Genomic DNA, 72,089 nt, shown 5'->3' with positions numbered 1-72,089 from the left:
TGGTTGGAATCCTCAAAATAGAGATTTTCTTTTTCCTCCTGTATTTTCCTCTTCAATATCTCATGGGGGAGGTTGAGTCAGATTAATTTCCATATTAAAAAAAAAAAAGTCAGAACAAATAGCATCATGTCCAGTAAGCCTAATGTATTGATTGAATCCAAGCTGGCCACAAAATTTAATTGCAGCTCCCTAATTATTTGAGGTTAGGAAAAGTTGCATTATATTTTCTGAGTTAAGCTAAACAGATCAGGACTTTTTATCTTGAAAAAGAACAACCTAGGAGGGGGAGGAGGAGGTCAGATACAGGTCTTTAACATTTTGGCTCTCCTGGAAATGGCAAACAGATAATGAGTGCTCACTGTCTCTAGTAATCTACGACTTAAAAGTCATCAAATGAAGCTAGCAAGGGGTATGTTCAAAATGAACAAGACTTCTCTTTTTGCAGCACAAAGAAAACTTGTAAAACTGTTTGCCACAAGACATAGGGGTGGTTGCATAGTTTCAAAAACAGTTGATGGAAGAAAAATGCACAGAGAGCTATTAAATACATAGAGCTCTCCTCTTGTTCAGGAAGTTTCTAAGCCACAGGTCACTGAAAAACAAGAGTGTTTTAGAAAAAAATATACCCTTATATTATTCCTCAGATATCTGCTATTAGCTGAATTCACAGACAGCACACTGAACACTATGGACCTTAGATCCAACACGGTTCAGCAATTCCCAGTTCCAAGACAATGAATGTTTCCTTTTTATATAAGGCCCACATTTCATCTTCCCAATTTTAGCAACATTTCTGTGAGGAAAATCCTGCAATATATTCCTTTACCAAGGATTCTGGAGGTTTGAGATGAGGGAGTGAAAGTATGTTTCACTTATAGGTAAAAGTTGTATTTGTCTGAATAATTTCATTGGACAGCTCTGCAAAGTTTAGTTGTGCCACTGCTCACTAAAAGGAGATGACTGTGCCAAGAAATCGACAGGTTTGTTGGCTGAGGTTTTGCCTTCTACTGGAAATTCACTTAGGAGCTAATCCAAAGCCAACTAAGTCAATGAAAAACTCCCATTAAGTTTAATGGGTTTGGGATCAGGCCCTTAAATCATATGTAGGCAGCTGAATTTGCCAGTTCTTTAAAGATGCATAAATTTACCTTCTATTCCCCAAAGTACAACTGCATCCCTCCAACACCTGTCTGACAGAACTATTGAATATAATAAGAAAACCTTACAGAATCACAAGTAAGCTGTGAACACCAGACTGCCACCAATCTCTTCCCATGCTGAGATAGTTAGTACCTGGGACTACTAAAAAACCATAATCAGGGACGGTGCTGAGATGTGAAATGCAAGTATTCCATCTGTCTAAACCGAGCAGCTCGCAAAACATTAGCCAACTGCTAAGTTGCTGCTTTTCTACAAACTGAGTCATCCTCATCACACATTCCACTGGATTTTAAATGATTGACAGGAAAAAAAAGCTAAGAGAAGCAGCTATTTCTTTACATTTAGCTGGTTTGTCAGAGCATTTGAAAACTTCTGGATTAAGGTGAAAATGCTTAAGGATTAAGTGGGGAGTGAAGGAAAAGGGAATGAAAACATTTTAGTGCTGTGAATTTAGAAGTCAAGCAGACATGCTCAGGAGAGCTAGCGAGACCTTTACCAATATGCTGTATCTAATATCAACAATATAATTTAGAGTTTTCCACTTTATGGAGGAGAAAAAGCAATGTTTGAAGGATTCTCTCACCAGTGCTGTATCTCATCAGGACCTTAATACACTCAGCATGTGTTTTGCAAAGAAGATTTTGCAAAAAGCAGAGTCACCTCTTGCACACAGGCAATAGGTATTAAAAGATATTCATCTTTACAAAGAAGGTCCTGAAATGATGGAAATAAATATAATCTCAAAAACTTTTGTGAGCATTACCAGGAGCTCAATTACACCATACAGGTGTGAAGCATAGCAGGAGATGTCTAGGAATGCTCTATCCAAAGGGAAGTACTGGTAATGATAATATTCACATTTAAAAGATTGCTGTGAATTGCTGTGATGTTGTTCATTACATGAATAACAGACAAAAAGGAGATATCTCTCTGTACTCCTAATTTCTCTGTCCTTTGCTAGGCAAAAGGTGACTTGATGGGGTCAGAAAATAATGATTTCACTCCTTGGCCTGTTGGACAAGTAATCGTAGTGTTTTAATGTTGGACCTGTCTCGTAATGTTTTAAGTATTGTGTTTTCTGTGTGTTTTTTATTGTTATTGTTGTTGCTTTTTCCAATCTGAAATTTTTGTGTAGGAAAAAAATAAATAAATAAATCAGAAATTATCTATTTTGCAGAGATAACTAGAAAGTCCTGTCAGGTAGCAGAGGATTAAAATGTCTTCAACAAACTCTGGGAACTAGGTTTGAAAGATTATTGGAAAAATGTAGGAAGTTTTTTGAATACTTAAACTAAGTTTAAAGACCCTATGGAGGGGAAAGGCTAGTAGGAGGAACAGGGAAATTTCATACTATCACTTGTAGGAAGATGTTTCTTTCGCAGAGATGCCTAGATCTGGGAAAAAAAAAAAAAAAAAGAGAGAGAGAGAGAGAAATAGTGAGTCATCAGTTCTCAGCTCGGTTGTTTTCTTTGGTGTTTGCTATGTTTGCTATTCCAAGTAAGTAGTTGCTGCCCATTCTGGGACTAGAAACATGTTTATAGCCATAGTAGCATCATCATCATAACTGAATAATTTATACTTAAAAAAAAAAAAAAAAAAAAGAAAACTTTATAAAATAGTATACGGCCATTGCTGCACATTGCTGCATATGTTTTCATAAAAGCACAGCAACTCACTTCCTTAAAATCATTCCCTCGTTCCCTAGAAGATATCTGTAGAAGAAATCTTCAAAGAAAATGCCAGAGCAACAGACCACAGATTCTGACCTTCAATACAAAATTACTGAGAAATAAATAAATAAATTTCATTAAATTAAAACACATTAAAAATATCTTGAAGTTTAGGGGAAAAACAAACAAACAAATAAACAACAACAACAACAACAACAACAACAAACTAAACACTGTAAATAGACAGAGATAATTATCACATGTGAAAAAAAGTTATTTTCAGGTGTATCAGTAAAGATCGATTCCAAATATAGCAGCTATGGTTCGAGCATCTCTCTCTCTCATAGCCCTGATTATTTCTGAACTTTATTCTTAGAGCAGTATCTGAAAACACTGGGCAGATAAGGTTTTGGCCAGTGTGGCTGCTGACATTTTACTGCAGTGCAATCCCCACGATTTTAAGAAGCTGCACCGATTTCTCCTTCCTGCTCCTTATGACCTTGCATGGCTTGTGTCCCAGCTGTTCTACAGGTCTGAGCAAAGTTCACGTGTCTCATGAAGTGGAGGAGAGCAATATCATTATGTAATTTACTCTGGTCTGTGAATATGCACTGCTTTAAGGGAGATTAAACCTATCCTGGGAATATCTTGATGATGGTATCTTCACCTTGTTGTCTATTTTTCACCAGACCTAGCAAGGCCAAATGCCCTGGCCCATGATTTTAACCATTCACATAGTTAAATAAAGCTGATTCATTAATAAGACAATCTGTACCATTCCAAGCAATGCAAAGTAAATGTAAGCTATCATTCTTAAATCTAATTTTAAAATAGGTTTACTTTGTTATGTATGGCATGAATTTTATCAATATTTCTATTCAGCCTGCATTTTGGACCTTAGAAAATCTGCCTAAGTATGATACTTGCTGATTTAACTACCTGGCTGCACTCATCTATTAGCTTCTTAGCTATTTCCACTTATTAGCAGTTAGGATTTTTTTTTTGATTTTTTTAATCTGCACATTGCACATGCACTTAATTTTACATGAAAAATTGCATGCGTAATTAGGCATAGCTGCAATGAAACATTCACATTCAAAAACCTCCTGCCCAAACCCACACAGTAAGTCAGCTGCATATTTGATACCAAGGTTTTCTAACAGAAATGATACATGGCAGTCCGTTCTCCGTTAGTTTTGAATCTCCTCTGTTAAATGCCCTGCTACGGTTAGAAAGTGCACAGTAGGAAATTAAAACATGTTGATAGATTGGAAAGTTATTAAGCTTCCTTACAGTGTTAAACAAGAATTTACAAGAATTCACTCTCCAGATTTATCAGGGATATATTTACAGTACTTGAGTAAGTGTGAATATTACTCACTGGAGATATTTAGTCACATACTGTATCTCTCTGAAGGGAGACCATATTGCATTAAATGTCTCCACCATGTTCTGTAATTTGAAAGATAAATCCTTGAGTGCTGATTAGTCATATATTGATACAGAACATCTATTATTTTGGGTCTATAAGAAGATTTTCATCTCTGTAATATTAATTTCTTGGCTATCATCATGGTTTTTCTTAGCAACCATCTTTCATTGTAATAACTCAGGCCATCCGATATTGTTAATTTTCCTCATGTACAGTGCCAGAAATGACATTGCAGGTGGGGGAGGTAAATCTTACTTAAATTAAATGGTTTGGTGTGGGCTTTAAAGAAGAGCAGACTGCTAAGGTTTTGTGTGAAGTTTTTCCAGTGACACATTTTGTGGTAAGAAAGGGAAAGAAAGACTCGTGGGGGCTCCATTTCCACACGTGAAAAACAGAGGTTGTGATGTATCTTCCCAGTGACATGGTGAGATGTTGTCTTTATTCCCAAATTATTATGTAATATATTAGTCAAAATAGCATTAAAAAAAAAAAAAAAAAAAAAAAAAAAAAAGTATTTATCAGCTCAATTCTCACTGAACTCAAGTATCTGACTCCTCTTGGATATCCATGAATAAAATGGTTAGATCCTCTGTCTTGGGCATGTGTTCTTATAGGTCTAGGTATGAAATATGGGCAGCTATGGTGACAACAATGAAATCTCAATTTAACAAAAGAACAGGTAAAAGAATTTTGATCGTTTTCTAGGTAGTAAGAAATATCAGTTGTATCTGATTCACACAGGCTGTACTTGATGCTCAAAGCCAAAATAAAGTCCTGTAGCTGGAAGTTGAAGGTAAGAGCAATTTCTAAGCATTGATTTTTGACTAAGCATCAGTGTAGCAGTAGATTTTTCTGTCTTTAAATCACAGTTGGGAATGGTATTCTCAAAATACTGTGGTCGAGTAAGAATTAAAGTTCCATGGAAAGTTACTTTTTACAATGCAATAAGCTCACTTAGCGGGAAAGAAATTGACATGTTTTGGGGTTTTCTTTCTTTCTTTTTCTTTTTTTTTTTTTTCCCCCTTTTCCATTATAAAGCAAACAACCACCCATAAAATAGCCTTGCCCACTAACAACAAAAGTCCACCCAGGGACCCTAATTGACTTCTCTCCGATTTAAAGGCTCTGTAAGTGTTTAGGGATGAAGAAGATTTATATATTTTTTTTTTTTTCTGGAGAACAGACACAGCAAAAGTATCGACTGCCAAATGCCCTGGTACTGCCCTCCTAACATCTCTCTACTGTGAGACAGGAGTCAGACCAAGGGAAGACAGTCAGTATCTCATTGCTCTGCCTTTTCAGTCCTCATCTCTCTGAGGTGGTAGTGATCACTGTGAAGTAGGCAGCTAAATGTATTTTGCGATCAGCTGTGTTAGAGAAACAGCTCTAACACCAGCAATTAATTTATCCTGTTGGGCCATCAGGGGCTTCAAACAGTTCACGAGCACAGTGAAATAAATGGTAAGACTCCCATTTTCTTCTAGGAACTTTCTAGGGCAGAAATCAGGTTTTAAGGGCACAAGAGATCATACTGTCTGAGTTTCTATATAATCCTGGAAAGAGGCCTGTCGTAGGTTGGCCAGCACGTGAATTGAGGCCACAGTTCTTTTCTTTAGCTCGTCCTGCAGAAAGGCATTAATTTCTTTGAGCTGAATGCTAAGGAGAAAGGGAAGGGAAGGGAAGGGAAGGGAAGGGAAGGGAAGGGAAGGGAAGGGAAGGGAAGGGAAGGGAAGGGAAGGGAAGGGAAGGGAAGGGAAGGGAAGGGAAGGGAAGGGAAGGGAAGGGAAGGGAAGGGAAGGGAAGGGAAGGGAAGGGAAGGGAAGGGAAGGGAAGGGAAGGGAAGGGAAGGGAAGGGAAGGGAAGGGAAGGGAAGGGAAGGGAAGGGGGAAAAAAAAAAAGAGAGAGAAAGAAGATAAAGAAAAAGACTACTTCTACTGCATTAAATTCAGCTGGATATAAACCTGCCATAATTTCACACACAAACCCTAGCCTTTTTCCCTTAAACTCGCACAAATCCCTGCTCCATTTTAGTTCACAAAATGTTATCACAACCGAGTTGAGCTGGCTGCACACTTATGACCCTCAGAGCACCCAGACCAGTATGAGACAAACCAGCTGTGCCAAATCCTAAACTGAAGCCTTGCCATGGGGTTCATCTGTTTTAGATCAAAGGGTTATAGGGCAGCTCTCATCGGAAAGTGCTGAGAAAAGAGACCTTAAACCTTTTGATTCCCGCAGTCCCTCAACCTCCAGATAAATTAAAATATTTAATCAAAATCTAATGGCAGTGATCTTGTTTGTACAAATGCTTTATTATCCTGTGCATTTTAACCACAATCTGCCTGGTTCCTAATGCGACCTAAAGAACCAGTCGGCATTTATTACAAATGCAAGGCAGTAAGCTTCTGGCTCAGCAATTAATCACTGACATGGAGGAATTTCTTCTCTCCAGGTGGGGAACCCATCCAAAAACTAAGAAAAATAATCGGGCTAATTAATTCTTATCTGCAAAGAGCAATTAGATAAATGACCTAAAAACAGGCCTGTCACCCCTAGTGAGGTTCTCAGCTTCTAAATAGAATAATGTCTCCTTGCCAGGCCATCTCTGCAGTGAAATGGAGATCACAGAGAGGAAGGGGAAAAGACTGCATGTGGGGAGGGAATGGACTGATAGGGGAGTAGGTTAATTAGAGCTGAGACCAGCCATTGATATAAAAAAAAATTAAACCAAAGCTCTGCACTTGGGTAAATTTGATATGATCCCATCACCTTCACAGCTATGCCTTTGTGTATCTGGAGGTACTAAAGAGAGTGAAGTCGTGTCTCCAAGCTACTTTTGAAGAGGAAAACCACTCACCAGGCTTGTCCACCATTGTGTTCCATTTCACCCTGGTGAGTGGCATCCCTGACACTGCAGCCTATTTATTAACTTTGAACCGCGCAGCTACAGCGCAGAGAGATGGTGCTGAAGTGAGATGCAGACTACCGTGTTTCAATTAATTTGCTCTGCCGGTCTTTTTTCAGTTTTAGTCAGGGAATGTGCAATGCATAAGGCTTCATGAGTGAGCCAAATTAATCCAAGCAGCACAAGCAAGAAGGTGACAAAAACATCTGCACATCAGACCTTTGATCAACTGCGTATCACCAGCAAAAGTCCTGTTGTCCTTTCGGATGTCTCATAGTCCATTAAAAGTCAGAAAAGTGGTAGAAAGAGCGAAGAAAGGCCTTTGGGCCTTTTAATATTCAGAATAACACTGATTTTGCAGCCCCTCTGGGTTAGAAGGCTTTCTTTTGAGAGACACTGAGCAAGAACCTGGAACATCCTTTTTTGTGCATAAGAAGCCATCTTCTGAGAAGATGCTTCTCCCATGCTAGCACATCTTCCTTGCTCAGTGTGCAATCAGGTATCATTTCCCTGATCCTGCCGCTCTGCCTGCTTATATCATGACACCATGCCATTTCCAATGGCGGGAGACAAAGGAAGACACTGAAGTAATTGATTCAAGCTTATCTAAGTATTTACAGAAATAAGCCTAAATGACTAGACATAAAATACTACAGCAGTCAGATTAAGACAATCCACTCCAGTTATAGTTAATCAGGGCTTTAGCCTCCAAGGAGCTGATTTGAGACTAATAAAGTGTTTTCTGTCTCCCAACCCCCATGTCAATCACATTCCTCCTTCCTTGGAGCCATTAGCACAATACCAAATACAAATGTAAATAACAAGTCTTCAGGTAGTTCATAGATTTGCTCTGTTACTGTTTCCAAGATCCAAAGCCTCTTACAGTGAAAAAAATCACTACAAAGATCAGAGCTACAGATGTTTGTAAGAGACCTTTGTCTCTGAAAACTTGTGCAACCAAGGTTCCTATAATTTATATAAAGCAGATGCTTGCTTATATGCTTTACTTAAAGCTGTCATGGTTCCTATGTTGAAGCACTTAACAATAAATTATAAGGACTAATGGATTAGATCAAGATGCATGAAAACGCTGTATTTATTCTTAGGAATGATGTTTCACCTACAAAAAACTGTGAGAGTTTGAAGAAAAGAGATACATATTCCAGATAAGTACTTTGCTGCTTATATTGGCTGAAATGCGGCGGCACAACAAAAGCAACCATCTGTGTTTAAACACAAAGGCAGAGACAAGAAAGTCTGTGTCAGTTTGGATTTGTATTTCTCTGCAATGATGTTAACATGAGTTTTAAGGCAAAACAGAATCTACATGATGCCTAAGAATCCTTTTGTAAGATGGATTCTTGTGTTGAAGATGGACAGCTTAGACCCAGGCTTGAACTTTCACAGGATTGGGAATGTCTGGGGAGAAAGCTTCTCTTTCTGCTTGCTGCAGAACTAGGGTTCATTGCTGAGCTTTTGTCTACTTGGTAAACCTTACTAGAATTCAACGTGTAAGGATGAATAGGTGTGAGGTAGGACTTTTTCTTGGATATATCAAAATGGAGTACAAGGCTCCAGGCATGGGCAGTTGAGAATGGCAAACTGGAAGATTGCTCTTACAAATACCCTCTCTTCTCTTCTCTCTCTCTCTCCTTTTTTTTTTTTTTTTTTTTTTTTTTTTTTGGATAAAGTGCAGGAAAGTTCTCAAGAATTTTACATTGCAATAAGAATGCAGTCCAGAGAAGACTTCCAGAAGAAACTGAAAAAAGCAGTGGAAAGTCAAAAATGAACTGTGAAATTTGTGGGCAAGTTAACATTTTCAGATAGTGTTGTTGTTTTTTTTCCAGCGGCACATTCTTTGAAGTTTCCAATGAATGGATTGAAAAACAACAATAAGAAGACAAAAGGAATTTCAGTAGTAATGTGACTGAATTTAATAGAATTTAATAAAGAAACAAATCAAAATGGGGAAGTCTTCCCAACTGTACTTTTTTTTTTTTTTTTCTGCCAAAGTTCTTTCCTTCTGTTTCTGAGCCTACTCTAACATTCACAAGAAATGCCAAACCAAGACCCATTCCTAACTTACCTAAAGTACTTTGACTGAAAAATATTAGTAATATTCATGCCCATAGTGGATATTTAGAGGTACTAGAAATAGAAAACAATGGAGGCAGCTGGTATGTAAGGGTTAGCCTTCAATCATCTGCAAGGGTGTAATTTCCTCTAAGTGCAGTATAATGGTTTGAAGTTAAGAGAAATAACTTTTTTTTTTTTTCACTTACATTTAATTTATACAGAAGTAGGTACAGCCTCCTTCAGCACCAGAGCATTGGGGTGTTTTTAATGAATAACTTATAAGGAACAGTCACCTGCTAACAGATCAGCCTCCCTTTTGTGTTTCATTCCAGTTTCATTAGTAAAGAAAAAAGGCCCTTGATTGGATTAATGGAAATAAAACCACAGGGACTAAATTATAAAGTATCCAGTGGTTATTTCTAGTAGCTCTTACTTGCAACTGGGTCCATGTTTTTTATCATCTCAGGCTCAAAGCTTTGGTATATAAACATGTCTGTCTTAGACTGGAACATGGAAAAGGTTTTGCTCTAGCAGAAACAGCATTTCATCTTTCTCTCTTCAATGGTTCAGCTGAATAGCCTCTGTTTTTATGGGTATCACCCCTACTGGATCACTGAGCTGCTGCGAGTGCCCTCATCAGAAACTTTTGGGTGGATTTGCTGATGTTGTTTGCTTTTTTCTCCCCACAACTTTCTCCTCTTCATATCCCTTCCCCATGATCACCGTCCAGTGAAGAGTTATTTTTGTTTATGTATTTATTTTTTTAATTGAAACTGCAATATCTGGAGGAGGCTACAGGCAGGACGCAGAGCCATATGCTCTGCCTAACTTATATAAACAGTGTCCTGGGTGACAGCCTTTCCTAGCCCATCTGCAGCTGCCAGGGATCCATTATTTTTTCTGGTCCCTGGAGAGAAAAAGTTCTTGAGCATCATTACTCCTAGGCAAATGTAACTGACTCTACCATGCACCCTAATTTGCTTGCCATAATTATAGGTCGCTCACCCCCCTTTGCTATTTATAAACCCTTTTTATTTATTTTAGTACTTATCAATAATGAATGGAAGCTAGTGAATCATGGGACTGTAATATTTAAATATTATGAAAATGCTAATAACAAGGTATCATAGGCAGCAGCACCCAGGTCTTATCAGCTGGTCAGATGCTCTATTAAGCAGCCAGTGAGGAGTTCAAGCAAATTGGTTATGTTAATGTCCTGTAGTACTTGGGGAAGATGAGGAGTTAGCAATTAATTTTTTTCTTCTTCTTCCCAGGCTGCAAGCCGACAGGGCAAATTTATATTCTTCCTATTCTATGGGGCCCCAGCTCAGAAGGGGGGCAAGGTGGAAATGCAAGCATCTACCAAGAGCTTTCTAAGATCTAATTGAATGGTGCAACTGCAAAACTGGTGGAACGCCAAAGGGGCGAGCAAGGAATAAGTAAATAAATATATAAATAAGCAAGCAAGCCCCACAACAATAGGAATGCAGCATTCTTCCCCATTCATTCAGCTGACAGTGCTTTTGCAACTTAAACCTGTTTTATTAATTATGTTTGACATTTCCTTAATTAGTTTCATTTACATCCCATCAGCCCCTACCAGACGATTGCCCCATACATCATTTCACCAGAGGACTGAGATGCCTACAGAATTACAAAAACATGTCTCCCCTCCCTTCTCTTCTGCCCCACCCCCAGTCCTCAATAACTCATCATTGTATACTTCATGGATTTTGAGAATGAGTCTTTCCACCTGCGATGTTTCTTTAAAAATATACAGACATTTTGTCATCCTTTTAAAATGATTATGACGTTTCCAAAGGAACATGATGCTGGATTAAATTTTTTATTTTGGTTCCAGGCACATTTTGCTTTATTTTTAGCTCCTATGTATCTTGACATTGACAAAATACGGACTTTAGTGAAGGATCCATTTATATGGACCCTGTCCTAGCTCCACTGAGCCTTGTTACCCTGCCCCAGTGCTTCCCTCAGATAGCTCCTCATACTCACAGTAGCTTCTTTTAATTTATAGGCACGTTCATGTTGTCCCCATAGTTGCTATGCAGTTTTCTATGTATTGATTAATTTCCACAGAAGCCATATGACAGATTTTTTGACAACTTTAGTAAGAATAAAAAGATTGCTTGGTTGTTTCATACCATTACTCTGACCTACTCTTTTGTGTCTTTGTCCTGCCTCTCTATCCAACCCTTCCGTGAACTGATGTATGTGCTCTTGCTTTGCACCTGGAATGGTCAGAGATAGGTCTACGATCAGAAGCCATTTAAAAGTATATAATATATACTTTTTATACTTAAAAGTATATAATATATACAAAAGTATATAATATATACTTTTAAATCTTTTAAGTCTTAGCTGTGTCTATTGTGCACTGCTGCAAAAAGTGGAGAAACCAGGAGAGTCAGTACTTCAGGGTAGGGCATCTCAGAGATCTCCAGGCTAATGTAGATCTGAGGTGGTAAATCATAGATTATCATGACAGTGACCAGGTGATTTGGGTCTGAAAGCTGCAAAACCACCACAACACGGCACTACGTGAGAAGGACTGAGTCTCCAGCCCTGTGTGCCCAAGCCGAGAGCCACCCGGCAGGAGTCTGGACCCGCTGCATGCTTTGGCTGTCAAATGCCTGCTGCCAAACCCAGCTCTTCTGTCCTGCACTCCGCACGACAAGACTGACTGTTCCTGACTGGGGTATAATGACAACCTGTTTTTGCTAATCCCAGAACGTGCTACCAGGAGCTGTCATTTCAGAGCCATCACACTCTCTGTTGATATCAGTGAAGTTAATCATGCAGAAGGAAAAAGCTTATATTAAAACAGATAATTATTCCCCAGCTCCTTAATAACACATGCAAGGGAAAGTGATTCTCATTGTCTTGGCAAAGTCTGATATTTCAGCACATTTTCCACTTAGTATTGACGTTCAGGTATCCTTTCTCATTTACGCTTCCTAGGTCAGGGTTGGTTCACTGCGCAGTGCACACAAAAACAGAAGGGTTTCTTTCCATGGACTGCTGTCCTTCAGAGATGGAGCCCTCACACATTTTGTAACATAAAAAAAAAAAAAAAAAAAAAAAAAGGTACTATGGTAACTTATTAATTGTATGTAACCTGGTTGTCCGTGTTTCTTTGGAAATTCTAACTGAAAAGATAGCTGAGAAGTAGTTGTCTCTACCCAATAATATACCCGTCCTTGTAAGAGCAGTCATGATCTCTGTGTAACAGCATGGGGTAGGGATCTACCAGCTCAAGCCTTCCCAACAAGTACCAGATGGACTTACAATCCCCAATAAAAGAAATATTCATGCAACATATGGAAATTTATTAACTAAAAGAAACACACTCAAAGAAATATTGATGTGCTTGCTTTCTCAGTGGGACTTATTTGCTAGGGCAAAGCCAGATTCAGTGTCTCTTAACCACATTTCTCAGCCCTTTTGGCTCTGAGACCAGGTCATACAAAGCTAGGCAGATATTTCTGTGCATGCAACAAGATCCAGATGTTACAAATGCTCCTGGCCCTTTGTCCTTTCCAACCCTCATGTGGCTGGACCTAGCCCAGGTTATAGCCAACTGTCACCTCAGCTTAAATTTGCCCAGAAATTTAAGCCTTTGCTTTAATAAAATTCTCCCAGCCCTTGATCCTCAGAGGAGAGGCAGAGGGTAGAAAATGGAGGAATAACTCTCACAGTTCACCTTAGAGGTTATTGCATCTGCACTTTGGGAACTAGCAGACATCAGGGCTGGAGTTCCACAGTTGGACTAGACATAGAGAAAAAATCTTGCAATTTGTTCTTAAACTAGAGAGATTTCATCCTATTTTGGAAGCTTTCCAGGTAAAAGCCATGTCTGGGACCCTATCCAGATTTTCTGCAAAGCAATGGCTGTTTCATTTCCAGATCATTTCAATCCTCAAGATCAAAGGGAGCCTGATTTTAAAAGCAGGAATTAAGTACTGGCGAAGAAGAAGGCAGTTTTAACTTTGCTGTAATCATGCACATGACTTGCAGAGGAGTTTAGTCAAAAAGTTTGGGGGGTGGTTTTGTTTGGTTGTTTGTCTCTTGCTTCATTCCTTTCCTTGTTCTCTCTTATCTTTGATCCGAGCATTTCCCCAAGACACTGTGAGAACACGGGTGTGAGAGGAATACGAAACAGATTGCAGGGAAAAGGTTGATAAGAAGCATTCAGTAGTTGCTGGTGTTTTTCTTTTTCAAGAATGTGGCTCAGAAGCAGTTCAGAGGAAATTTGGAGAGATGAAGACAGGGGATGAAATACACATCCCTGTGGGATCACAAACAGCCCTGGGTGTTGTTCTGCAGGCTCTTGCTTCACACAGTGGTTCTTTTTGAGCTAGGTTGGCTGCTTTTTAATAATGTCCTCTTCGGTCGTTGATGCTCTTTCATGGCACGTTAACCTCAAAGGGTTTAGATCATTTCCCAGCTTTCCTGTTTGGATTCCACTACACGCATATGAACATAAGTCCCAAACCCTCCAGTTCATTTATGCACATTTAAAAACCACCACTAAAATAGTTCAGGAGATTTAACAGGTGCTGCTGGGGCTTCAGATATATCTGAAATAGCATCAAATGGTCAAAAGAAAAAAAAAATCAAAATATTTTTCTGTCACATGCTGTCATACATTGTCAGGGAACCTTGTGCTATAGCTGCAGTGAAGTTGAATCTGATTAAAAGATCAGCAAACAAGGCAGGTTGAGGGGAATTTGATCTCATCATTGCTATGCCTGGAAATACCTGTCATCTCCCAGGTTGTCCTGCACTGTGACACTCTTTCTTATCCAGTTTGCCCATGGACATTCATGATGACATTCTGTGCAAGCAAAAGGGGGAAGAAACAAAAAAGACCCGATCCATTCCAATTTTATTTTCAAGTCCTGTATTATTATTCCTCTGAGATCAAGCCTAAACATAAATACCAATTATCAGAGCTACAGACAAATGAATAATTTGATGTAAAACAATCCTGCTTTATTCAAATGAAAGTAGAGGTGAAATTAGAGCTACACAGGATATTATGTTAAAAAGCACACACACACACACAAAAAGAAAGAAAGCAAAATGTCTAATTTTAACATAGTGTTGTTATCTGTGATTAATGATTTCCGTGGGTGTATAACTCTTATGCAAAAATGCCATGTAATCATGTACATATTTGATTAAATAGCTTAATTTGTGTTCATTTAAAAAAAATAAAATAAAGCCAAATAAGCTAGATAATGAGTGGGCGTGTTGTAGGAAAAGCAGATGGGATTTGAGGCACTAGCTGTGTTCAAAGGAAGCCACCAATTTCACTTCAAGAATATTTGCGTATGAAAGCTGATATTTTCTAGAAACATTCATGAGTAGAACACAGAGGGAAATTTTGCCAAATTTTGCTGTTTTTAATGAAGGCACACGGGGGGGAAAAAAAAGGAAAAAAAAAAGTTCAGCTGAGCTTGGTTCAACGCGCATTCCTTGGGAAATATTTATATATTTATATATAAAAGCTATTCATATTTATTTATTTTTTTCTATGTTTACTGGAAATGTTTTCTTTCTCCGAATCAATTATACCTAAAGAATCCTTTTGTTTACATCTGAGCTTCTGACAACAACCTCCCCTTTCTTTGCCTTCACCTGTGGAATTAAATACTTATTTTTCATCACACAATAAAAAAAGACACCTCTCCAGACTAGAAATAATGGGATTTTTTTTTGTGGGTAAAGCTGTGTAAATCAGTGTCAAATGAATGGACAAAGCTTTAATGGGGCTAATAAACACATCCCTCTGTACCAAGCAAAGGGAATTTTTATGAAAATGATCAAATAAAGTAATAAAAAAGAAGGGGCTTCCCCTCTGGGTTTATGAGCTCTCTCGTTACACATCGTGTATGACACACTGACTGGCAGAATATATGATGGACTGTCATACATTGCAGAACGACTTCAATTAGGATGATAAGATGACAAGTTCCCATAGTTCATATCTGGGCTGGTTGTGTTTGTTTTTTTTTAACAGGGCTCTCACTTTGACCTCTTTCTTTCTAATGTTTGATACGAAATTTAAGGGGCCAGCTGAGGTCAGAGGAGACAAAATATGACTTATGTTGGGGGTGGGAGAGGAGAGCCATTTGTTTCTTTGTTTGTTCTTCTATCCATGGGTAGGATCCTGTAATTCAGTATATGACTCATTATTAAAAATAATTAATGCCAACAGTTCAACCCACATGCACAACTCCAGAATAACAAACCAGCAAGTGCAGCCTGCCACTCACAAACAACTGCAAAAATCACACAACCTACAAGCAAATAAGGAGGCACATCAGACAACACGACACACAAGCCAGTATCCACAAGTGTCACCGTGAATTGCTTTATACTGCCTAGTCCTCTGTGTAGGATGACAGGGTCAGAAATACTTTTATTTCCACAAGAAAGAAGATGACTTCAGGCCCATGAAGACAAACTGGAAGAAGCAGAACACCAACATAATTTGTGGTTAGTTCTGGGATTGTCCAGCTAAAAAGCTGTCTCTGAGTTTTCAGTGGCTGAAAGCTGCAAAGCCTTTGGCTTGAGACACATAGAAAATTCTGCTTGGAGAAGTTGCATCTCAGATGGATGTCCAGGTAGTACAGCTGGCATTTTGAACCTAACCTAAGTAGTTAGAATTTTAATGATGGTTTTAAGATTCTGAGAAAATAAAAAAAAAAAAAAAAAAAAAAAAAAAAGTTCTATAAGGCCTTCCTTTACATGTATGTTAGAGTTTTTTAAAGGAATATGTTCCAACAGTCATCAAGAGCAAATGTTGCTCTTGTTGGACCTACCTATAACAATACTGGGTCAGTATCAATCTCAGACTCTCAGACCGCTCCTTCTGTGGCAGCTATAAAATAGACAGAATGAAGATGGAAAGCTATTCATCCTCTACAGGACAAAGTGGGCTCCATGATAGCACTGATCCCCAAGACCATCATCTCCTGACTCCAGGGATAATCTGGCCAGACAGCATTGCCTCATCTGCACAGAATTTGACCCAAGCATTTTACATTGTGGCATGATTTGAGACAGTCCACCAGCCTGCAAAAGGGAAATGTTTTCTAGTAGAAGATCAAATATTTTCCAGGTGGTCTATTCTGCAGATTCAGCATTATTGCAAAAGATTTGCCTTTGAGTAAAAAAATAAAAAAGTAAAAAAAAAAAAAAAAAAGAATTGCAAGAATTGCTTGTATATGGGTCTCAGAAACAAATCAGTAAGTGGAAAGAGCAGAATAATGGAAGCACTTATCACTGAATAAAGATGCAGGTTTGGTTTGCATACATTCAGGTGGGAATGACTCTGACTTTGAAGAATGGCACATGTCATGATATAGCCATACAAAAGAATATAACTCAAACATGACAAAAAATAAAAGCCTTGCTAGGTAGGAACAGAACAGCAAAACTCACTTCACTTCTCCATAGCTCTCAAAAGCCACAAATATCGGTATTTACCAGGAAGAATTTCCTTGGCATCTACTTCTTGGGATAAATCGAGGTCTAAATCTAGACTAAAGTGCCCAGAAGCTCCTAGTGAAGGAGAAAAAGAGAAGAATAAAGGGGAAAAATTCAGCTGAGTTTAATCTGAACAGTGTATCCATCACCAAAAATGATACAAATCAGCTATTACTGGATCATGCAAAAGCAACTCCACTACCTGTGATCCTTCCTTTGCTTTCTAAACCTCTTTTCAGCCCAGCCTAATGAATTGTCAGAACTGTCAGACAGCTCCAAGGAATGACAAATGTCTATGATTTGCTGCTGCTGCTGCTACTTTGCTGAAAACACCTGATGTATATAGTCTTGAAATCCTCTGTTTTGTGTTACAGGCAAGGGTAAGCTGAAGGAATTGGTGTATGTGTGGAGTTATTTTCTTTCATTTTACGTATATGTAGCCTAATTAAAAGAATATGGTAAAAGAAAGTTCAGATTGGATATTAAAGCATTCCCAAACCAAGAAATGACCAAAAGGAGGCAGAAGATATAACCTTAGCTGTGGTCCATTTTGAACATTTTAAAATTCCATATTTAGCTGTATGGTTTTATGTTATATATAATAACCGTCTGTTACCCAACATAAACATGCAATGATATATCCCTATATTTGTATGACGTTTTCTTCATCAAGATTATAGATAGTAAAACACAAAGCTAACTCCACAAAGGTTTTTTTATTTTTTATTTTTTTTTCAGACAATAAGATCAATCAAATAATTAATTTGACAAATATCAGAGTTTGAGTTATACAGGCTCCAAACATTTATTAACTTGCAGCCAGATTCTGTGAACATTTGTCATTGACTTAAATGGGTCTAAGATTTCACTTCTTGACGAGTGACAGGCCCTGATGGGTATTTAGTCATTTCTGCTATACCAGATTGGCACTGTACTTAATACATTTGCTAATTCTGTCATAGAGCTTACTCTCTATAACATTCCCCTGCACCTTCCCTGAAGAAATTCTTGTGAATCTGTCCTTTGAATAACACACACACAGACAAAAATATAGTTTTGGAAAACAGACAGTGCGATTCTTTTGCTTAATTAGTCACTTGTCCAGCACTGAAATACATTTAGAAAATGTTTTTATTGACTGGAGAACAGTTTTTGCTGCTTTGGTGCTAGTCAGAAGATATTTTCAAGATCAGCTCCCAGGCAGTCAGGTCAGTTGTATGACATTATGAGAGAGAACCTTCATTATGTGAGTATCATATAGATGATAGCCACAAACATAGTGTTATTCTTAAAGGAAATGGACACCGGGAACCTGACCTGAGTAAGATTAGGAGGGTCACAAATTGGGTCCCTCAGCTGAAAGAAGAAGAAATAAGGTCCTGGAAAGCTGATCCAACTGCATCAGTGAAGGAAATATGTGGATCATTCCTCTTACTATCACAAAGTGAGGTCTATTGTCATAGAGAGAGCTATCTGTGGTGTTGGTCCAGACTCAAAGGGCTGCTAAAACTAGAATCTTTAATGAGAACTATGAGGACTTTTTTTTTTTTTTTTTAAAGCCAAATCATTTCCACCTGGGGGAAAAAAATGCTGTTTGTTTATCAAAGGACACTCCCATCCACTCTTCTGCAAACTCTCAGTGATCTCCCCGAATGGTAGAGCCAAGGGCAATGCTTCAAAAATTGGAAACTAGGTTGAACTAGGTCTCAATGTTTTACTAATTTCACTAAAGCTTTGGGTTCTCTGCTAGACAATAGCATCAGCTAAACTTATTTCACAATGAAACAGACCTAGACCAAACAGAAACTACTTGCCTAGTCCTTGCTAGGCTGACTAGAATGGGGTTTTGGAAAAGAAAAAAAAAAAAAAAAAAAGCTATAAAATTTCAAATTCATTAATTTACTCAAATGAAAGGTAGCAGAACAGTAAGCTCCTATACTGTGTGTCTTACTTACAATAAAGCACCATCAAAAATACACTAGCACCATTACTATGCTTGTCTGGCATGCCTGCAGATAATACTACAATGTCATCTCTCTAGACATTATAGCAATGAGCTCTTTTCTCCTCAAACCACTCCTGTGAGTCTCCCCATTTTACAGACAAAGAACTGAGGCACAGAGGAAACAGCCTGAGACTTCCAGGGTATCAGTTTGCTGGAACCTATTGAAATCAAGAGAAACCAAGACTTTAAACAAGGGTTAAATCCAAAATAATCTGAAGAATTTGATCTAATAGGCTTTGCTCTTGGGGGTCAATTGCAATAAACCAGCAGGTAGAAAACAGGTCCCCAGAATATTAAAGAGGGTAATTAATATTACCCTAATATTGGGGTAATACACCCTCTCCATTATGAAAAGACATTCTCAGGCTAATTGCTTGCCTCAGTGAAGACTGGGTTATGGTCATCCCCCAATGTCACAGCAAAAGCACTTTGATGGGACTATCTGAGGATCTTGCAGGGCATCTGCAAGATAACAAAGGAGGTATGGTGCTTGCTCAGCCATGAGAGCTGAGCTCCCACACACAGCCACAACAAAGGGCAGGAGGAAGCTCTGAGATACACTACTGGTCCCATAGATGCACTGAAAGTGAAGGTGTGTATATCAGGACAGGAGGAATAATGAGAAATAAATGCCAAAGGGATTACTGGGCTCCTCTCATAGATTAACTCTGATTTGACAATGGTTGGGGTGTGGGAACTCCTCTATGATTTAAGAATAAGAATTCCTCTCTAAGTGGCCTAAAACTCACTGCTATATCATCACTTGCTGTTGTCAAATAAATAATCATGCGAAATCAGCTGCAGAGAAAAGTCTCCTGTAAAACTGAGTTCATGCATGACATATGATATATCTTTTCAAAGGAACAGATACATCTTTCTTACAGCCAGCATGCAGCTTCCTTCACTGTACCTTCCCTCCCATCCAAATCACCTCAAATAAATGTGAGTTCTGCTGTGTTCACAGTAATTCCTTCATTTTTAAACACATAATGGAAATGTATAACTAGTCCTCATAAAAATTTATATCTCAATTCATCCCTTTAATTTATAACAGGCCCTCCAGGCAGTTATTATTCAAACATTAATAAAATGCCTATGGATCACCAAAAGCATCAATTTTCACATTCACCTCCCCTTCTATTTGTACATATATAAAGCCAGATTAGAGTTAATGCCACTTCTGCGTCTAACAACAATTACGTCTTTAATAAGATAGGAACAAATGATATATTATCTTAATCATGTTAGGAATTTGAGTTCTTTTCATGAAACAAAGTTGAATATTTTATGTCTTTTGTGACAATTGTTACTTAACAGCCTATATGTTTGGATATTGCAGTTTATGCAAATGTTCATGTTCTATAAATTTTAGATTTATCTCCATTTATCATTCTACATGTTCGAATATAGAGACATTATGGTTTAGCATGTGACTTTGTTCACAGTCTAAAATATGATTTGGACACCTTTCATTTATTTATATCACAGAGAAAAGGATGGAGGGGGGAGAATAGTTAGTGCAGAGGTTAGATCCTCAACTTTTATAAAGCGATATACTTAGCAAAGCTACATCTCACTACACTGATATAAATCCATCTAAGAATTTGATCTTTCATTTGTTAAAAGTTGAATTCTAAAGGATTTAAAAGTGTATAAGGGAAGCCAGGCTTCATTCTGTGTTCTAAAAGCTGTCGCCAGCTCATTGCATGTCACATTGTAAAAACTCTTACTCTTGAGAGTAATTATTACTAATATGAGCTCTCTTATAGACAGACTAGGAGATAACTTGCATGCAGAATGGTTTTACATTTGAAGCACATATAAGAGGAGCAATGATGATTAGGGACATAAAGATACATAGGAAATAATTATTTGTTATTTATTAATATTTAATAATAATAATAATAATAATTTTGAAGCCAGTTGAATTTGGTGAAGAGAGTGAGAAACATAGATGCTAGGACCATATTTTGGTTCTGTGTAGATCACTACCATTGTGTTGACACCCAAGAAACAGCATCAATTTATGTCAATTAAGAAACTAGCCCTTTGCATGGCCGTCAAAGGAAAACAGCAGCGACAACAACAAAACACTCAAAGCTGAGACTTAGATTTATTTTCGGACTTTGCTTGTTCTAATTACAAGTGGTGTTCTGGATGGGTGCTAAGCTAAGGAGAAATTACCAGGAATGGAGATGGTTTCATTATAGTTTTCATTATGGTTTCTTTACACAGGCAAACATAGTATAGAATTCAGTTCTACCACCTTCATTATGGAAACTGCATTTGTAGCAGCTTTGCAACCAGGCATTAGCTGCCCAGGAAAGCTGTCTGCCTTAAAGAGTTTGCAGCATTGATCTGGAAGATTTTATTGCAGTGTCTCCAACCCGTGCTCACAGGACTCTCCCCTTCATTCACAAAGGTACTCTCTCCAGTTCCCAAGCACTGTAGAAAATGCTGATGAAGACTCAGGGAGGGACCAAAACTAAAGTGAACCCCATTAAGACAGGAGCTGCCTTCCTGTGTGTTTCATTATTAATACTGAGTTCAATTACTCTGATTTCTTCTGTTGATGAATTAGTAGCACCAGAACCAAGTCCCTGGCTGATACCCATTTGTCTTTGCTTATAAGTGCTAATGTGATCCTGTTCCTTTAAAATCAAACTCCTGCTTCAGTCACTTTACGTCTTTGCAACACTAACTGTCTTTTCACTAATTGGTTCTGTGTAAATGAAACAAGCTGAAAAACACTGTGGCACCAATAAATATTAATAAGTTATTGTTTGTTTTCTTTACCTTGCTTATGAATTCATACAAAGACAGTGCTAAGACATTAACTCCAGTCTATTAATTGCCACCTGATAATTGCCACCTGATACTTTTCTCCTGGATAATTAGGTACCCATTAGTTCTAATCAAGTAGTTACTTAATTATTGCAGTAATTAGTCTAATGGACTAGCAAATTGAAGCTTTATCACTTTTGGATACTTAATGTTCCTGACAGAGTACTTCACAAGTGTCAGGGTTCCTGATTCAGCAACCTGCCGTCTATGAACCCCCTGCTGCCACTTCCACCCCACCCACGCTGCTCCCCAGCCACTTGCTGAAACAACTCTGATTGTCAAAGCCAGAGGCAACATAAGTTTGAGTCCTTCTTCCATCTCATTCCCCTTCCCACCCCCGTCTATGCCTCCCCTCCTGTGCTCTCACTGCTCGGCTCATTCCACACCAAAAGAACTTTGTTGGGAAATTAAATAACATCTTGGCATGGAGATCACATGCATTAGACTGTATGGCAGCGTGATTCAAAGGAAGGAGCTAATGTTGGCAGGTGTGGGAAGAAAAAAGCAACTGTGAGGGGAGAAATAATAAAGAACATTCATGAATACTCAAACACTGCCAGGCTTGGAAAGAAAAAGAGAGAAGCAAAGACAACTGGTGGTAAATGAAGGCATAGCTCCAAGGTCTGGGACTGGTAATAGGTCTCTCTTTCATCTTTGAATCAGAGATGTGAATCTAACACATTTTTACTGAATAAAAATCCTGGGAAGTCATTTCTGCCCATAGACTCTGTAGCACAGAGTTGGTAGACAAGAAACCACTAGCATTTCTCTGGCCTATATTTTTATGATTAATTTAATACTTAATTCTGAAGGGCTGTCAATCCTACACCTAACACTTCCTTGATATTCAGTTCAGAAAGGCCATGTGAAATGCCATCCTCCCCCTGCTTTCCGTGTACTGGTCCATACGTTGTCTTTGTGGATCATGCTTTCTTTTGGATCCTAGTGTGTTTGAGACAGGCACAGGCATTTAGGAACATCACAGAATTAAATGTGGATTTCTGTCTCCCATTGATCATCTGATCCAGATTCTCCCAAGCCTTTTCATGTCAGATTTGTATCAGAATTGATCATCAAGCCCTTTGGCAAGTGTCATCTGCCCCAGGCGTTGCAATGTGTACCGTATAAAAGCTCGTTGCACTGGGAAAGGGAAAGGGAGGGGGAAGAGAATTGATCCTGCACAGAAATAAAGAGGTTAATTCCATTCAATAATGCTTGACAACTTGCTAATGGTTAAACTGCTTCACATATGTGGTAAGATTATGTATTCTGAAATAGATGTATTTGCCTTTCTTGATCGGATATCTGATGTTTCCATTACTGCTAACTCTGTAGCACAGCCTGGGGTTTTGTCCAGAGAAAGGCTTCATAACATGCCATGATTGATTTCTGCTGGAGGGTGCTGGGTTTCCAACCAGCCAGGTACCTGGGTTTGTTTTTATGAATAGGAAGGCACAAGCTGGTGACTGGTTTTTTACTTACTGTGGAACTAGAACAAGGAGAAGTTGTGCACTGGATCAGATTTCTCTTATGCATCAAAATCTATATAATTTAGGTTATCACACAGAGACCAGAGTCCCCTAGTCAGCCATGTAACACACATTCATAAACCAGAACATACCCCTTACTGCAGTATCCTCACAAACGTCAGAATTCGATTTACTTATTGAATTTTCCTCAGTATGTTCATATTATCAGAACTGAGAAGCCAACGGTTTTCTGGGGAAGCATAAATTCTCCTAATTCTTCTTACTATACAAAAAAAAAAAAAAAAAAAAAAAGTTCCTTTTTCAGTTACTTTACACTTTTACCCAAAATACTCAGACCATGATAAAGGGGTCACTTGCTCATGAGATTTCTGCCATAGCTCCATGTGCATCCATCACAACTGTTTGTGAATGCTCATTTACTCTGAAGTTACTCTTTAGGTAACAGCCAATAAAACCGTATGCTGCTATTGAGAAATCAAACCACAGAACTGCTTAAACACCTGTGTGAGGCCACTGAGCAATAACAGTCCCATGCACTCAAAGCAAAATTAGGCAAAGTGTACTTGGCCCATTAAGAAAACATATTGCTTGAAATTACAGTGCCTCAGGATCCTGGATCCTGCTCCTGGTGCTGGCTCCATTGGATAGGGCTGCCAGCCCTACTCAGCATGGGACCTGTATTGACCTGAGTTCAAGTACCTGAAACCACTGTCTCTGTCAAAGGCTCCAAGTGGCAGAAATTTACCATGGATAACCTCATCTGACCTCCCAGAACAGCTTATACTTTTCTGTCCTGCTGTGATGAAACTTGCTCCAAATTTGTACCCAAAATGAGAGTGATGGCAGAGGGGCAACAGGTACTGGGGGGGGGAGGGGGCGGAGGGGGCATCCAGGGGTCTCTTGCATGCTGTGCCTCTGCCAGGGCTGTACAGAGACCGGCTGTCTCCAGTGCTATCGATCTAGCACAAGAACTGAATTCATTTTAAAGATGCTGAGAGAGAACGAGAAAACTATACGTGACAGATGTTAGTCACGTTGCTTAATGTACTACTTGAAGGTGTTCAGATGCTCTGGTGATGAGGGTGCTAATAAAACCAATGTAGAATAGAGTGAAACAGGCTAAGAAAGGAATTTTAGTGTTAGAAAACTAAAAAGGCTTTTTAGCTTGAGGGTGGATTAAATGTCATACTATCCACGTCATCAATTTTCCCTCTGGATTTGACTTTGAAACACTTGTGCAGTTCTTCAGCAATGACACAGCAACAAGCAAATTAGAAGACAAACTGAGAATACCTTTTATGTTGGAAATACCAGGAGAAACTGTCCAATGGTTATTCAGAGAGAAAGATGTAGAAATCATTAAGGCAAGATTGCTTGGAAAGCTTATGATGGTGTTTCTTGCAAAAGAAAAGTGGAAAAAAGAAGCATAAAGAAGCAAAATCCTTAGCACCTTTTCCCTATCTCTCTCTATGCACTTTCTAGCACTTCAGTTCACAGGCTCAGTAGGCAATCAATTTTAGCTTGTAACAATTCAGCAGTTTAAGATCTCCATAATAGTTTGGACCACTGCTGTTCAATGGGCTGCACAGCTTATGGAAAAGCCTGTATGTTGTTCTGGGGAGAGGTAAGCACAAAGGGAAGGAAGAATCAGGGAGGCGAGCTGCTTCCAATTTGTCTATCCAAATCTAAGATGCTTTTATGGGGTGTGGGTTACTATTGGAAAGATCTTAGTCTACATCTCTTTGAGGAGTTCCTTGAGCAGTTCTTTTATACTTTTCATCATTTTCTTGATGTGGTACACATGGAAAAAATGCCAGCCAAGAGAACACAGGGGATAAGACAGATCAAAGACAATTGTTCAGCCTTCTGCCACTGAGTAAAGAAGGGTTGTTTGCCTGTGTAGGAAACAGAGTAGCTAAAGGGTGACATACAGAATGCAATGTGCATCCTCATGAGTACTTCTGGCAAACATAAAGTGCAAGATACCTTGCACAAAGTAAGAGGAATTTGCCCTAAGGGAGGCTGAAGTGTTACTGGGGTGTAGCTAATTCACAGTCAGTCTGGTCCTTGCTCCCATCTCCTGACTGCCACAAGGGGCTACATCCTGGGTCCTGCTAACGAGAAGAGCCTGGTACCCAAGAATTTCAAAAGAGCCTGAGGTGGAGTGGTACTTAGTTTGGAAAGCCACTCCCAGCCATAATTCCATCCTTCTGGCATACCTAGACAGAGAGGTGAGAGTATGAAAGAAATGTTACAAAACTCATGTCCCAGGAGATGCAGCACTGGCCAGAGGGAGGAGAGGTGAATGTCTGGGCTGCCTTCCATTGCTGTATGCCAGCCTCACTGGGCTTCTGTAGCTGGCCTTTGCTAAAAGTTAATGATATGTAAACAGCTAAAAATTATCTGGTAAAAAATTATCTGGCTCTACTTTCTCATTCTGGTATTGGGGAGAATCCAGGTGAAGCAAGCACCAAATGCTCAAGTTCAGTTCACCCTCTTGGACAGCTGTCTTCTGTCACCCCAGTGCAGAAAAGCCTGATAGGTGCCAGTTTGGCCATCTCTCCTATCAATTGCTGCAAGGGATTTGTGGTATCTTCTTTAACAACATGCACATCAACAGCACAACCAGCACAGTTGTCCAAGTCTGCACCAGTGCCCCAGAAACAGCCTGGGGGACTTGGATGTCCTCTCGTGTATCTTCCTAACACAGCAAGTAATCTGCTTCCCTTCTAATACTACTTTCTTGTCCTCATTTTGATGGTCCTAGTATAGGTCCAAGACAATCTCAGGGTAAAAATGAGGAGGGACTGATCATTCTAAATTTGGGCATGTGGATGTTTGAACCCCTGGACTGGAGGATCTTTGTTGTGATTTTGTTTTTTTGCAGGTTCTTCTCAGCTGCTTGTCAGACTGGGCCATGATGAAACTCAACATCTTGCAGAGACATAAAATGGAAAACAGGCAACTCATCAGAAAAGTAGCAGCTGTTTTACACCATCACAAAACAAAATCATCATACACTAAAAACTAGATTTAGCAGTTTAAAAGAGCTGCTAAAACAAAATTAGCTGGAGACAACAGCGCGGTTTTGTAACTGACAGTGCTTCACTCAAACGCCCTAATTCATGTAAAAACAACTTAGGAAACATTAAACGGCTGATGCTTTTGGAAAGGGGAAGAGCATTCAGACTTTCAATAGCTGCTTAGAAAGAACACGCAGATTTATTACATCATTTTTTTTTCTTTTACGAATTTTAAATAAGCATTGTGTCAAAACTGCCACCTCTTAAATAACAATGATGCTACAGTCCTCCTGACAGAGGGAGACACCAGCTTTTATTGGCAAGTCATTTGTATTTATTGCAGGCTGAAAGCCAGTAAAAAGGTTGTACAAAACTTCAATGGGAAATGAGATGGAATAAGAAGGCCTTGAGCAGGTGGGGTCATCAAACACTTCAATAACTCGGTATGGCTGTTCATACAACCATAAGTTCATACACATGGAGAGGATATAAAGACCCAACTGCCTTATGAATGGGCTTTCTGTTGCCTTTTCATATGCATACACGATCTGTGCTAGATACAGGTGGAACACAAGTTTTCCTTTGGCCCAGCTGTATTCCCCACTGAGGATAAAAATTTCCCTGTGATGTAGATACATTCTGCCAATAACCAACACAACTTACAAGGGTTACAAATTTGTCTGGCAAGAGATTTAAGTAAGCCAATTACTACTAGGGTGTATGTGGCTTGACCAGAGGTCTGTCATCCAGGAGCCATAAAAGGGTGATTCTTGATTGCTTGGGACTAAATTTAAGTTGTCCATATGATTACTAAGAGAATAATTTGTTTTATTTATTTATCTATGTTTTATCCCAAATCAGCCTAATTTTAGCCTCTAGTATATTTTGTCTGCCTGTGGAATGGGCACAACTCCACAATCCTTAACAGTCTCTGTGGGTTTTGTAAAGTTAATATCTAGAAATAGCTTGGAAGGTTAGTAGTAACACATACGTGTCAAGAAGAGAATATCGCCACTGACAGTAATAGCAGTTATGATTGTTTAGATGTAATCCACACGCTTTTCAATAGACTCAAGTCTCTAACAGCTTTTTTCCCGACCTGAGTTTCTGGGAGCGCATACAGCACTCCACAAAGCAGCCTTGCTCTGGCAGGGGTGCTTCCAGGTCTCTCATGGTGGCAAGTCCCTACACCCTTGGTATCTTAGGAGAATCTCCCATCACATCCCATCAAACTGCTGCCTGAGAAGCAATTTTGGGCTGGATATTGCGTAAAGGAGGGATAAAGTTTAAGCTGAGGTCTGGCTATTTGTTCTGTGCAGACAGGTTGTGGCCCTGAAGAAGTCTTTTTTCTTCAAATAAATTGCAGGGGTGGAAGTATAAAAAATGCCCCATTCTTCAAGGGTATTTTTATTTAGATCCCACTCTTCAAAAGACTACCTATAGATGTAAAAGCCGAGGTGCAATCCAAAGTTTGAAAAGTTACAGACTCATACAGACAGCTTCTGATGGATCTGAATTTTTCAGCTGAAGAACATCACTGCTCTTGACCTGAGACCTAGATTTCACATTTCAGGAATTAAATGAGCATCATTTTCTAAAAGACATTAGACCAAGGCTGGGCTATCCAAAATATGGCTTCAGGATTTAGATGAAGACATTGTCATGTCAAGGAGACTTAAAACCTGACATGTCTTTTTTTCTGTTGAAAATCCAGCCCTAGTTTGTTATACCACATCGTGGCTTGTTATGTGCAGGAGGCAAAGGAAAAGTGGAAGTTGTTTTGGATTTAACATCTCTTACAGGATTGTTTGCAGTAACAGGGCATAAGGCTCAGTGACCTAGATGATCTGGCCTTGTCTTATATTACTCTCTTCCCAATTTATCCTAAGACTGTGCCAAAAACCTGCCAAAATATAAGGGAAATGTTTGTGACCCCTGCCAAACAGAGAAGCCTCTGGCTCTGAGATACCTCAAATGTTTTGATTAGACTGAAGGAGCTGAGCCTGAAAATAGGGGAGTGCAAAACAAAAGAAAGACTATTTCCTGCCTGCTGCCGCAAGGATGGGAATTGTGCATGAACGCTTGTCCAGCTCCTTCCATACAGGCATCCTGATTTTCTCAAGAAAGTATTCAGCCTGCTTTAAAAAGATAAAAATATTTAAAATATAATATAAAATAACATAACAGAATAAAAATATAGTATAAAATAAAATAAAATAAAATAAAATAAAATAAAATAAAATAAAATAAAATAAAATAAAATAAAATAAAATAAATAAAATAAAATAAAATAGTAGAAATCGTGATGAGGGCAAGGAGATGAGAGCCTCAACCCACAAATGGGCCATATTCACCTTCCAGAAGATGGATGGCCACTCCAGCCACCCAGATGCACCACCGCTGCAGCTCTGGGGGCATGAACAAAGGACCTTGAGGCAAGCAAGGCACAAAGCCAGTGGGGAGATTGACTGATCTTGTTTCGGATCAGATGGATGGCTCTAAATGACCTGTAAAGACGTTCTCTGAGCCCTGAGCCACAACTTTAAGAGCCAAGACACCACTAGCACTTCTGAAGTAGTTATTAGTGACTGAAGTAGCACTTGTCAACTGCGACTTCAGTTTCAAGTAATAGTTTAACAGCATCAACTTGAAGAAAGGTTATATCTCTGTGTGTCTGGTGTGCTGCTGACACTTAAAGGAAATAATTGGTAGACTTGGAGCAGGGGCAGACACCAGTGATAGAACAGGAGAGGAGGTTGGATACTCGAAGAAAAACTTCAACAATTTTGCATGAAACAAGAGCCAGGAATCCATCCTAGGCTCTGGCATAAAAAGCAGGAGGAAGCTGTAACCCAACCTGCAGAAAAAGCTCCGCTCCCCAGCCGCAAGCTGTGCTGCTGTGCCATTTAAAGGCTCATCTACAGCTGCAGGCTGCAGTCCTGTCCCACCGAGAGGACAAAAACATGTTGCCCCTTGCAGTTCTTGGCTGGCTTTTTGGAAAGCACATGTAATGCAATCTCCAGCTGATTTTTGGCTTCAGGACAGCAAAGCCCAAGAGAAAGTGTGTGTGTATATGTGCATGTGTGCTGGGAAAGAGAAGACAGGAAATCATCTGGAATGAAGTGCTCAGTCTCATTTTACCTGTAGCTTGGCTGTGTGACTCTTAAATAAAGGAATTAGCATGCAAATCCAGCAGTCCCTGGGCTGTCATCGCCTTCCAATTAGCTGCATTTGATTTTGGTGGGCACTGATGGATTGTGTCAGCAGGTGAGGCAGGATGTCTAAAAGGTGCTCTGGCTGCCACAGGCAGGAGAGGGCTGTGTGTGTGCTTGTTTTTCCCTGGTGCTGGTTGCTGGAATTATGCTGGCCTGCCAAAATAAAAGCACCACTGATGCTCACTGGCTGGAGGAACTGACTGACTCTGATCGTGGTTATCCTGTGTTTCTGTGGGCAGTGTGACAAAGTCAGAGAAGAGCAACTGAGGCCAAGTGAGCTGGCCCACCAGTTGGCCAGAGAAAAGTCTGGGTGTTTCAGACACCCAGTCTGAAGCAGTTGTTGCTGGTTACTGTCCCATTCTGTTCCACTATGCCCGGTTAAACCATTTTTCTAATGCATGTTATGTATCACCTGTATCGCATGAGGTACCCCACAGCACCCTTTAGAGAAGTTATGAAGCTGCTGTGCTTGGTCTTGATGACATAGGAAATCTTGTCTCATCCCAGGGAATGCACAAGCAAAGCTAAAACAAGCAAATTACAGTTGCAGCCATGGAAGAGGAGCTTTGCAAACACACTTCTTGCCCTCAAAAGGAGAGAATGTGTATGTTCTAGTCAGACATCCTGAGAGGGTAAAGGGGCTCTGGCTCCTCAGCTGCCCCTACAACATGTTCCTGAGGGGGCCAGCAGTGTTTCAGCAGACCAAGCTGTAGTTGTAGGGTTTGTGAGAGTCAGAAGAGTGCCTCTGAAGTGAAGAGTAGCTTGTGTTTAATGAAACAGAAGAACTGTCATGAGAAAAGGGCTGCCAGGGGAATGAAGCCAAGACAGCTTTGACTTGGTCACACCAATAAGTTAGGGAAATTACATTTACAGAACAATTTTAAAACACAGGCATGTGATCCAATTTGTCCAGAAAAGGGGATGTTTCCACAGATAATAAGCAAGCAATTCCAATCCTCTGTAAGAGTTTTAGTTGTGTAGAGTCAGAAAAGTCCGCATCTTTTCTGTTTGTTATAAATAAAGCTCAGAAGGACATAGATATTCTGCATGCAATAAATTAGAGGAATTAGAACAAGTTGAAGAAATTGTTCGCATTAGAAGTTTTAGTAACAGTAAGTGTGGGCTGCAGGTCATGACAGAAATAAGATGAGGCAAGCAGGATTTTGTGGAGTGAAAATTAGAAATTCATGGTCAGCTTAAGATGATAGCTCACCATGCCTGAGTAAATGTCAAAGGTACTGCTTACAATTTTACTTTTGGACAAAACAAAACAAATTTGGAGTAGACTTGTGAGTCATTGTCATAGCAATGATGATTGAGTTTGTATATGCAGACAAGGTTGCCTAGAGAAGAGTACGGGAGCAGAAAAGAGACTAAGGATTGGTACCTGTAAAGCCAACACAGAATTGGAGGGTGGGGATGATGATGAGGGACCTTCAGTCAACAAGAGCAGCATCAATACAGAACTAAGTCACAGATGCCCAGAAGAACAAAATTCAATAATTAAGCAATGACGTCAAAAGTGGCTGATGGTTCGAGAGGCTGAGGGTAGCATTCTGCTGCCAGGTTTTGCCCAATAAGAAATACGGAAAGATTTTTTTGAGAGCTATTTCAGTGGGACGTAATGTTGGGTACACAGGACAGAAGAGGTGGAAAAAGCATATTGAGCAAGCCTAGATAGGTAAGGGAACAAGGTCTCCAGAGAAGCAACACAGACAAGGAGAAGTGCTTACAAATTGAAGGAATAAAGCATTGTGTTGTGAGACCTGGTGAAGAGAGAATAGTGAAAGGTTTTGGGAGTATGAGGAAGGAAATGAGAAGGGAAACTAAAGATGAAGAAATAAAATTAGACTTCTGGGTTATAAGGGTGAAGAAAAAAAAAAAAAAAAAGGAAGAAAAATGTTTGTGACTGTAATGGCAGAAGGAGGAAAAAGAGAAAAACAACCTGATTCAATTTTCTCATCAGATAAATCAGCAAGAGACTGTACACTGCTACAAACAAAGACAAAAAGGGGAAAGTTGAGGAAGAAGTCAAAAATGTGGTTGGAAGAAGTCATGAGACACTGGGACCAGGGTTGGAGGAGGGCAAGAGAGAGGATGTTGCCAGGAAAGAGAAGACAAATGGCTCAGTGGATGAAAAAGTGAAGCTGAAGTGGACTGGATAACTGTACTAATAGAGGGCCAGGATGGGATAACCTTGTGGAGGATTCCAGCAGAAGATGAGATCCCAGCTCCATCCTGACCTGCAAAAAGGGCATTGAACTTATCCTAAAAGCAAAGGATGGTGAGGAAAGAATTCAAGCTACTGTTAATAACAACATACTGTTTAACTATAGTGATAATAATGGTGGTACTTTGAGCTATACATCATCTGTTTCTGCTGGTTTTGATTACTTTAAAACAGAGCATGCCAAAGAAGCTTAGAAGAGCACTGCCACCTTTGGCACCTGCCCCAAATCAGGCCTGCAATCCTACCCATGTCTCACTCAGATTAAGAGCTTCTGTCCTTGAAATGTTAAACTCATTATCTGGGAGGTGTGGACAGTCTTGTGTCTCACAGCACTAGGAAGAAGAAATTTGACATGAGTATGTCACAGGAGGGGGGTGCGGGGGGGAAAACAAAAAAAACACTCCTGAGAAATGTTGAAAGCGCGTGTATTTTTGGCAGAGGATACTAGCCAGACTTGTCAGCTGATAGCATCCATAGAGCTGGAAGACTGAAAATGAACCGTATTACAACAAACAGAGATTTCACCACTGAAAGCAGTGCACTGACATTTATATTAGCTCCATTTGACACAACCTGATGGGCTGGGCTGGGCTGGAGTGAAGCCCGTGCAATATCCACCCACTTCCTCCTGCCCCAGCCCGCCTCTGCCGTGCACCTTTCTCACTGTCCTGGGGAAGAAGGAGCTCATACCCACTCTGATGCTCTTTGCTGCAGGAAGGGCAATTTCTCAGCCAAATGCTCAGGTAATGACAGAGGCAATACTTTTACCCTGCCCTGACCAGGGAGAGCCTGACAAGCTCCATCTAGAGAAGAAACTTGGTGGGGTCAGGAGAGGTTCCCCGCCTCTAGGTTACTCTGTGCTCTGACACTGAACCAGAGTGACCTCAGTGGAGTTACCCTGATTTACCTGGAGGTAGTAGGGAGCAGGATCCAGTCCAATAAATTGCATCAATTTAATGGGGATCATATATGAGAGAAAGGAAAGTCTGGACCCTCGGTCCCCGGGGCTACTTTGGGGGCTGACTGTCAAGGTGTGTTTTTTATTGTGTGTACCGCTTGTCTGATGATAGGAACTAAATTGAGAAGAGGCTCATTTCTCACAGGCCACTGAGCAACCAGAATGTGCTAACTGTCATACGTAGGAAGCACTCAGGTGTCGGGATTGTCAAGAGAGAAAGTGCAGCGCTTTTTATTAACTGCAAGAGCAATCAGCTCTGTCTGGGTCTGCTCAGTCTTGTGGAAACACATAGTTCACACTGGGCAATGCTCAGAGGCTTAACACAGGTATCAACACTGTGCCTCCAGTAATAACTTCACATTAGAGCTGTTGCATTACGGACTATTGCATAGTCACAATTATACTTGTGGTACCTGGTAGCCTGATCTCTGACTTGAAGGCCTTTCCTAAGTCTGAACAGGTCGAATATTGCAAAATTCAGTGGCACATTCGAACAGTATTTTGTCTTGCCCTCAGAGGTTTTGCATGGTTGATGCAAAGGCTGCATAGACCCTTTTTACCTGGCATCTTTTTACCAGAGGGATATCATAGCCAGGCAGCACAGTGCACGGCAGAGAGACCCTAAAAGAAAAGGGGGTGAGGAAGATGCATTAAAGTCATTGATAGTCTCTTCCTGAAGATAAGATAGCTCCACAAAGTCCTTCTCTGAAAGCTGTAAAAATACCCCCAGATTTTGGGGGAATTAAACATGATCTTGAATTGATTTAGATTAACTTACTTTGAATTATATTTGGTTTAAATTCATCAACAATAGAAAAAAAAAATCACACTTATGAAAAATTGGTTCTGGTAGCAATAGTGCCTTTTGCTGGCAATATCAAGCTTGAATGTATCCAGGTGTCGTCTGCATTCTACTATTGGGCAGTACAAGAGACATCCAAACCCCACGACCAAAAGCCATCACAAGTAGTTCCCTGCAGCATGCCTAGGAAAGAGGCCAAACACCCAGAATAACTAAATAGATTCTGTACCACCCAGGGGTTATAAAACATGATATCAAAAGCTCCATCTTTGCCATGGAGTCAGCACCTAGGTGAGCACTGCTGCATCTCAAGAGGTACCAGAAGTGAGGGGTTTTCTAGCCTTTTGTCTCAGCTGGGAGTTTTCTACCTGAAATGAACAGTCTTTTCCCTAGCATAAAATCAGTACACAATTAAATGCATATATGAGAGTAAGGTTTCGATGTTTACTTCACCACTTTACCCAGAGAAAGCCCTGAGAATAGCATTAAAGCAAGAGGCCAGCTGGGCCAACAGAAATGTTCACGGCTGGTTGCAGCACAGTGCTTAGCTGCAAGCATGGAAAATAACCCTCTATATCAGAGAGAGAAAAATGAAATATCTAAGGCACACTAGCCACTGCGGTGGCTGAGTCTCTCCCCTTTTCACATGGTCGGAGATGCTGAACTCCCCTCTCTGATTGCTCTGGAGTGAAGTACTGCCTTGTGGTGCCACAGGAAAAGCAGACCCACAGAGTCCTGCATGTGATTCCCCGGCCAGGCAGCACGTATCGAGGACAAGTGAAGTGACACATCCTGTCTTCAGAGAAGGGTCGGTCAGCTGTACAGCGGTTTGTGCCCTTAGCAGGTGCTTCAATGTCAAAGGTATTAAAGCTGGTTATTTTCAGCCTTGTGCCGAGTGCCAAACAGTCTTGTTCCTCCCCTACCCCCATTCTAATTAAATTTATAGGCAGCGACTATCAGCTGGCCTAAGAGTTGAGCTGTCAAGTTAAGAGAAAAGCGCCAGCAGCACAAACCCCTCCAGCTGGAAAGACAGAGTTTCTGATGGTGGCTTTACTTTCTGGAAATTATCTCTCCCGTCTCATCTCTCATATGTTTCCCGATATATCTCATCTTTTTCTCTGTCTCTCACATACCCAGGTGCACACACGCGCACAGGCACATGTGAGTTATGTGCTATAGTGCCTTGCTTTGGTGGATTGCCTCTGTCTACATAGAAATATATATAGTATAGCTGAGGGCTCTATCCTTCTGTCAGCTACATCAGTGTAACACAGACTTCACCAGCAGTGAATACGCCTCAAATGATTTGACTCTAGACACAGTCTGTTCTGATTCAGCTGGAGCTAGCAAGAACATCCCTGGAAATCAGGCTTTCTCTGCCCAAAGTTTTGTGTTTCTTGGTACACAGAAATTTAACAGTAATTATTGAGTTAATTGTGGTAGAATCTGTATAATTAGTAAATCTTCATGACAGTCCCCGAAATGAGGTACTTGTAGCTTTAGAAAGGGTAGCTGAGATACAAGAATAATAAGTAAGTTGACTAAGATCTTGGAAAGAATCATTAGTGGAACTAAATTTCAGTCTCAAGAATGTCTGACAGCTGTCTTCCCCAGAGTATCCCATGGAGCAGAGTCCCCAGTAGGCGTTTGGGGCTGCCAGGTGTACTGCCTGCCTTCCACCACAACTCGGTGAATTAAACCCTTCTCTAGTCAATTCAGCAAAGACATATTACTGAATCCTCTTCCATTAAATCCTACTAAATTGTGGGAACTTTTGATCTTAAAACTTGGAGCCTTAGAAAATGTAAAAATCCTTCAGCCTTAAGGCATCCATAAACAGACAGAGAAATAATTGTCATGTAATGCCTACTACTGGACCCTGTATCCCATACTATTCAGAACTCAACAATGACAAGAACTGGCTGGAAAAAACATCATCATCACCATCATCACAATCCAGTTGAAACGGGCACCTAGTTGCCTACATTAGTATTTGCCACAGAAATTGGTTGATAACTTTGCTCTTGGGAGGGAAAACAAGGACTGTACTGGAGGTGTCATGGGCTATGAGAAATATGGGCTTTCAGCTTTAGAGCATTTTGCAGCTCCCAGATGATCTTGCTATGACTGCATGGTGCAAAGCTGTCCCAGAGCTAGAACCTCATGCACCACCAGAAGACTTGTTGCAGAAGTTCTACAGGCAGGTCCCTGATAAAGTGTAAAAGCTTGGTCACAGCCTCAGGACTGATTCTTCCAGCAAGGCACTAAACTAAGAGGTCTTCACATGGTGAACATCTCCCACAGCTTTTGGCTTTGCATTAGGGGGTTCTTCCAGGCCTCAGTCCCAAATGACCTCTTTAAGACTGTCTGACGCTATGGTGACTCCAGAGACACCTGCACCTGACAGGAAGGGGCAGCCCCAGGATCTATAGGATATTCCCTTTCCCCTATTGAATTGCCCTTCAGGAATTCACCTGGCCTATCCCTGCCTTAGCCTGGGATATGTGATAAGATCACAGCCAGCAGTGAAGTATCAGAAATACCATACAAATATATTTCCTACAGCCCTTTCTGAGGATCATTTTAGCCAACCAGATTTGTTTGGGCTGTGGTGTGTTTTTGCTTGCTCACCCTTCAGAGAGCATTGACTGGTCTCTGTGTCGCAAAGCAAGAGCGCTCATCCGGGTCATTTCTCTCTGACTGGATCGAAGGAGGAGAACAATTATGATTAAGCTAACCCTTCCAGAGGCTGCACACAAAGCCACCAAAGTAGGAGGCTCAGGAGAGGTTTGTAGTGCACTGCTGAACACATTCCAGTTGGCTTTGAAGCAAGTTAAACAAACCGGGGGATGAAGTGATTCTGGTTTCTATACCTTGAGGATGAGGCACTGAACTGCAAAGCCCAAAACCGATCTCCAGAGTTTTCATACGAAAAACTCCCTTCACTGTCCCACTACCTCTGTGGTTCTGAAGAGTTTCCCAAAAGCATAAAAAGTCAGATAAGGCTGAGGGGAAGGACATACAGGAACTGAGTGATAAGAAGTTTCTTAGGCAGATGGTGGAATAGGGGATCTGCAAAAGGTGCTGAGTGTCCATAGGAGATTTGGGGCTGAGGGAAGATGTACTTTGGAAATTAGGAGGGGGGGGGGGGGAAAGAAAGACTACATGATGGTTGGCATAGGTGAGACCGGGAAACAAGTTCATGTGATACACTACTAACCTTCTTAAGTAAAATCAAAAGACTGAGGATCAGGGGGCAGTTTAGGTCTCCTCATGAATGGCTAAGATTTAAGATGCTCTAAGAAATAATCTGGACAATTTATCATTGCTTTCCCCCCCACAGAGAGGATAATTAATGCTGTAAAATGGAGTAGGCTCAGTGCACCCCTTTCTGATGTCAGGGGCCCATTTTAAGGTCAATGATTGAAATGCTCTGACGGTGTCAGCTGAGCTTTTGCGTCTGTTGCTAGGATTTTACTCACCAAGGACTCTTAAGGTGATGTATGTTCATTAGTTTACAAGAAGATATAATTACCAATCCAAACTGCACCATGTTTCATTTGCTACTAACCTTCTGATTCACCTAGGTAGGTGGCAATGAGTGCATTTGCTAACTGGTGATTACCAAATTAGTTGCATGATAAACCTTTTTCAACATACCTTTTAGGAAGAAAAAAACTAAAATGAATAATGAGTTGATTTTTTCTTTCAACATGCTATAATTTTTATTCATTTAACTTGAGCCAATTTATTAGGAGAGGGAGAGAGCTTGTATTCCTTTGCACTCCTTTTGCAAAAGAGGCAACCAACAGGAAAAATTCTGAATGTAGTTATGTTTTAAAATCCACATTAATTATAAATACACTTATTCTTTATAAAGGCAGGCTCTGCAGCCTGGTTAGGGGAGGGAATGGGGGGTCATGTATAAATTGTCTCCCAAGGACCCCACTGAAATTTCCATAGCATTCACCATATGACACTGATGTGTGAAAATTGACATGAAGATTTGAAAATTGGGACCGAGGGAGACCAAGCATAAAATAACTTCAATTTTGCGCTCTCTCTGTCTCTCGGAGGAATAGTGCAGTGGACTGACCAACACAACACAAACAAGCGAAGAGGAGAGAAAAAAATATTCAGGGAGAAGGATAGGAGTTATTAAAGAGAAAACACACTCCTCACTCACAGAGAGAAAGGATGATCAATGGATTTAGTCACAGAGAAATTCAAGCAGAAAATTGCTGCTGTTTTTTATCTGAGAGGCAGAAAGTTTAACCAAACCAGAATTCTCTCAACTCACTCCAAGGCAAACGGTGGAGAAAACCGCTGTATTTTGAAACAGTAGGAAAGTGTATGTGCATGTGTAAATTTTTGTGTGCAATTTTACAATTTTATGATGCCAAATGAATTGTTAGGTAGAGCCCTTCCCTCCAGAAGTCTGCAATATGGAAGATCTTATAAACTCTTTATACTCTGCCACGAGTTTTGAAACCCTGCCAAAATTAGAAAGCCAACCTCTTGCAGCATGAATAGCTAACAGGCTGTAGATAGGGTGGAGTCACTGGACTCAGCTGCTAATAGAGAAATCCCATTCCTTCTTCAGAAAGAGAGTAAACCCATAAAATCAGTGAAAACCGATCAGGAAAAGACTCAAAAAATCAAAATTAAATGTTTCAGGCCTGTCTCCTGTAGCTTAAATTGTAAGGGGTTAAACATCTCACTCTGGACATATTTGTACCATTTTGAGATGCTAGGTATGTTTTCTTAATTCCTTCTCTTTGGGATGATATGTGGTGCTGAGTGTGGTTTTTTAAAACCAATTTTTAGCATTCTGGAGGCTCTTGCTGGCACTGTCTGCATACACAAAATCATCCCAGCCTTAGGACTGGCTGTTAGCGCTTCCAAAAACCAGGATCACTATGCAAAGGCAGGAGGTACCAAAGCATCATTGAGCAGTGAAAATAACAACATACTTCTGGAGTTTAACTGCTATTCTGGGAATAGATATACATAACTTTTTTAGTACTGATTCGGTGTTCAATAGTTCGCATCCTTGGATTATTGGTCAAAATTCCAACCAGGGTTGGAAATTCACTTTAGGGCCTCAGCAACACCATCCAACCCTCCTGCACGGTCATGCAGACAGACAGATATCCTATCTGTGTGTCCATGGATGTTTCTCAAAATCCAGATCTGTTATAAGCTTGGTTTTAAAATACTATATTTGATCCAATCTGCTCTAGATAGACACTCAACACTCACCATCACCACCGGTGCTGAGTGTCAGTCTTGTTGCTAGTGCTGCTACTTCCTTTTGGATCACATGTTGTTTGCTGTTCTCTGTTATCCCAAAGATATCTGCAAGACAATGGAAATATACATCTATACATTTGTTATGGAAGAAAACCTATGTATATAGATAGAGATGAGTTATAGATACACACACACACACAGAATTTCTAGGTTGGAAGAGACCTCAAGATCATCGAGTCCAACCTCTAACCTAACACTAACAGTCCCCACTAAACCATATCCCTAAGCTCTACATCTAAACGTCTTTTGAAGACTTCCAGGGATGGTGACTCCACCACCTCCCTGGGCAGCAGACAATGTTTAAGCTTTAAAAGTAACCGTTCTCTAGTTCCCTGAGTCCTAATGTAATTCTCAGTCAGACAGGATGCACTGCACAGTCCTGAACACTCTACTGCCCTACCAGACTATTTTTCTTGGACTTACTTACCTTATTTTATTTAGCTTTGAGGCACATAAGATTCCTTGATAATATGATGATCTACAAGACCAATATTCATATGCTGTGGATCTCATGTATTACAAAGTGAAGAATCATAGAATCATAGAATATCCTGAGTTGGAAGGGCGTCTTAAGGATCATCAAGTCCAACTCTTGACTATAAGAATAATCTTGACTGTAAGAATATAATAATAATAAGAAGAATCATGACTATAAGAATATAATAATGAAAAATAGACACAGCCATCTTTTCACTCTCCAGGGTATCTCAGCACCCTTATGGATGGCCGCACATATAGTCAGCACCATAGAAACCAATGGGGGGGAAATGGCAGCACACTCACTGTTCAAAGCTGGAATGCCTTCGGTCTAGAAGCATATTTCATCCATAGTTCTGTTGAAGACTATATTACAGAAGGTACTGAAGGAAAAAAAATAAAATAGTATTTACATTTTTTTTGAAACAGAGTGGTTACATGTGGAGAGATGGGCCTTGTAGGTACTGAGGAACAGGCAGAAAGGAAAATTCTCTATTTCAAAAGTCTGTAGGAATTGTCTTTAAACACCTTAAGGATTTTCAAGAGTGGCCAAAGGAGGATTTTCCATGACTCACAGACTAACACAAGAGCTGCCCATCATTGACTCTTAGTGCTCTACTGAGCATGAAAATAGTGGCATGAAAACAATCTGAAAAGGCGTTGCAGGTAATTTCACAGGGTAACAAGGAATGCCAGGCTCATCCTAATTACTAGCACTGGGGACATTTAAATTAAGTGCTGGGATCTTTAGGGCAGCTTCTATATTTCACACACTTTTTTTTTTCTTTTGTAATGTTTGTATTTTATGACAGTCCTTATATAGTAATATAAAATTAGATGTCTTTTTATGTGCCTCCTTTTAGTTTGCAAGTTGCACTTAAAATATGGTTTTGAGCTTCTTTCTACAACTAAAAAATCTAGGGCATTGTATAAAAATAAATAAATAAAATTCTCCCAATGATCCCTTGATTCTAACAGATGAGGCTTTAAGGAATGCCATGAGAAAATTACAAGAATTAACAATAGAACGATAATAATAATAGTAATAATAATACATGAACCAAAAATAAAATGCAAGGCCACAGTACCTAATGACTTCATTGTTTTCTTTTACTATCCTGTTGTAATACACTGGCCATGAGCCGGCATTGCCTTGAAATACAGTTTTGTTGTGAAGCTGTCTTTTATTTATTTACTTAAATCTATTCACACTCCACCTGAACATGACAAAGTTGATGCCATCGTCTTTTTAATAAACTCACATTGTCAAGTTGCATCTATTTCACAAAACTATGAGATAAGAATTTTGTCCAGTATTTTCATTATTAAATCACTCAAGGAGTCCTTCTAAGAATTAATTTTCTGATGGAAGGATGTCTTCCATCCTCTGTCTTGTTTAAATGTTTGTGTTTCAAATACTGTTTAAAGTACTTGAATTTCTCACCTTTAGATCCTTCTCAGTTTGTGTATGATCTTTATGGTCTTTTTCCTCTAAGAGGCCCACTCACTCCAATAAAAAGGTGATTTTCAAAAGAATTTCTGTCTTTATTTATATATAATCATAGTACAGATTGCATCAAATGCCTTAGAACATACATATAAAACACTCCTGGCTGGTTTCATGCAGCTGGGAGATAGTCGTCTCCCTGTGAAGTTTGAGATGAAATATTCAAATGAAAAAGAAAGAAAAAAAAAAATATCACCTACCTCAAAAAGGTCTTCAGAAACCTGCTGGGGAAAGTTTGAGGAGCAAAGATAGGAATGATATACCACCATTTTTAAGAAAGGATGGACGAATCACCTTGACTGCTACTACAGAGAAATGTTTTTAAGGTTATTTTCAATTCCAGAGCAATAGTAGTAAATAATTTGCAAGCTCTCCTGAACATTTTAGCTAGAAAAGAGAGATTCTCAGAGACAAAAAAAAAAAAAAAAAAAAAAAAAAAAAAAAAGGTATAATAGACCATTGGCTGCTGTATAATTGTTCCAGCCACAGAGGTTGGAACTACATCCAAGCTTTCTCCAAGTCTGACACAGGGCATATATTGAAGTTGGAGACAGTTCAGTGAGAGCTTATTTGGACTATATAGTTCTGTCAAAATGAAAGCACTTTACATACAGCTTCAGAGGTAAAGATGGAAGTATAAAGTTACTACAGTTCTAAAATGTCCACTTTAAGCAGCTTGGAAATACAGTAGCTTGTTTGTGTTTTGCAATTTTTTTTTTCTACAAAATTTTACATATATAGATATACATACATATCTACACATTTTTGTATATACATATATATATGTCTATGCATATATATACATACATGTAGAATTTAGTCTATTAATGTGAAATTATTCTAAAAGTCAAAAGTCAATATAATGCTGACTGAAGGAGATATAATCTTTAACTTCAAATACATCAGAAAGAAAGAATCGCAACCTCATATTCTTTTACGAAGTAGAGATCTGCAGTGGGTTAATCAGACTTTTGCATTTGGAAGCAGAAAGCAAAGGAAGAAAATGTCTGACTAATCTTATTGTAGATGCCATGGCTAAAATCAACAAAATGTATAGAAGAAACAACCCTTCTTGGTTTTTAGGCACCCCATTTTTTACAGACAGACAAGACTTCTTAAGGACATTCTTGCTATCTTAATACCTCAATCTTATTCAGTGTCATTTCTGAATGAAACTATTGTTGAGGCAACAGTGAGTTGCATAGCTCCATCAGCCTTCTTTAATTTGCTTGGAGATTATGGGAAAAACCTCTATAAATCAGTTTTATGACCTCATGAAAAACTTACAGTTGTATGGCATCACTTGCATGAATTATGAGATAGCCACAACAAGGACCAAAGATGTCAAGGACGCCAAAGCGAAGCTTTATGTACCCTGGGACATGGCATTGCATTTCTCAAATCTACAGTTGGCAGAAAGACTGAAGGCAGATATGGAATCTAAACTTCCCTCTGTCTCCTAAATGCAGAGCAGTGATTTGGAAAGGCTGTGAAGACATTGTTAAAATAGTCTTGAAAAGGGTCATTAGTCTGAAGATGTAGCAATTTAATTCTTCATTAGCATTATAAAATAAGCAGTATGTACACAGAAAAAAAAAAAAAATAATCATATAGTTCTTTAAAAAAGAGTTCAGGACAAATGCGTTTTTTTTCCCCAAACCAAAAGTTCTATTTTGAAATTTGCATAGTGCCTTTTGCTAAGAGACTTCATGTAGTTGCAGTGGCAGCCACATAATTTTTATTGTCATCACAAAATAGACTTCCTGTTGCTCTTTCCTCAAATTCGTTCTCCTTTAACATGACCTCCCAGTGTTTTGTTCTGATGTGTCAAAATCAAAAGTCCCAATCCAAGCATCACTGAACTTTATGACATTTCATGGTACTGTAAGCCTAAAGCAAAGACTGAATTTTGCAATTTAAAGGATAACCTGAGAGACAAACACCTGGAGGTCAGGTTTCTCAGTGTGTTAGAGATAGTCACATGTATACCAACTGTAAGTTATATAATTTCAACATAGAAACACTTTATAGCAACAAACTAATTTTGTCAGAACTACATTTTCAAGGAAAAATGAAAGAAAGATTCTGACTGTTAGAGAATCCAGGCCAGCTTTTTGAGGGGACACAACAGTATTTGGCTTTGCACTTTAATTTTCTACCATATAGTAGAGAATTAAAAGAAAAAAAAAAAAAAAAAAAGTTCTATTTTGTCAGTTATTTTATTTTATTTTATTTTTTTATTGACACCAAATAAATCTTAAGATGCTTCCTGGCAAAAGTATTGAATGTTTCCATTGTCACTCCCATTGAAAGCAGAGACAGACTCCCAAGTCTTACTCCCTTTATGCTGATTAAAATGTTTATCCTCCACCAATGGCAGCAATGCTCTGTTTAGGCAGCCCAAACATAACCCTGCTGTGAGTTCCCAGAACAGAAGAGGCAGAAGTTTCTGGGCTCAGCCTGAGTGAAATTTGGCCAGGCTGATGTCCTCTCACCTCCTTTCTGTCCCCCATAGATCACTATGCTATAGCAAAATGTCCGGCAACTGGGGTCAGATGCAATCTGCTCTCCCCTCTTTGATTTTTACCTTGTCTCTTCTCTTCCCTCACTTCAGATACCCTTGTGACTTCTCTTGCACCTTAGTTATATTCTGGGAGAGGATACGAGGAATCTGGGCTTGGTGTTGTGATTCAAATAAGCCCATATTTTATTTTAATTGCTCTCAGCATCCTCTTTGTAACAGAGAGCGGAGATGATGCACTTTCAGCTTTCTCCATTCCCGGGGTCTGCTCAGCTTGCTATTTCCACTAATGCTCTCACCCAGGCCCTGCTCTTTGAGCCAATCCTCTGAGCTTCTTCTCTCTCCTTTTTTTTTTGTTTTCCCTCTGCCATTATTCCAGGTGGTTACCCATCCCATTTCACTTACTCCAGTGTGTCACCAGGCTGCTGCCAAAAGCTCTTCTGTTTTTTCTCCTGTTGTGTTCACTCTTTCTCTTTTTTAAGTTTTAATCTCAGCCTTAGGTGAGGTGCACTGAACAGACATGATGAAGCTTTCAGGATGTTAGAAAGTAAACTGCTGGAAGAGGTCAGTGAGAGCAGAAACCAATAAAGCACAAGAAGGAAGTTTGATACGTACGAACAAAGCAATTGGTAATGATGTGAAATAGTTGGGTCAAATGAGGGCTGTGCACAAATGAAAAGATTCACCTCCAAACACCTGAAAAGTTTACCTAACCTGCTTTTCCTTGACAGGAGCTAGTCTGTTGCTGTGAACCACTGCTAACAGCTTTACACCCTGCTTTTATTTTCACATCTCCACACACACATGAGCATCTGGCCATCAGCAGTGGGGTGGATTCTTTTTCAAAAGAAACTCCTTAAATCCTATAAGCTTCCTGCATCCTTTTCTCTTCCATTCATTGCCACTTATTACCTGAAAAGCGTGATTTAAGACCAGGTTTCCAATATCCTCTCTTAGCACCAGTAAAGCCATTGAATTCAAATGGATGGCCTCTGATGTATGGGATTGTTCGGCATAGAGGTGGCCTCGCCGAGCTACTGCTTCATCAGGCAGCAATCAGATAGTGCAGCTCCCATTAAGGAGGGCAAATTTCCCAATTTGCCAGGCAGGGGATGTTTGCCTACAAAAGGAAGATTCTTTTTTGAGATAGATTTCACTTCTAGATCCCCAGACTTACTCAGGAGAAAAAAAAAAAAAATATATATATATATATATATATAAACTGTCAACTCGGATTATCCCATTTTCATGCTTAACAAAAACTAAGTTTTTAAAACAGGTGATGAAAACAAATCAGAATAGTGAGATATTTTGACGACCACAGTATATTTGAGATTGTTTCCTCTCTTTCCCTCCCTTTCTAAGGTGGTGGCAGCGTAAGATGAGAAATATTCTCTGTCCTTTGAAACTTGCAAGTTGAGGCTCTGCTCTTGGTACAGCTTTAAGGGATAGAAATGAAATAATATTTTCATGAAATAATATTTTCATGAAATTCTTTAGAAAGTGGAGAACTTTCTGTTGTTTCCTCACTGTCTCTGTTTCATCACTGGCCTCCTCTAAGGAATCACCCTGACACTTCCACGATGGCAGTGGTAGAGCGACCTGAAGGGAATTAAATTTCTAGTGCCTTGCTCAGCTGGCCTCTGCGACATGACTTTCTTGTTCTCTGGGAAGGCTGCCAGCCTGCCAGCTGCAGCCTGTGCCACCCCTTGGTGGACCTAGAGGGCAGTTTCCTAGACCTCAGTGAGGGCAGCATTTATTAAAAGGAGAATTAAAATATTAATAGGATAAATTATTATTTTATTTTTGTTTTGCTAATGACAAAGAACTTCATTTCTCCATACTTGGAAGCAGTTATATACCCAACTATGCCAATCTCAATATTATCTCAGATGGGTACTTGCTCCCTGGAGGCCCTTAGGGGAACGACCTTATGTCCCTCTACCTTTGATAAAGCACTGCCTGCATGCATATAAATCAATTAACATCATCAACTTATGCTAATTTTGAATTTAGATGGCAGGCTGGAAATAAACAGAGGTGTTTATGACTGTCTAGAAAAGAAAACACAATGACAAGCTTCCCTCCTCCTCACCGTACGCACAAAACTATACCCACACCATACGCACACACACTGCCAGCCAGCCAGCCCTTGCCCCACAAGAAGCCTTCATTTAGCTGCTTGTGCTCTCTCTGTTTTCTAGGGGGATTTTGACAAGCAGAGCAGCCAAAATAACACACTGCAACACATAAACATCCCTTGTCAACCATTTACTCGGCTTTGCTACTCTGCCAGTTGCATTCCTGATTTTGTTGTTTTTTTCTGGTGTTGGTTTCTTTAATTTAGGATACTCCGAGGATTGGGGGGTTACCAGCCTGGCATGGAAAAGACATTTAGAAGTGGAAAGGATTACTCAAACCATGAAGAGAATTTCTTTTTTCATAGTCTGACTATCCATAGGAAACAGCACGTCACAGCCTCCCCCACCCCACTGGAAGCACAACTTACCACAGGAGTAGTCAGGAGCCGTGCTGACATCTCAGGTCCCAACAACTGCAGGGAACGTTTCTGTAAACATGTCCAGGGTGAAAACTGAGCCTTAAACCACAGAAGACAAAAGCAGCCCCAGCAGCCTTTGTGATCAGATGTAGGGAAAAATTCTTTCCTGACTTCATCGCTGGTAAGTAGGTGAATGGTTCCTATGCAGCCAAGGCACTGCAAGCAGACACCCAGGGAGCTTTAAGGTCCTACAGGCTCATCAACAGAAGCTCCTTGTGTTTCATCCTGGAGGACTTCCCCTTTCTCAGGCTCTGCGTGTGTCTGGGCACAAGCTGGGCAATGTGTTGAGTATGAGGGTGCTGTTCAGAGAACAAGACACTTCAGTATATGACATGTTTAATGGAAGACATGCAGAACTGTGTGCTGAGAATCTATTGTCTGCCACTGACATGTCTTCATGATAAACATATTCATGAACTAGGGATAATTTTTATCTCTGATTAAAGCTGTGAGCAGGCACAACTCTTTTCCAATTGACAGCTCTGGGCAAGGAATGGATATGGCAGAATTGTCTAAAATACAAGTCAAGTTAATTTCTTTGGATCCTGCAATTCTCATCAACATGGGCATTTTCTGACAATCTGATTTACTTACCATCAGTGCCCAGCTATCTATGCCAAGGCAAAGAAAAACAGAGGACATATGCTGAAAAATTTGTAACATGGTCCCCTAATCAAGTGCTGGCTCCATCCTGTATCCTGTTATAAATTGTAATCTACATTGTGTCTACTGTACACATGTCATTATTCTTTCCTCTGATATCTCAAACAGCTCTGCCTGATTGCATTTAAATACTTTTTTAAAGTCATTATTGGTTCTCCTCTTATTTATATGTTGCTGGGCTCAGTGGTTATCTTCTTTTCTTATTAGCAGAGGGACTCAAGGTTACTTTTATTCTTCATATCCGAGGAGCCAATTAACTTCCAGCCTCCCCCAATGCCATCCCAATAAATAGAGGCTGCTGTAGCCATATTTCCTTCCAGAGGGAGACCAGGATGTTCAGCCAATTCTGAATCCACTCATAGTGATACTGCATGGTTGAGATATTCAAAGGACTGACTGCTTGCCTGACTGCTCTGTGAGCTGCCTTCTTTGTCATGTTTCTGTTGTGCTCAGAGTTTTTGTGTATCCCTTCCCAAAGGAAACTCATTCCTGAGCAATACTACGGTGAGAATATCTCTTGTCAGAGGTAGGAGAGCTGAAGGGCTTTTATTTATTTATTTATTTGGGGGCTTGACAATAAAATATATTTTTTCTCTCTTTCTTCCTTCAGTCTCCCTACAAGTCCACAAAATACTTTGAAAATTATTTATCTTCCATTTAAAACTGCTGGGGGCCAGGCCAGTCCCTGTGTTTTCTGGAGCAAGGAATTAAAACACCGTAGCAGCTTTCATGGGAACAGCTGTCCTAAAAAGAGAGCAAGGCACAGGCACACCCAGGGCACAGCCTCTCCATAAATAATGTGGCTCCAGCCCTCTTAAATATCCTCAGTAAGTCTCACTAGGCGTTGTGGGGAGCCATTATATTCGCTCAAGACCATGCAGCCCAGCAGCATAAAGCTGCTTCTCTGCTTGGGGGCAGAGGAGTAGCGCCAGCACCCGTCACTTGCTGAAGCTGGCAGACTGATGAGGCAGCAGTGTTTATGGTGGTCTCTCCCTTTTATGCATGGCTTTCTCCTGCTTTTGCAAATCCTTTTCCATCCTTCAATGTGGGGGAAGGCGAGACCATGCAGGTGGCCGTGTGCCCCAGGACAGGGAGAGTTATGTGACTGAAAGTTGGCGAAGGCCCGCCATCGACTTGAGTCCCAGCTGGTGGCACTACATCATCCCTGCAAGGCCCCTGAGGTGCCTCGCAGGAGGGGGAGGGCAGGGATCAAGCAGGAGTCAAGGTCAGAAAGGCAACACAAGGGGAGCTGGCTCCTTGTGGAACCAGAGAGGGTGTTGTGAGCTTGGGGCTACCCAGCTATGGCCATGAAACTAGAGAAGGGGGGACAAAAAGAGCCAGTTTCACACAGCAAAGTGCAGTTTGGGTCTGCAAAAGAGGCCTGTGCTGATCTGGAAGGCAAAGAGGGTCACGATGGGTGGCTGTGAGCAACATACAGTGAAGGATGGAGTGCCAAATCTTGCCAGCAAGGAGCAAAAGAACACCAAACCTCCATTTGTGAACCTAATAGGCGTGTGACACAAATGTGGTGGTAGTAGTTGAGCCTTCCCATCTGGCACCTCTGATTAATCAAAGGCCTCTAAAGCCAAGGAAACCTCTGAAAATATCCATCAACAAGAGCTGAAAGAGGGAGAGAAAGTAAGGCAACCCCAACTGTGTCTGCAGAGGCTGTGCTTGATGCTAACAGGTGGTGATGAACATCGCATGATTTAGAGCTCAGAGGGGAATAGGAATCTGAAGGATCAAATATCATTCCAAAACACAACCAGGCTTTGGGACCTGAACATTTGGGCTCTGAGTCTTCCAGGACAGACATGAACTTGAAAGCAGGAGAGGAAATGTGGAAATCGGCTCCAGCTCAGCATTTCTTGCTTTAAAATTGGGTTGATTTTTAAATGATTATAAAAGAAATGACTAGCTCACCTGACATGCCTACTTCCTCTAGAAAACAGAAAAATATGAAGCAAAGTCTGCTTTTGTTCATATCCTAGACAAGTATGCCAACCCCATTTCTTTCTTTCAATAGCATTTTGCATCCCTTACCCATTAAGTTGTGATGACACCTGTACCCATACCCTGTACGAATGCTGATTGGAAGGATGAAGACTGGCAGAAGTACAATCTACAAGTGATTTATGAGCACAATTCAGTAGCTCTTGTCAATATGCTTTATGAACAGCCTGGTACCTTGAATTGCTGTAGGCATCATTTCTGCAAAGATACATACAGGTCTCAGGTGCTCTGCAGGCAGCAAGAGCTCTGCAAGACACCAAGAAAGTAAAGGAGAAGGGATGGAGTAATCAAATCAGAAACTGCGGAGGAGGGAAAATTCATTATCCCAAAATTGCAGGACTGAAGTTCAGCAATGGAAGAAGCTCACTGGTTTGGAAAAATCTTGCCTGGAAACATTTGAGGACTTCCTTACCATTGTCCCCAATATCCTTAGCAGTTAATAGCACCCTGTTCTTCTCCTCAAGCAGAGACCTAACATAAAAAGAGTTTACTCATCTCACAGTTTATACTAAGAGGTAATATTAACCAGCACAGGCTAGCATATCAAACCCATGGTAAATAGGATCCGAATTGGTGCTGACAAAGATTGGGTGGGGAGACTGCAGAGAGAGGAGAAGGATTCATTTTCTTTCTCTATTGTGTCAGAATGAACCCTTTGAAAAGAGGACAGTGCAGCTTTAATAATAAATAAAAAATAAAAATAAAAAATAAAAAAAAAGAAAGAAGGAAAGAAAGAAAAAAAGAAAGAAAGGTGCCTCAGTTGTCTCGGCAGCTGATCAACAAAGGAGCAGTCGTGAGCTGTAACCTCTTGGAGCTGCAGTCTGGAACATGACACATGTCAGCCTATGATAAATGGTGCGGAGTGTGTGCAATTTCAAGCGCAATGCCCTTGAGATGCTCAGGACCCCGATCGCAAATGTTATTGTTAAATTAAACCTTAAAGGAAGGATTGGAAAGGGGAGGGGTGGGTTTGTGCGTGTATGTGCGTATGCGCATGCGTGGGTATTTATTTATATATATATATATATGGATATATGAAATACACAGAAGAGACAAGAAAAAGCAGCAAGATGAAGAGAGAAAAACTTTGTATTCCTTTTAATTGAATTGTGCATCTTCTAGGTCTGGCTGAGCCATGGGAGAACTTCTGGCAGGATTTTCTGTCCTACAGCCATTTTATTACCTTTGCTCCATCACAATTTGATAGCTAGAGATCAGCTAACGTAGGTGAGTGTGAGAATGAAAAGCAAACAAATAAGTAGGTACCTGCCACAGATGTGCAGCTCCTATAGCTCAAGCGTTCTGCATCCAGATAGCTTTTAATCCAAATGAGTGAAGTTTCAGAGAGTTTTGAGGGCTAATTTGGGGAATTGCCAGTCTCTGAAGGTGTGTTTGTTAGTTAAGCTGTTTGATGGCATGTGTTTGTTCTTTCTGAGGCAAACATTTAAAAGCATCTCTGAGAAATAGAGGTGGTATTCACAGCCTTAACGTACCTTGGGGAGCACAGGGTTAGGTCACTGCAATTCCTGGAGGTAGATTTCATCCCCAGCTTATAGGTACAGCCCCAAAGTTTAGAGGACACTGCTTCTGTGGTGCCAGAATCCTACTTTTCCTGTGGTTTAAACATTGGAGGTGGAACAGAAGCAATTAAGACATTTTTCTTTAGACAAGAAATTGCAATAATAAAAGTGGTCAAGGGGTATGGAATAGAGAAGGAAACAGAATGAGTGAGAGAAAAAATAGCCACCCCTGCATCCAATCAACCACCCCAAACAACCTTTTGCCAGGAGAGGTGTTAAGGAGGGCTCACCAAGCCTTACTCTCTAGCTTTTGCTTCATATGGGTGGAGCGGAGAACAAGGACCACATCTTCTGCAATCCCATCTCTGTAGCTTCCAGGTCCCTCCTTGCTCCCTCTGGAGAGACAAGATCCAACTGCTTCCATGCTGGGAATGTTTCTTGTCACCCTGGACCTGGACTTTGACTTGTTCTTCTCTTCCTTTCCTTCTGCTGCTTATTTTACATCTTCAATCTTTCACATGTGCAGAGGAGTCTCCAGTTTTAACTCATCCAGATCCCTCAGAAGTCCTTTCTTTACCTTCTGGCTTTCCATATTCCCTCCCCCATGGCATCCATGCTAAGTGCAATTACTGTAGGCAGTGCAGGAAACACAGAAGAGAATGGAGCTGTGTAAATGAGGGGGAGGACATGGAGGGGAGAGGTATGGGGTGGGAGATGCTGGAAAGTGTTCAAGGGGAAATGCTTGCATGACTCGCATAATTGAAGGGAAGAAAGAAGCAAATGAACAACATAAACCTTCCACTTGAAAAGGAGATGGGAAAAGCCCTTAAATCATAATGAAAAGAAAATTCAAACAAGCAATAAAAGGTAACAAAGGACTACCAATGACTCATTAAGTAAGATATATTGTTTGCTCTAATTTCTCCCAAACACAAGATAAACCCGTTGGCCAGGAATGACCAGCATAAGTGACTTCCATGACCTATATAAAACACCTAGGACAATGAGAATGTAGCAGAGACCTGGCCCCATCAGCCATATCCATCTGCTTATTGTCCCTGGTTGCCTCTACAATAACTCCTTGTCTATTAGAGCCTTTAGAGTGACATGACAATATTATAGCCAAGGTTCAGATTTGAGAAATATAATGAAGGCAAAAAGCACATTAGATACCAAAGTACTAAGTATTATTATTTTTAGAAGGCATCTTATGAACATCCTACGGCTTGTTTTGTACTTTTTGGCTACCGTTGCCTAGCGTCCAGGAAAAGTCAAGTCCTTTTTCGGTTCTTTGGAACATTTTCCCCATGTTTCTTGTTATTAAAGAAAATAAACATTAGACAAAAGCAGACTTTATTGTAACTATAAATAATTCAATGCAGATGGATTCATGGAAAATACCAGAAGGCAGATTTTGAGAGAGAAAGAAAGAAGAGTGCTCTAAGGTTAGATGGTGAGGAAAATAGAAAGGGTGAAGAGTCAAGAAACTGCAAGATCTCAAGGAGAATAGATACAAACAAGGAGGTAACTAATGAGAAGTAAATGAAAATAAAGGTAACTTGAAAAAGCAATACAGCCTGTATAAAAAGTTCATGGTTTTAGTTACAAGTTTAGTTCCTGCCACTGTGGAAAAGAAGACATTTGCTATCTGTCTTGGGAGAGTACCATAGAGATCCATTTAATAATATCCCATACCGATGTGTCACCTACAATTGGCAGTTGCAAATAACGTCAAGATGATTATTAAACAACGGATCCTCCCAACTAATACTTAGATGTTACAACCCAGACTCAGGTGTGTGGCCAAGCTCATCTCAGAGAACAGTCCAGCCACACACAGGAGTGAATTGTTCCATTGCTACTTTTTTCACAGAATTATGTGGGCTCAGAATCCCAAGTGGTTCACATGGATGGGTGATACAGTGACAGATGCCTGGGAAAAAAAAAGCTCTTTTGGTTGAATAAATCTACTTGATATTCAATGTTCTGTGTTAGCTTAGAAAAATGCCCTTTGCATTACCTTCTCTTGAACCAACAGACAGCAGTCCTTATTTTTCTAAACTGCAGGAGCCCTTTAAAACAGAGGTGAAATACAGTAGAAATGTACTTTAGTGGGAAGCTTGGAAATCCAAAGTCTACTCTCAACTCTGATATCAGCTCACGATGCAATATAAATCTGGTTGCACCATACCTCAAGGGGGTGGGGGGGGAAGATCTAAAAACAATTCAGCAGGGCTTCCAAGTGCTTTCAGACTGTGGAAGATAGGATACAATGCATCTGGCTTCATTCATATACCCTATATCTTTTCATATAGTTTTATAGTTCTATAGGTTTCAGAGAAAGAAACCAGGAATAAGACAACTAGATTCGGTCTCCTCTTTTTCAGCATCTGTGTTACGGACTACACCAACTGCTCATGCATTCTGTTTGTCTAATTTGAAGAGTCCAACTGTGAACCTTCCTAAGGAAACAGGGATGCTGCATACTTACAGTTAATATATGCCCATTGTGGTCACTTATTTATAATGTAAATCTTATTGGCCTTTTTTGGTGGGGACAATGGCTAATGCTAGGCACATTTCTGGGAGATGTCCATATAAATGCAGATAGACAAATCAAGGTGAATAAAGTCCACAAGTATTCCTGTACCTGTTGCTTTTGATTGATTTTTTTTTTTTTTTCACTATTTGGATGACAGCATAGGGGGGACTTGTTCTTAAAATTTCAGAGATCGGGGAATCCTCTCCAGCAGCAAAGGTTGTGTAAATTCTATCAGTTCTGAATCACATGTTTTTAACCATAAGACATCTTTAAACTAACCTTAACGTGGAGAAGAAAAAGCTGTCAGCACTGGTATATGAATGAGTATTTGACACAGCTATCTTTGAATGAGTAGTTTTATTTGAAGATAAAAGGAAGTTCACTAAAAGCTATGTTTTCCACTAGTATGAAAGTGAAGATCAAAGATTTTTACAGGCCCAAATCCCCATTCCCCTGTATTCTTGTTCTCTACTGCCTGTCCCCTCACTTACAACTCCCAGCATTGTTCCCAGAGTTCCTCAAACCATTTATTTTCTCTCCACTGCTTACCTACCTGAAGCAACATCAGTATATAGCCATTGCAAGTCAAAAGGTATATATACACACAAAGGACCTCTGAGAACATGGAGAAGTAAACTGATGTCAGAGAAGAATGAACATGGAGAAAAGCCTACCCTGTAGCTCGGTGGAGCTGGTGAGGAAATGAGTGGTGGGAAGGAAGAAGGGCATTTATAGGAGGAATTGAGTGGCTTTGCTTGATTGCAAAGAACCATTTCAAAACAACTGATTTTGCTGATATTGCACAAGAGAAACACAATGCCTTCTTTAGGTATTGGTTCTCCGGGGCAAAGGTGAATACCATACCAGGTGAACAAGTTAGGAACTGAACAGGAATCACTGAAGCCAGCATAATAATAATAATAGTAATAATAATAATAATAGAAGGCAGGAAGGGAGGGAGGAAGGGGAGAAAGAGAAGGAAGGAAGGAAGGAAGGAAGGAAGGAAGGAAGGAAGGAAGGAAGGAAGGAAGGAAGGAAGGAAGGAAGGAAGGAAGGAAGGAAGGAAGGAAGGAAGGAAGGAAGGAAGGAAGGAAGGAAGGAAGGAAGGATTATACCTTCATGCACCATGTAAAACATACAAGGCTTGTTTGTACAGTCACTGTTTTGAAAATAATTGTATTTTTGTGATGCATTGTGGCTTTTTTTTTTTTTTTCGCAAAGCCATATGACAATGGATACTGAATTGGAAGGCAGAGGAGCTGTAAAACGGGTCTGTGAAGACAGATGAATCTGTCTCTTTCTCAAGGCTGCCTTTGGAAAAGGTGCTGCAGTAGCAAGCTATTTTCTTTGAACACAAGGCATATGAAGAGAGAGACAGAAAGGTTTCCGGGGAATAGAACCACCCAGCCAGAGGTGGGAAAAAAGGCTTACTTTGAGCCTGTAAACATTTGAAAAACAAAAGTTGAAGCACAGGGAGAAATCATCTTCTTGTCATTCTCTTGCTTTGCCACACACTGGAGGAATGGCACATTGTTCTTCTGCCGAACAATGCCCCATTCCCACCACATGCAATTTTCTCTCATTGGGAAAAGAATGTGAGCTTTACTTTGCTTTATTATCAACTCTGTGCATGTGGAGATAACTGCAAAGACTGGTTTGTCCCTGAAAGCAAAAATGAATTTTGATCAAAATTGGATTACGGGGCATTTCATTTCTCCTTAAAAATGGTGGTAAACTGATTTCACATTTACTCAATATGCAAAAAATTAACAAAATAAAAACTGCCAAGACTAAATAATGGTACTGAAAAGGAAAATAAAGCCCCCCCCCCAAAATTCCTGAAAAATAATTGGACTGAAACAGCTCTGAGTCAGATTAACTTTAAATCTTCTTAAGAACGATGAAGGTTCTTGCAACCAAAGGCAAGTTATTTCATTAGGCTGATTCTGCATATTTATTTCCCAGTCTGCCTACTTAATGCAATATGTCTTGGTTATTAGGGGCAGATTTTTCTTGCTATATATTAATGACATTGCATTAGGTTTAGAAGTAGAAGTCCACGATCAAGGCAATCACAGAATATTAAGTGCTTAGTCAAGTTCCAGTCAAACTGTGGTGAAATGGGTTAAAGGGAGATGGTCAGAGCTGCCAATCCCAAAATACAACCCAGCCCATGAGCCCATCCTGCAGCCAAAGGAATAGTACTCTTTTTGACTTCAGCAGACACTGTTATGGAAAATATTTCTGTCTGAAACAAAATTGGCCTGTAATCTGGGTAAGCTATTCAGAGCAAACAGTGGCAAATTTAGCCCTTTCTCCTGTTTGTAAATTGTCCATGTATGGACTTTTTTTTTTTAAGTGCCTTTGCACATATTTGCCTGACAAATACTACTAATAAAAATATTACAGCAGATTGGTGACATTGATTGTGTCTTTTACTTTCTGCGATAGATTGTGGTGTATGACTGGTCCTCTAGGTTATGATGCAATTTAGCCATAGAGTCAATATGCTAAAATATCAGTGTAAGATGTACTAAATCAGATCCTTATGAATTTTAAAGACCATGTTTGAAGTTCTTCCTCAATCTGTTTACCAAATCAGTATGGTTGCTCCCAAATTAAAGTGCTGTGCCCTATAAGCAAGAAGATCAAAATTATGAGCCATCATAATCCTACTTGCACCAGTAAATAATAGCTACTTCGGCTGTAAGATGAAAGCAGCTTTGGGGGCTATAGTATTAACACTTCAAAAAGTTCCCTACTGACATCAACTTTCTAGTATTCAAAGTAGTCTAGCACATCAGGCTGTGGGTCTTGAGCTGAGCAAAGTGTCTGGCCTAGATCTACTGAGATACAAAGGAGTTATCCCTTGTATTTTAAAAGATTTGTCTTATATGTGTTTTTGTTGCTCTTGTTTTGTTTTGGTTTGGTTTTGAGGGAATCTTATTGATAATAACATTATAATACCTAAAAGTGGAAAGTCTATGACTATAGCAAACACTGTAGGGACCCTGTATATTAGGGTTGCATACAGAGGCAAATTCCATCCAAAGGTTTGAGAGCTCAGTCTGAAGGTACAGAAACCTTTTGATAATATTTGCTACCCTGAGCCTATATTTTATACAAAAATTGCAGCTTAGGACTTGAATTCTCCACGAAGTGGTTGAGGTCCACCTGGCTTACAGAGCAATGGAAAGCCTCATCTCCCATTCACCTGGATTCCCATTTGTACCCAGACCAGCTCACTCCCCTTTCTGCCAGTGCCAAAAGGGCAGACCTCAGGCTGTCCTCACCTCCCAGGACATGACCAGAAAGAGGACCAAGGCTACACTGCATCCCAGAGTAGATATCCCTGCAAATGACTAAAGGATCCCCATACATCCATTATGTCGCACATGCACATTCAAGCAAGGGAAAAGCTGTTCTACAATTACAAAGAAACTATGTATTACCTGTGAGATATCTGATTCTCAAGCATGTCAAGGAAAGGAGAGCATTGCACGGGTCACGCTGACTCCTCTTGTCTTGACGTTTGCTTATATTTCTCCCCAGGAAGAAAACTTTTCTTGCTGATGTACCAATCTCATGAAAAAAAAAAAAATCCCCTTCTGCCGACATTCCTTTCTGAGTCTGGGAACCTCTATTGTCTTTTCTCTGGTAATAAATGATAATAATTAAAGGCAAATACACAATAATTAGTCACACTAGGTTTATCCATCTGGCATACCTGTATCTCATCACTGTGTCTTTGAAACAGATGACAAGCACCATATTGCACAACATCCTGCTAATGGGCCTGAGCAGGGAAAAAGAAGGTAAAAGGGTTACCACACACCCAAAAAAAAAAAAAAAAAGTAAAAGAAAAAAAAAGGTCAGCAACAGGGAATGAGAACATTATATAGCATTAAGAAATTAGCAGTGGCTGACTGTCAAGTTATAAACCACTTACTGGCAGATGTGCTTTCAGGTGGGGGTTAGAAAAACATGGAAATATGTGTTACTCTGCTTAAACTACCTCCTGCTTAAAATACACCTGACGTACCTAGTGTTAAAATGAGGAACAGTTCCTGGAAGATTTTAGCTGGATATGTAGATGTATAAGGAAAATTTTCTAGGCTACCTGAAAAGTTTGGGTTTCATTCTGAGAATAACTCATTATGGACCAAGTAATCAGCTAGATTGATCCCTCTTCACTGCGGGCTCATTGATGCACATTAGGAGTCTCTCCATCCCTATCAGAGCTGCCTGAGAGAAGGCAGAGCAAAATTAATACAGCAAAGTATTTTCACCAAATATTTACTCCTTCGGGGGGAAAAAAAAAAAAAAAATCATACAAGGCTGGCATTTGATTTCTGGGAGCTTCTGAGAAGCAGAGATTTACTTGTATAAATAATCACAGAGAGCCAATTTCAGTCACATGTATTTAGATTTTGATTAAACCTCCACAAGTGCTTCAACTCGTTTTCAAAGAGGCGGCAGAAACTTTCATGCACTGAGAGCTGATTGTCTGGTGGTAATGATTTTCTGGTCACAGTGCAGCCATGCCCAAGACAACTGATATGGAGTTGGGCCCAGCTATGTTACCTAGCTGCATAAAAACAAAAAAAGCAAACAAAGGCGGTGCCTGGCTAAAGCCTCTAGAGCCTAGATGTAAGACAAGCATCAAATGATTTTGTGCTTCCCTAGATCTAACCTGCCTGAGTCTTGTATAGCTGCAAGCCATAAGTTGGCAGCTTCTAAACCTATAAAAAGTTGAAAATAAAATAAATAAAAATATCTATAATATACTATGAGGCAATCAATAAATCAATCAAAAAATAAATAGATAAAAATTAGACCATTAGTAATTTATACCCATTACTCACCAAGACTTAAAAGAAAAATCATACTTTGGAAACATCTAGCTGAACATCAGTCTGCTCTGTTACCTGAGCAGATTTCTATCTGGCAGGGATTTAGGGAACATCTCAATTTGGTCTTTGTAATGAGCATACCTGTTCTGTAGGTGTTACTGAATCCCAAATCATCACAAGTTATAACGTGCCTGATGGGACTCTTGGCAGCTGAAATTTCCTTTGTTGGGCATCCCAGTCTGAGGAAGAGAATAATGTGATGAACATGGCTAGTTTTACCTGTGCTTACATGTGCTTAACCATCCAAGGGTTAGTAGAAATGCTAAGGCAAAATTATTTGTTTTCATGTAGTAATTCCAGTGCATTAGGAACTCAGACCTAATTAAGGAAATAAAGGAATTTAAGAAAGCAATGGGAAATGTGGTGTTTTCCCAGCACCTATTGATCTCTATACCTGACCATATTAACTTAAGGAACACATCATGAACTTTGTGGAAGAATAGATTTTTTTTCCTTAGACATCTGGTGTTTATCTTGCACAGTTTTTCAGCCCAGAAGCAACTCATTTCAGTCTAGCTAAGCCTACTGGTGTACATCACACACAATATATTGTGATGTTTTTGCATTAGTCTGCAAATAAGTTGCATCTTCCTCAGCTTGGTAAACCCGATGAGACTCTGGACTAGGGAGTTTATATAAAAACAGAGAAAAAAAATGGAATTCGTTATTAATTCTTCCTAGGTAAATTAACTGGAAACAGCTTTTCAAAATACTTCCTGTACATAGTTTCTATACAAAGAGAGCTTCTCTTGTTTGTTTCTCTCTTCCTCTGGACAGTCCCTAGTGATGATTTTCACAGCTCTTATGGAAGCAGCTCATTGTTCTGCAGAGACTTAATTAAAGTGTACTTCCATATGAAATTAGGCTATTGTATTTATTTAAACTTTATGGTAACTGCTGTACAAGGGCTGTGGCTGTCTACATCCTACACCACACACCCACGTCTGTCCCCACCCCACCCCACCCCACCCCACTGTCACCACTCCCCGAAGGAAATGGGTAGTCATTCTGCCCTGGTTGAACTCCTCATCTACTCAAGTGATGCATTTGAACTTTAACCCATGGACAGCAATATTTGCTTGCCATGCCAGCATCTTTCACAGACAAAAGGTAAGCTGGAGTAGCTCTGGAGAGAGAAATGAATTGCTTGTGATTTTCTTCTCTCAAGCATTAGTTGATACCCTTTTGAATTTTTGCAGAGCTTGCATGGGTTTTCACACTTTCTTTGCCAGTCCCACCATCTTTTCAGGGCTAGTTTTCTTCTTGTGATTGAGCACTCCATTGTTATGGGAAAGTTTTTTTTCTTAAAATTGAAATGTTTCAAAGTTAATTAGCTCCAGCCATATCAATCAGATGAAACATTAAAGATTAAAGGTATAATTTCAAAGAAAGCACAATTGCCAGGTATCATTCAAACATTAAAATGTTTGAAAAGCTATGAAAGTTGGGGATGGTTGCAATTCATTTTCAGAACATTTTCCCCTTGAGACGCGTCTGGTTTTCAAAGAGTTGTTAGTGAATCCAAAACAACATGAGGTTTCATTGACTCCAATATGCTAAGTAGAGTTGCAGTGAGGAATAAAAATCAAATAAATATAATTAAAGCATCCAAATGGTCTGATGCCAATGTGATTGGCATTTTTTATTTTGTCCACAGAGAATGAGCTCCCAAAAAGAGTTTTCCCCTCAGCTGCACCAGCAGAAAGGAGCTCAGCCCCTCTCCAAGATCATAAGAAAAGTTCAAATTTCACTGAAGAGAGCCCAGGCACATCACAGGAAGAGAAAAGCTGAGGTTTCTAGCCCATCACTATCAGGATGAAATTGCATTTTCTGTCATACTCAAACATCTTGTTTAAATTAATGTTGCTGCAACACTCTCTTATACAGCGTCTTCATATTTAACCTAATTTTTCAGATTGGTTGATTAAAATACAAATGTCCAGCAGATAATAAATCAGCTGTCTAAACACAGATTATAATCCAAGGCCTGTCCACAAATTATCTCGTCTGTTTTCTGCCAGGCCTGTATTTTATGCAATTGATAACCTACAGTTTCTTTCCATCTGAACTGATTATTCTCTTTCACACTGTCCCACAGGGCTGTATGCTGGCCCTCATGTTTGTGAAATGCTGAATTGGCTTCCTCTTCTAAATCAGCATGAGGAGTGAATTATTATTGCAACATCATATCACTATCGCTCAGATTTGCTTTGATTTATCTGCAGGCTGATCCCAATAGCCCAGCTCTGCTTTCCTGCTGGGTGGATGTGTTGATGCAGCTATTGTCCCAAATCTCATGGTAGACAGACCATAGCTGTGCTCTTTCTTTGCAGTTTGCCTGTCTGGATGATGGGCTCCATCCTGACACAGGGGCCACTTCCACCACGCTGGAAGAAGATATGAGAAACCTCTCACTAGTCACAAATGTAATAATTCATCCCCACTGCGAAAGCTTTAGCCTAATTCTTTGGACACAGAGACCAGCTTCAGCTTGAGATTTTATAGTCATTGAAAACTTTTTTAGTGCTAACTCTGATATTCCTCTTCTCTGCATAATTCTCTGATTGCTGTATAAATCTCACTGAAGTCTGACTGACTACCTCTTCCAGCAAAATTAACTTTTCTGACACTTGAATATATGCTTTAGGATTTCTTGCTCTGCTTTTTTTTTTTTTTTTTTTTTTTTTTTTGTTGCAATCACAACTCAAATATCAGTTGTACAACAAAAGGTTGTTTCAAAACTGAAGAAAACACTGAAGAAGCATCATGTTCAAAAGACAACACCTGGAAATGGAGTTTGAGCACAACCTTTTCCAGGTGCTATGTTTGCAAACCAAAGGGTACATATTCCTGTACCTTGAGAGTTCTTCCCATCTTAGGGAATACAGACTTTAGTGGGTACCTGGAAAAAAATGATAGAAAAATGTGTAGCCTGATCTTTTGTGTATTTTTCCCTGTACTGGGCTCAGTTTCTAGGTAGAAGAAAATTTGGAGGATTGTCCGGGTCACATTAATTTAACTTGTTTTTGCTCAATGTCTGTAACCTCAGCTGTTTGCAATCTGTTGCTGTACATTCCTCTTTGCACAGGTCTAAGAAATTAGGACATGAGCTCAGCATCTTGAATAAGCTTCTAGTTTTACCTGCAATCTCTCCTGAGCATGTCACCTCAGCCCCCCCACCCCATTTTTGATTGCTTCATTAGTGCTATCCCTTCTCTCCTCAGAGAAGGGCTGTTTTAATGAGCTTATTTTTGGACTCCAAAGGTGCTGCAAGGAAAGGCAGGGATGACAGTTCTCTTTGATGCAAACCTGATAATGTGAAGGCACTTGCTGGCATATTGTACCTACACTAGAGCAGGGAATGCAAGTGAGGTGATATTTGATCTTCCCCAGCTAGCTCTTTATGATGCTCTTTTTTATACGGTTTGTATGTTTAACACCAGGCAGTGCTACACCAAGGCCTGCTCCCAGACTGAGTATGGCAGCATTTTAAACTCTCCTATATTACCTTTCAACCCCTGAAAAATGCACAAGGCCACACCTTACAGGACCTAAAGAGAAGAAACGAGGAAAAACAAAACAAAAATCTCAGCGACTATGAGAACAGGCAGAAAACTTCAGCTCCATTATCACTCCCCTTCATCTGCTCAAAACCCCTCGCTGCAGGGGTTGTCATGGTGATGCAGGTTTGACCTCTCACTTTTTACTCTTCCAGGAGCTAAAAAGGTAAAAATGAGCCATTCTGTCTCGAATGAAAATCAACCTCCCTCTGTCAAAAGACGCTGAATTGCTTTTTTCCCCTTTGTCAAACCTGAATGTTTCCATAGGCGACGTGGAAATAAATAAATAACCGGCACCAGGCACCAAGGAGTATCAGTGGGTTCAGCAGGATGCGGCTATGGTGGGAAGAGGCTCAGGATAGGGCTTGACAGGAGTGGTCCATGCCCAAGTTTCCCAGAAGTCATGAGGAGCTGCATCCTGTGTGCCCCCTTCATCCCCGGCTGTCTCTGCGGTTAGGTCCTCGCTCCGCTGGTTGAGCTTGGGGTTTGTGTTTGTGGCAACTCCAGGGCAGAAAAATCAAACTATTGATTGAACTGTGTAGCAGCCTCATAAGGCATTATTAGCAACCTGCTGTAAGTGAGACCAGAAAGGGTAAAATCATTTATTTTTATTAATATTCTTTAGAGTCAGGATTCAGCAAAAACTGCTGTTTGGCCGGGTTGGCAGCAAAGTGATGGCACTGTCTCCTTCTCTCTGGATGAAGCTGGTAATGCACATAGAGTGGTTTGTGTCTGGATGAGGGGGTGGCCTAATTTACTAGGATAGAGCGCCTGTCTGGACTATGAGCCGAAGTAATCTCCTTCTGTCGATTACTTTTGAATCTAAGTCCTCTGCTTTGATAACCAAATCCTTCCCTGCTTGCTTGCTCCCCTCCTCCAGTCTCTCCTCCCACCACTTTCACACAGTACCAGAGTAGCGTGACATGTGAAACCAGCAGGACTTCAAATCAAATATTCATGTTAATGATCATCTGGCCTTGAATGAAACATTTGAAGAACCTCTGATGCAGACGCCTCAACGCTTCATATGGCTCCATCAAACCTCTTCCTGCCAGAGAGGCTCCCCCAGTTCTAGCCTAAGAGAAAGTTACTGAATTTATTTGACAGAAGAGAAAAAAACTAAAGCATACATAAAAATACACACACAGACACACATATATATATATTGTGTGTGTATTTATATATCCTTTATATATATAAAGTGCCAGCCTTAAAATCCTGCTGAACTGCAATTGAAGTTTGGAGTCATCTAAAGTTCAAATGTTTCCCATGTCTTTGGTATCAAAGTTCCTGAGGACCAGTGCTGCTGGAACTTCTACTGCTGTACAAGGGCTTCACGGCACCAGAACACAGGAGCCCAGCTCATCTCCAAGCACAGTTATCCTCAGACCAGGGCTCATCTCTCTGCATACCCTTCATTCACACCCTTGCTACTACTTCTCTCTTCTTCCAAATGAGCTTTTAGTGAAACAAGTGAAACAGGCACGGCCTAGTAGTCCTTCCCCCAACACTGTACACACACACCCCAACCCCCAACTACAGTCTGGTGTCTGGAACATCTCCCCCAAAGGCTTTAGGTGCGAACCCCTGGGATGTGAGGGCACTGCTGCCTCCCATATGCAAGAATGAAAAGGCTGCGCTGAATGCCAAACTGCTCCGAGGCCCAAAATGGACAATCACTCCTTCACCACTCAGCAATGCTCATGGAGGCACTGAATATTCCTACTCATCCAACATATCAATTAGTAACTTCTAGTTTTTTGAGAGCTAAGGAATATGTGCAACCCCCATAATGACCTACCTTTCTCCTTTGCAGCCTCCCTCGTGTGTGGCCTTCCTCTCCTCCTCGTGTAGACCAGTAGCCTGGGAGATCTTCGTGGTAGATCTTGTGCTGCTCCCTCTTGCTCATTTCTGCACATAACTGCACGTTTTCATGCAGAAACCCAAACCTCCTCCAACTCCAGCAGTGACCATTGCTCCAAAAGTCACCGTGACCTCTTAATTCATTCAGCAGAGTCATGTCATGCAGGGACACAGCAGATTGCTTCTTTCTCTCAGCTAGTAGGCCGCTGATGCCCTGAGTTATGAAGACAGATGGTATTAGTGCCAGTACGTCAAGAATATCTCGTGGTAGGGCATTCCACAGGTTAATTATACCTGTTAAGCTTTTTCTTTTACAGCATTAGAGCCCAGTGAGTCTGGTTTGCCTCTATAAAAGACGGTTGGCACATTATGTGCAATCCATTTCTCTAGCACAGACAGGCATTTTCTAAGATTAAGCTTTACAGGGAAAAAAAAAAATATCTCAGACATACCCCTTTGTCTTAATTTCAGCTATACCAGAAGCAAATCCACCTCTATTTAGACTTACTTTGGGGATCGGGGGTGATAGGGATTGAAGCATATAGTGCCCTAATCCCATTGTTTTCATATCGTAATGCTCTGGAAATAAGATAGCTGAGGGATGTTAGGTAGGTGCTAACTTCTGTATATTTATGATCCTAGGTACAGCCCTGAAATGCAAATTAAAAAGAACTTCCCCCCACAATCACTTTCTCTCTCTCTCTCTTATCCTGCATTTTCCGCAGCCTGAAAGATGTAAGTCATTAGATAAATGACTGCCAGTGGAATGCTATAGCTGTAACGTAAACTATGAAGACTAAATCCATACGAAAAAAAATAATACATCCCCCAGAGAAAAGTTCTGCTTTTCACATTTAAATGTACTAGTTATCAGCTATTCCTGTTCACAAGGCATTAAAATACATGCTGTTTCCTAAGTCCTGATGCAGCTCTAACTGGACTCAAGCTTGGAGCTAAAATAGCACATATTTTACAAAGTAGTGTAATGTAAAACAGTCGTCTAAACATCTCTCTCCTTACTAGGTCTCTCTAGGGCTTTCTCCACAGAATCCTGCTTCTTCTTTACAGCGTCATCATTTATGTCTTTGTTTATTAGTGGAATGAACTTGTCAGTAATTGTCTTCCCACCAGCCAGCCCCCGTCCCAGCTCCCTACATACTCATCTCGCCGGCTGGGGTCGGCAACAATGGGGAGTGCTCCTGCCAAAGCTGTTTCAACATCAGCCCTTCAGCGTGCTGTGGAGCGAGGAGGTTGCTCCCAGAGCCTCGCCAGGGGCCTCCCAAGCCCAGAGGTCCCTACCAGGGCAGGGCAGAGCCACGGCGGTTGTGTCTAGCCGCCCTGCTTCCCAGAAGTGGCACTGTCGAGGGTTAAGGGCACTTGGCAAGGAGGTCACTGTGCAGGCTGGGTGCCCTGCTCTCTCACACACACACAGACCTGACCCAGCTGGAGGGCTGCAGGAGGTGCCCGGTGGGACTCCCAGGACAGACAGATGCCATGTGGCTTTGCAGAACAAACTTCTGCAGGTTTTCTAGGCTGTGTGACTGCTGGAAGCAGCTTTAACACCCCAAACTGCGAGACATCAGGGTGGTTTTCAAGTGCCAGGACTCACCTTCTGATCTCACTGCTCTAACACACTGGTTTAACTCATACATGCCCTAGAAACACCCTGCAGTCAGTCCGTCCTTCAAAGCAAACAACACTTATTTCCTCCTGCTATTTTTACTTTTAACTCACAGCTTCAGATTTCAAGGCTGCAAGGATGCTTGGGTCTTACTTTGAGTTCTGCCAGAGATTTCCTTTGTGATTTTTAGGTAAACCCCCTTAGGATCTGGCCATCTGGGGAAATTAGCGACTAATAAACTCTTGCGTGAAGTTGCAGGGGATGAGCTGCTCAGCACAACGCCCCATGACTCTGTCCCTGTCCTCCGAGGGGATTCACCGTGTGAATGGCTCACTGCGGGTTACGAAGTTGCTGCACGTCAGCTGACCCATGGTAGCTGTCTGTCCATGGCAAACGTGAGATAATTTAAAGGAATTTAATCTTTTTTCTTCGCCAGTCCACATGATGAGTTCGTGCAGGGTGGGTAGTACACAGCAAATTCACACCATAATTTACTGTGTACTAATTTCCCCAAGCTTTTAATTTCACAGTGTCTCAGTTTCCTCATCTGTAAAAGAGAGATAATAAATACTTTCCTTTCTGGCAGGAGTTCTTGAGATCCTTCAGCAGTAAACATAAAAGCAACCATTTTAAAATAGTTACTTACAGAAACTTAATTTTCAGTGTAAGCACTTATTTGTGCCTGATCTTCTACTACAGCAGCATGAGACTAGCGATGGGAAGCAAATAAAATCTGAGAAGTAAATAACCCTGATAATGTGAAAAATAACTAGAATGCTGACCATAATAATACTTATGTGCAACTGCAAACATTTTTAAAGCTTTCTGTTTTTAACCACCTGTGACTCCCTTTAAAATGAATGCACCTAAAATAATGTCTTTTCAATAAGGACACACTAGACTGTTTTCTTTAAAAAGAACACCACATGTAAAGAAGACCTAAACCTTGTATTTCTTGGGAGGCTTTTTTTTTTTTTTTTTTTTTTTTTTAAAGGAGTGATGCATGATCAGACCCAGAAAACAGTGTGGTTTTTATTTCAGATTTTTCTAGACTGCAATAGCCCAAGGGTCCATGCTATAAACTGGAGGAGTTTGAGGAGACCAGTTTTTAAGAGCAACATGGTAAGGTTTCTGTTTCTGATTGGAATGTTTGCTTTAAACTTTTCGTTTAGGGGAACATTTCAAAACTGGTCACAGTTTCAGCAATGGCTAAATTTACCTTGCAATCCCAGTTCCTGAGATTTATCTTATTCTTTCTGGTACAGCTGAAATATCAAGAAAGGATAATTTGCCTTTAAAAAATGTTCCTCGTGCTGAAATTATGAGTACAGAGTTAAAACTTAAAGACTGTTGGGGTCAGAAAGCAAAAGGAAAATCAGGAACTTTATTCATTAATATCCATATTCTGGAAATTCTGATTAACATATAAAATAGAAACCCTTGAAACTTCTGTATATGGATATGTCTTTTTTTCTTCAACTGCTGAAGAAAACTTTTAGATCTGCTCCTGCTCTACTAACAAAGTGGTTTAAAAAGCAGTTTAAATTGAAAAGCTTTCCATTTCCTCCTTTTTAATTTTTCAGGTATTCCTAAGTGATATTTCACGCAGGCAAAGAACAGTTAATTTCAATCATTGCTTGCTTCCTTGAGAGTTTTACACCGTGGTGCAATTTTGCTTCGTTCTTTACCGTGGAACTCAACTGCCCTCCACTGGATGAGAAAGGCAAAAGCAGGTTTCCTTTTCACTGAATAAATAAATAAATAAATTTAAAAAAAAAAAAAAAATCACTGGGAAAAAAAATGAAAGAAATGAAAGTACAAACTTGGGGTGTACTTTGTTCATTTTGTTTGTTCTCCTGCATCTCCCCAGCACAAAGAGTCCCCGGGGTTAGCACGACTGGAGTTAACAATTCTGAGAAAATACAGTTGCCAAGAAAATAATTTTCACTGTGTTCTGGCCAAGTGGCCGTAATGATGACTGTCGTTTAACCACAACATTTAAATCTAATATTTCTTCCTAGCACTATGGAAGGAAAGAGGGAGAGAGAACGAAACTGTTTTGGGGTGAATGGGTAGTGGTCTCGGTTTAATCCACTTTATTGCAATTTGTGGTCCTGAGAGCATGGGCTCTTGCACTAAAAAGCACACAGGAGTCTCCTTTGACATGCTTATGTGAAGGCTAATGTTCTGAAAAACTCATTGAAGTTTAAATAAATAAAGTAAAATCTCTAAGTGTTGACTGCAATAGCCCTAGCAGCAGCAGCAAACAGGATGGCTCCAGCCAAAGATCTTGTCCATCTGCCCAACATTTCGATGCCTCAGCTGACTTGAATTAGGAGAAAATAACTTGGAAGGTTTTTCAGTCCATCCAGCCCCAAGTTAAGGGAGTCCTCTGAAGCAGCGGCTTACATCGCGTAAGCCCATGCAGGGAGCTCCTGGTTATGCTCTTGGTGGCTTTATTAGAAACACAGCGGTGGATCTGGGCTGTACTAAAAACCATCCAGGGAGAGTTACAACACCTGACCTCTTTTTGAAAGGAGCAGAAATATTTGGGTGCAAGGGGGAAAATAAAAATAATAAAAAAAGCAGCTGAGAGTGCTTCACCATTCCTCGTACCTAACGTCACCATGCCCTCTACCCCCAAACACACACACCTCCCATGCACCACATGTTGGAGTGAACTTTTGCTCCTCAGAAAATGGGACAACACATTTTCCCATGCAGGCAGATGAAGTTTCCCTCCAATTCCTGCAGCTTGGAGCTGAAGACTGCCGTGTTCGATAAGGTTTAAGATCTCTGGTGCCTTGAGATTTAGCTTTTTGCTGCTGGTGGGGCCCTTGATGGCTGAGCTGCACAGCACTAGTCTGATTGCTGCTCCTCATCGCACTCAGGGAAAGCAGAGCTGGAAAGTTGAGTAGAAATCTCTTTTACAGCCTTCCCTGCTGACGGAGACTGATTAGTGCTTTCCTAGCTTTCTGCAAACGCCGCAGTCCTTGTGTAGACAAAATCCTACCAAGGTAGAGGTTTAGTTTTCCTGGTGAAGGACTGCAGGATTTGACCTTTGGAAGAGTGTGCTAAGTCGTTGCAGTTTTGATTTTGAGTTTAAGCTTTGGCCTGGAATAACAATGACTGTGAGGGAAGTAATAGGTTATGAGCTGGGTGAAATGATACCTGCTTCTTGCCAGAAAAGCTAACTGGATTCAAGCAACTTCTGTCTTCGTTTTCCTTTAAAGAAATAAATAAAGATATTCAAACTTCCCATATGAACTGTAATAATGAAAATAATGTGCGCATTAATTTGTACGGGGGTCAGTGAGTCTCCCCAGCTCAACGGTTTTCAAACAGAGTGCATAGTAAGCCCATAAAACATTTATTTTTCATAATTTATGAAGCATTACATATTGTGAGTCCACAATGCCAGCTGACGTAATATGCAATAAATTTGAAATAACAAAACATTTCTCATGTATTTTCCTCCTGATGTGACAATGTGGGACATAAATTTAAAAGAAAGTTGCCTTAGAAGACAAAGGCAATGCAAAAGAAAAGAATGCTCTTAAATCAATAAATATTCCTATTCCACCAATCACTTACTGAGCCGTTCCCCTGCTCGTGGCTGCGGCACTCATCTTTTTGAAGCCTCTTGCCACCGCTGCTTCAAAGCTGGAGCAAGAGGCTGCCAGGGCGAGTGGCAGCCCCACTCTGAGCTGAACACTGTGAGCTGCAGGGCTGGCAACAGCATTGTAGCATGAGCATGTCCAGGTCCTCCTCTGCTGACCAGAAGCCATCACCCTGCATGGTCTGGGCACAGTTGGAGCAGTCCTGCACTGGGAAAATCTCCTACCGAGGGCTGGCAGGCGAGGGGGAGAAGGGGGGGGGGGGGAGGGGGGGGGAGAAAACACTAGTGCGTAAAGGTAATTGTCCTCCGAAGCAATTATCATCCCCTTATTCCCAGAGAGAGGAGCAATGAGGGTCTTTGCACTTTTGAAGATAACTTTCTGGGGGTCCTTTGGTATGCATGTAAATATGTAATTGTAGGATTATAATACAGAGTACTGAGTAAAACTCACCTATTGGGCTATCAAAGCCAGCTGATAAATTCTCAGGTTACAGAAGATGTGTTGCAGGCTGAAGGCTGAGACACAGATGTCTGTAAAATTGTTAAATGATGCCCACCAAACACTGAGGACCTGGTGCTCAGTACTGTTTGCTTTTGTTTGGTCTTGTTTTCTTCTTCACAGTACACCAAAACAAGGTCTGCTTGAACAAAAAGCAAGGAAGGGAAAAATTGTAGAAGTTACTTGATCGCAGAACAGGAGAGGAGGGCAGGGAGTAAAGCAGTTCAGGGTCTTTATCTAAGCTCACTACTCTGACTGTCCTTATAAATAAACACAAAACTATTTATAGGTAACAAAGCGTGTTTTGCAATGAAATAATGACCTTTTAAAAGTAAATAAATAAATAAAATTAGTGTTGGTATTTAAAGGGTTTTATCAAACTTTACACAAGAAGACCAAATGGGAAGGAAAAAAAATAAATCTGTGTGAACAAATCTCATCAAAAGTGACATGAAGTTCAGCATCTCGGAGGCTGGTTCTCCTTGGGCAGACACAGCGCGTTCACTGCAGCCGTGCATGCAGGGACATCTACTGGCAGAACAGCCAGAGCCGGCCCTTTCCTTTTCTGAGTACAAAAACTCCAGCTTTGCATGAAAAATCATCGGTTTTAGTGGCAGCAGCAGGTTTTGCCTAATCTGGTAGGCAGAACACATGCAGGAAAGAGAGCAAATGAGACCGGCTTGTCCCAAGGGTAAAATTAAACTTCAGATCCCAGGGTGAGGTGTCCTTAGCTGAGCAACCCTGGCTGAAGACTGTTCCAGGCACACAAGGACTATTAGGACTATTGCAACCCTGGCTGCAAAACTGTTCCAGAAGCACAAGAACTGTTATAACTATTGCCTGTGGAGGTAATAGAGAAGGATGCTGGGTACTTTCTGAATCTCCACTTTTTTAACACTTCCTCTACCCTCACTCCTGCTGATTTGGCCCTGTGCACAGAGGGGGCAAGAATAAGGTATGGACCCAGCCCACGACCAAGTTCTCCTGCAGTAGCATGGGGCACAGCAGTGAGATCTCTCTGTTCTTCCTTTCCTCTCCTCCAACAGCAGATACCTCGGGCAAGCAGCCGAAACATTGTCAAAAGTAAAAGGCTCCTTGCCTCCTCTCTGCCCTTTAATAAAACCACAGGAGACAAGACATATTTAATCCCTACTGGAAAGATATGTACAGTGAACTGATTAGATAGAGCAGGAACCAGGCTGACCCTAACATCTGAAACACTGTCTACCCTTCTCAAGACAGGATGAGGATCATGAGCCAGGCAGGCAGAGAGCGAGAGGCTACTTGGAAGTGTTTATTTTTCTCATCTCCAAATCAAGATGAATTTCTCAACTCCTTGTGAGAGTCCTGGTTCTCTAACTCATAAATGGAAAGAAGTAAGCTTCTTCCCCCTCCTTGTCTTCTCTCTCTACATACTGTTTTCTGCCTTCAGGGTATCTGTTCTATACTTCCAAAAAATCCATCTGGTTATTTTACTGTAACACGCTTACCAGAACTGTAAAATCATAGGAAAAAAAAAAATTGAAAAGGACCTCCGGGGGTTTCTAGGCCAACCTCCGCTTGAAGCAGCATTAACATCAACACTAGATCAGGTCGGTGATGGTTTTGTGTAGATGATCCCTGAAAGTCACCAGGGAGAGAAATCCCACCACTTCCCTGAAAGACATGTCCTAGTTCTGTACTGCACTCTGGGTGAAGAAGTTTAGTTCTAGTTTTAAAAACAAACCAGTAATCTCTAGGAGAAACAAACAGTCATTAGGAGTTAAACACAGTACAGCACTAGACTTGGAGGAATAGTGTAGCAGACCCTTTTTATCTTCCTATACTCCTGCCTAACACGACGTGTTGGACACTAAGGCTCAGCCAGGATGGGCACAGCTCCACAGATTAATCTTCAGTGCATTTTAATGAATAGATCCTCAAAGGCTCCCTCTGTGAGCAGATGCTTAGGTACTTGACTTTCTACTTGAAGCCATACAAAAAATAAATCAGTACCTTCTTAAAGTCAACTCTGATTTTATATGACATATATGAGATGAATCCCCTACTAACCTGTCTGTTTCATCAACTAGAGATGTTACTTGAGTTAAAAACAGCTGGTACAGCTGGGGTACAACAAGTTAGACCTGCTTCAGAAGAAGCCTTCTACCCTGTGACTAGGAGAACTTTCTGTTTGAATAATGTAGTTTTCCTTTCTGGGAAAATAGAAATAGAACTAAGCAGCAATGCTCAAAGTCCAGTTTGTACCTAGATTTCAAAATTGCCCACTGGATTACTTATACTTGAGCTTCAGTTCAAAATGTGTTTTCCTGCAGAAAGGCCAGAACTGGATTTAATCTGGGCTTCTATTGCATTTCCATCACAGAGCATGGGAGTAAAAAGGCCGAGATGGCACGAGAGATTGGGCAGGAGAGCAGGGAAACAAAGAAACATGGAGAAGTTTTGATGGATACACTGACAACAATATACAGTCCTAAGATTAGACTTGCATAAATACCTTAGATGTGGTATCTCTAAGACCCACCCCAGATCTACCCCAACCATACTCACCCTCCCTCTGATTACACAGGGGTTTCAGCAAATGCATTATTACAGTCTCTTCCCAGAAACCGCTGCTGAAATCCAGGCAAGTGATTCTTCAGAAGTAAACCACTCCAAAGTCTTTCACCCAGCTGACGTTATGATGATCAGAAAATGATACATACGTGTATATTCCTTATGGTTCTACACTTCATTTAAAATGTTTCACCTGCTTTTCTTTTCTCCTTTTCTTTTTTTTTTTTCTTTTTGTTTTCCAGTCATTACACAAAGTCTGAAAGATAAAAGAGGGAATTCATTTTGTTACTTTAAATACTTATCTCAAGCTCTCAGTTTGACTTTGTCAAATGCATGCAGTGTGCTAAAAAAATGCACAAGGGAAAAAATCCCAAGAATATAGCTAAAAGATTGTAAGAAAAAAAAAAAAGGCAGAAAACAACAGCAGATCATAGAAGTAGTGGTGTCTGAAAAATGAGAAACAACAAAAAAAGCACAGAGCTATAGCATGGTAGAAGAAAAAATAAATATACCACATAATTTATTGCAGGGAGAGTTCTGAAGAAAATGTCTTGTGAAATAAATATAATGCTCATGAGGACAAGAGATCTCATTCATATCCAATCTGTCTTGTGTAAAGAACTAGGCAATAATGTTCAAGTAAGTGAGTCACTGCGAGATCTCCCAGTTCGGCTGAAGATTGCTCAATAGAAATAATAACAAGCCACAGAAAAAAGACAGTGTAAGTACAGGTGGGAAAGAGATACAAACTCAGAGCAATAAGTACATACAAAATATCGAGAGATTGCAGGACAACGTAAAGGCATGATACGTGTTTTACAGTAGTCTTACAGACTACTTTTCCTTCGATGCCTCTTTGTGACAGTGAAGATCTGCTGGAGAGCCCGGGCTCACAGCCTCCCTCTTTTTGTGCTCAGGATGGCACAGACATAGACAAAGCGGGCTAGAGGGTGACTTATTTATGGATCTGGGGTCAGGACTTTCTCTGTGAAAGTTCTTTGACTCTCTAATCCATT

At 40.4% G+C, this 72,089-nt stretch overlaps 1 long non-coding RNA gene across 9 annotated transcripts; it reads right to left on the bottom strand.

The window, feature by feature from the left end:
- Window positions 1–27,987: 27,987 nt before the first annotated feature.
- LOC110351234 (uncharacterized) lies at window positions 27,988–71,327 on the bottom strand. 9 transcript variants are annotated; one of them, XR_011811932.1, is made up of 15 exons: window positions 71,068–71,327; window positions 68,470–68,656; window positions 63,938–68,249; window positions 62,717–62,992; window positions 57,437–57,534; window positions 56,170–56,238; window positions 55,895–56,096; window positions 50,191–50,529; window positions 49,874–49,992; window positions 45,654–46,003; window positions 44,057–44,264; window positions 39,423–39,499; window positions 39,067–39,253; window positions 38,589–38,684; window positions 27,988–28,259 (listed from the first exon to the last, which is right to left on the bottom strand). It is a non-coding gene; the product is annotated as an uncharacterized lncRNA (long non-coding RNA). The 9 variants fall into 9 exon arrangements; XR_011811930.1 differs by having other exon boundaries at window positions 39,423–44,264; XR_011811933.1 differs by having other exon boundaries at window positions 27,988–28,256; window positions 39,423–44,264.
- Window positions 71,328–72,089: the final 762 nt, after the last annotated feature.

Source organism: Anas platyrhynchos, chromosome 11 (assembly GCF_047663525.1).
Source record: "Anas platyrhynchos isolate ZD024472 breed Pekin duck chromosome 11, IASCAAS_PekinDuck_T2T, whole genome shotgun sequence".
Taxonomy (NCBI): domain Eukaryota; kingdom Metazoa; phylum Chordata; class Aves; order Anseriformes; family Anatidae; genus Anas; species Anas platyrhynchos.
The sequence above is the reverse complement of the archived record's forward strand: the minus strand, read 5'-3'. Positions and strand labels throughout refer to the sequence as shown.